Source organism: Salvelinus alpinus, chromosome 7, assembly GCF_045679555.1.
Source record: "Salvelinus alpinus chromosome 7, SLU_Salpinus.1, whole genome shotgun sequence".
Lineage (NCBI taxonomy): Eukaryota > Metazoa > Chordata > Actinopteri > Salmoniformes > Salmonidae > Salvelinus > Salvelinus alpinus.
Genome location: NC_092092.1, coordinates 49691999 through 49764087, shown reverse-complemented (window position 1 = coordinate 49764087; position 72089 = coordinate 49691999). Strand labels below are relative to the sequence as shown.

Below are 72089 nucleotides of genomic sequence, written 5' to 3'. Positions count from 1 at the left end.
AATGAGAGAATTGTTATTCATATAAATGTTTAACTAGTCAGTGAGAACAGACAATATGTCGGCATCGTGGATTGCCCCTTTTCCCAGAGTGCATAAAATCCACTCGTGACAAAATTTACATTAGACTAAGCAGGCGGACGTCACGAATGGTTAAGAAATCTACATAACTAAAGTTTAGAAAAGGTAAGGACGGGAGTCCCCATGTTGAAATGGCTACCACTCTATAGACCAGTTACGTGCAGTTCCAGCTGAATACGTTACAAATGGTTTAAAGACTACAATACCAGAAAATGGTAAGATCCTCAAACTCTTGAGTGAAGAAGACTACACAGGAACATTCAGTCTGCAGCTGTCTAAATACTGTTAGCCTAAAACTCGACCGAAGAAGAGCGAGAACAGTTTCCTCTCACCATTATAGATAACTCTAATGTCTCTATTCTAACGAACCGAGCCCAGAGAACCACCGGGTGGTACTTTGAAAGATCCATTCTAAAGAACATTTCCCTATCCAACAACCAATGGTACATCTGACGTATGCACTATAACAGACATAAGCTACAACTACAAAGGATCTGGGGGACAAACCAGAGACTTCTGTCAAACTACTCTCCACAGACGGACCGGCGATTTCAACAGAGAGACAACAAAGGCGTACAGTATTATATATATACGTTGCAATTCTTTTTCGAATGAGCGGCCATTCAAGTGCAAAGTATTCCCATTTCCATGAGCATAGTTATCAGTTTAAAAAGTCCTTTGTCTTTTCTCCCGCTCTTTCTTACATGTCCCTCCCTTTCCATTTTGTGGAACAAGCCATCATATCGGTTTAGTCCACTAGGGACCTTTCATTGTATTGTGTTAGTAACCAAAAACTGTACTGTGTGTGTGTGTGTGTGTGTGTGTGTGTGTGTGTGTGTGTGTGTGTGTGTGTGTGTGTGTGTGTGTGTGTGTGTGTGTGTGTGTGTGTGTGTGTGTGTGTGTGTGTGTGTGTGTGTGTGTGTGTGTGTGTTTATGTAATTCTGTGTGATTAGTTAATTAGTCAATAAATAATTAAGCCAATTTGTATATTGCTGATTGATCATTTATGCTAGGGTTCGTGCAGATATCCAAGGATTTTGAGACATTCAGAATGAGACTGACAGAAGGAAACAATTAATTGAATGACTGAGATAAGATATTTATATCTTTAAGAGTTAATTCGGAAAATGATAACTCGTTAAATAAACTTTTCCCGTGGTGTCCCAAGATTGCTAAGGATTTAATTGTTACAGGATTAATTTAATCATCATAATTATTTAACATAGTTAATCGATTTGCTAAAACAATCATCATCACATTAATGATAGCCAAGACACGACAATGCTATGAAGAAAATGTCTATTTCAGAAAAGAATAGCATGCTCTGACTTGACCTTATGTTAAGTCCTGATGTGGCTATGCCAGGCAAGATTTGCTTATAATAACGCTAGCACACCAAGCTAGCGTTACTGGTGCAGACTTGGTGACAGACAAACTCCAAAGCACCTATTCCGCATACTACTAGGGTCCTTCAGCAGGGCATGCAAACCATAGAACAGAGGTAGGCAACCCTGTTCCTGGACTGCCACGGGTACTGCAGGATTTTGTTCCAACTAGGCACCACACCTGACCAACCGAGCTAACTGATCAGTTCAAACTCAACACACTTGGGTCTTCCAGCTCAGTTAAATCAAAAACATGAAGTGCCTGTGGCACTCCCGGACCAGGGTTGCCTACCCCTACCATGGAACTTTGGCTGTGGAGGCATTGTCAATCCGTATAAGGCCCATGTTCCTTTCAACGCAATGAAACAACGGAGCCCCATTCAATGAGGGAAGCGAAGTCGGCAGAGGGGCGATTTGCACGTGGAGCTTGGCAAAGGGGAGCATGAATTGTTGACATCATTGTAATCCAAACCCAACCTTCCTTTACTCATTGTGACGCACAGGTTCCAAACTCCATTTTAGACGAGACTGACTTACCCTATTTACACTTTGTAGTTAATTTTGACACTAGAATAAATGATGCCACATAGGGCATTTTCAAAGGGATTCGGTTCTTTATAGGGGCAGTCGCTCTTTAAGGTGCACAAAGAAAGGAGTGGTCCGACAGAGCATGGACTTTACTGCAGTAGACTTCCCTCACCGTCACTACAGCCTCCAGCACACACCCACATACACACACACACTCCACCTCTGCACTAAACCATTGCTGTGTGCTCACTTGCCTGCTGTTCAGGACACTCCATAGTGGTTAAGAAAGTGAATTAAAGCCTGGCAGCAGATTTCAATACCCTGTGAGGTGCTGCTCTCTTCCTCTGAGACAGACATTTACCCTAAATTGTCACTGAATATGTCAAATGGGGGACATTAGACTTGTGTAGGAGCCAACTCACGAGCCTATGCAAGTCACCCTGGACGACATTGTCTGCCAAGAATTGAGAATGATGGAGTGGACTGTGTATGCAGTGTGCCTATCAGACTGTAACTACATTTTTACTGTCCTATTCTCTAATGTAAGCCACCCAATAAAGCTCCCAATAGGAGCTCTCTGAACACGGTCATGTAGCCCAACACCCTTAAAAGGCTACCGAAAGAAATGGACAACCAAAATATAAATAAATAAAAAACCTATTTGCTCCTGATAAATGTAATGACTTGGGAACTATCATGAGCATGCGTACTAAACTAAAGCATGACGCTAGCCAGAGAAAATATAAAACATTTATCTGATTTGCACATGAAAGGAATTTGTACTTATCTGATATACAAGTGGGAAAAGGTTTTGTGACTCAAAACAGGTAAAGTATGACAAGATTTAGTGACTAAAAGCATAGCTGTATTGCTTTAGGTCTCACAACAACTTGTAGCTGCCGCACATTTAAATGTATATATGGGAGATCCAATGTTGTAATGTAGACAATCTGTACATACAAATGTCCCAAGTAAAAGTCATAAGACAGTCATTCTATAAATTAAACGAGGGAAGACTATGTAAAAAAAAAGATTTAAAAATCCTATGACACATGATGTGTTAACATTGTACTATGCCTAATGGTGTGGGTTATCCAGAATATGTAGGTGGTAAATCGTCTTCTCTCGTTTAATTGATAAACTGACATTATCTTATGACTTTTACTTGGGGTGTTTGTATGTTCAGATTGTCTACATTAAGACATTGGATCTCCCATGCATACATTTAAATATGCAGCTGCTGCAAGTTGTTGTGAGACCTAAAGCAATACAGCTATGTTTTTTGTACATACAGAGTTGGAAATGTCACAACACAGAGGCAGGAGAACCATCAATGTAACGACCTGGGTGTCGGGGGGTGTGAAATCAGACGCAGGAACAGCAGAGCTTCAATACGGTGATTTTTAATTCCCAACCGGCAAACCAAAATGTCCAACACGGACTTACTGGGTGTCATAAACACCTGTCTACAAACACGGGAGACAAACCCAGTATACAATACAATAAACCACTCCCGAAATCCACAGCTACAGACGAACAATCCCGCACAAAGAAGCCTACGGGCTGGCTGACTAATAAAGCCACACTAATAAACAACTTAACTGAACACAGGTGATACAAATAAACACATAAGGAGGGGAGGAAAAAGAGTCAGTGGCAGCTAATAGGCCGGTGACGACGACCGCCGAACGCCACCCGAACGGGAAGGAGAGCCTGCCTCGGTTGAAGTCGTGGCAATCAAAGTATGATGCCCCCTACAGAAATTCCAGGAATATTTGGTATTACCATTGAAGGTTCGTCATATGCAGATTTTTCTGTCCATTTAAAATGACATTTTGACAAATGATTTCCTATGATGACAGATGATAGGTTATTAACATTTTATTATGCCTAATGGTGTGGGTGATCAGGAATATGTGCATAAGGAAATGGACAGAAATCTGCTTATGACGAACCTTCAACAGTAATACCAAATGTTACTGGAATTTCTGTACGTGGCATCATTTCTCTGATGTTTCTCCTGGCTCTGTGTTAATGACATGTCCAACTCTGTATGTACCCAGCACATAAAATCCTGCACCGTATTAATAGTAGTCCAGATATTAGAGTTTCTGTAAGTGATAGCATTTCTCCCATGCTTTTCTCTTTGCCTCTGTGTTATGACATGTACCCACACATAATCCTGTAGGCCTATGTTCTACAAAACACAAATGATCTGCTCATTATCTGCTTCCTAACCATGAATCCGTCTGATAAGATCGTAAACACACACAGCTGTAAATCTAAACGAAAGCAAAAGTAAATCTCCGCTATACCCAACGCAAACGCACTTCTCCGTAATTAAAGCCGATTTGGCATGACATACACGCTGCAGGCATAAGCATGATTAGGTTAGACAAATACCAGGTCTGGGAAATTACTAATACATTTTATATGATAAACACTTGCACAGTCGGCAATCAAAGCATGCATGCTAAAGAGCTGTGTAGCCGTCCAATGCTAGGCTACGGAGCCCCCTACTTTTAACCAACTCTATTATTGTTTACTAGTGACAGAATATCATGAAAATATTTGTCTGCTGTGTATTATTACCACAAAGAGGGATCTTGAGATATGCTGTTAGTTTCATTGGGTATTTGAGTGTGCTTGGTGTCTACGTGATGTAGTGAGGCTGTAAAGGCCAAAGTCATTCCAGCCATGCTCTATCATTAGTTTTGAAGGGACACTGAAATAGAGGGAGGATATTTTGTGTTTTTCAAGTGTCAAATTAAAGAGGGCATCCCTAATGGCAAACTAGACAACAGTGTGTGTGTGTGTGTGTCAACTGATTGACTGTGTATGCATGTGTAATAAATCAGGGGAGGAAAATCGACAGAGTTCTCCTTTAAGGAAAACCAGGAACACTGCATGAAGCCAAAACCGTGAACGTGCCTACCATGGGTTAAATTATTACGGTTTTGTAGGTTTAATCTCGTTGTTTGGCTGTGAAATCAACAAGATCTGGCGAAACTATCTCCCTCGCATTCTTCCTCACACGCTTATTGGAACCTGATAAGAAAAAAGGTGTCGCTCATTGTGAGGTGCTTATCGCAAACACTCAATTGGTGTCATCCTCTAAAATGTGCATGTGGTGGCTGGGCCATATCGAGTGCTGATAAAAGGGATGAGTTATGAGGTGGGTGTTACAGAGGGAGGTGTGGAGAGAAAGAGAGCGAGGAGAGCCTGAGCTCTTGAAAAAAAAAAAGCATTTTGCTAAATGAGTTTGCCAGTCTCACCTGGCATAGTTAAGTGTGAGAATGTGTCAGAGCGAGAGAGAGAAACAGAGAGAGAGATCGAGATAAAGGTAGAGAGAGAAAGGGAGTCAGATAAAGAGAAGAGACAGGGAGAGCGAGATAAGAGAGGGAGAGACAGATGATGTGGGGCGTGCAGAAAGAGGATTGAGGGAGTTGGAGAATGATAGCCAAACTAGCTTAGAGTGCAGGAGGCTGGGGTGATAGGAGTCTTCATAAGGGAGGGTCAGGAAATCACTGCATCCAAGGTGTGAGAAGAACTGTAAACGCTTGGCTACCTTTTCCCTGTACACACACTCAAACTGTTGCGCGCACACACACACGGTTGAAGCACGCACACACACACGCTCCCCTGTGATAGTCTACACCCTTTACATAAGGCCTTTTTAACGTGTTGGATTCCAGTCATTTACGCTCTTATCCAGGACAACTTACAGTAAGTGCTGACTCAAACGCGGCATCATACAAGCATAATCACACAATACAAGCATCGAATCCTTCATTAATGCTCATAAACTTTTTCAGTTACTCATATTGATAAGAACAGAGGCTATTTTATATCAGTTTTGCCAAATGAAATGGCATTTCAAGTCACTTAATGTCATGCATTATAACTTCCTGTTTAAATAGGCTCCTTGAACGCTTGAACAGGAAGCGCTGTGATGCTATGAGCCAACATGACATTCGCCAGGTCATCCAGAGTTGCTCATGCATCGAAATAAGTCAGAAAAACAAGGAGTCCATCAGTGGCGGTGCATCCACAATTCATGACCAACGCTGGCAGGTTGGAAAATGCCTACATGACACAATCTTCCCAATGATAAAATCCAGTGCAGCATGATCCAACTGGGTAGTTTAGAGAGGAGGATTTGGGATAAAGCAGATATAAAATATGAATGGCCGCCGTATTTAGAACAAACATGGTGGTGGCCCATGAATATTTCACGCGCCATGTAATGGAAAAGTATAAAAGGAAAACGGCGACATAGGAGACCATTAGTTGCACAAAATGACCTTCTCAGACATGACTGAGTGGATGGTAATGACAAAGAGTTGATGGCAAGGCTTCACCCCGCCTCTCGTAGGCCTATGGCAAGCGACTCCACGATAGTCAAAGGATTTGACACACACACACAACTTTGTTCATGTTTTTCACCTAACCTTATGACCAGAAAAAACACATTGCTCTAAATGTCATAACCCTCAAGTCTTCAGTGGTGTTATGTGGACTCTGTCATTGTGCATTCCTTTTATATTTTACATTTTCTCTACTTTTGCATATTTTTTATACTGAATGCTAACAGATCTTCAATCAAAACCTACTATTAGATAAAGGGAACCTGAATGAACAAATAACAACTATTAAATACTTAATTAATTAATTTCTTAAACAAAGTTATGCAACACCCAATGCCCCTGTGTGAAAAGGTAATTGCCTCCTGACACTGAATAACTGGTTGTGCCACCTTTAGCTTCAATGACTGCAACCAAATGCTTCCTGTAGTTCTTTATCAGTCTCTCATATCGCTGTGGAAGAATTCTGATTCCATATGTGTTATTTCGTGGTTTTGATGTCTTGACTATTATTTTAAAAAGTAGAAAAAAGTACAAATAAAGAAAAACCCTGGAATGAGTAGGTGTTCTAAAACTTTTGACCGGTACTATATCTATCTGGTGTATTCGTTAAAATAAGATCAATCAGAGTTGACTTTGAAGGATCTATAGGGTTAGGTTTAGATGGTGACACATGTTTTTTAGATTGGGAAATGCAGGCTTCGGACAATCATAATTTAGGTCACCCAGGATAATAACTTCTGATTTAGTAAAAGAAGACAAACTAGTTAACTCCTCGAGTGCACAAAGGTTGTCAGAGGGAGCACGGTAGACCCCTACTTTAAATGAAATTATGGGCAGAAAGACAAATTCAACATCGAATCAGATGGCTTATTCATCACAAAACCATTTGATGTTGCCAATTATTTTAATCATTGCTTCATAAGCAAAGTGGGAAAAAATGAACCATGAAATGCCAACAACGAACAGTGAGCCATTGTATTCATGCATTTAAAAAAAAAAAACATAATGAAAGGGAAGCATTGTAAGTTTTAATTTTGTAAAGTTAGTGTGGAACAGGTGGTGAAATTATTATTGTCAATCAATAATGACAAACCTCCTGGCATTGACAACTTAGATGGAAGGCTACTGAGAATGGTAGTTGACTCTATGGCTACTCCTATCTGTCATATTTTAATCTGAGTCTAGAGGAAGGTGTTTGGTCCTGGAGGGAAGCCACAGTATAAAATCGAGCACATAGCTAGCCATACAATCTCCATAGACAAACATTGGCAGGAGAATGGCCTTACTGAAGAGCTCAGTGACTTCCAGCAAGTCAGTTCATCAAATTTCTGCCCTGCTAGAGCTGCCCCGGTCAACTGTAAGTGCTGTTATTGGGAAGTGGAAACATCTAGGAGCAACACTCACTACCGAGTTCCAAACTGCCTCTGGAAGCAACGTCAGCACAATAACTGTTCATTGGGAGCTTCATGAAATGGATTTCTATGGCTGAGCAGCAGCACACAAGTGTAAGATCACCATGCGCAATGTCAAGCGTCGGCTGGAGTGGTGTCACGGCTGTTAAAAGAAGTGGACCAAGGTGCAGCGTGGTGAGCGTACATTTCTCTTTTTATTTAAAATGTCACCAACAAAACAACAAACGAAAAACAACTGTGAAGCTTACAGGGCAAAGTGCCACTAACAAAGATAACTACCCACACTGAAAGGAGGGAAAAGGGGCTACCTAAGTATGATTCCCAATCAGAGACAACGATAGACAGCTGTCCCTGATTGAGAACCATACCCGGCCAAAACATAGAAATAAAGAAACATAGAAAACAAAAACATAGAATGCCCACCCCAAATCACACCCTGACCAAACAAACAAGAGACATAAAAAGGCTCTCTAAGGTCAGGGCGTGACAAGTGGTGTAAAGCTCGCCGCCATTGGACTGCAGTGGAAATGCGTATGTCAGTCCGACGGACAAATCTGGGTTTGGAGGATGCCAGGAGAACATTACCTGCCCGAATGGATAGTGCCAAATGCAAAGTTTGATGGAGGAGGAATAATGGTCTGGGGCTGTGTTTCATGGTTCGGGCAAGGTCCCTTAGTTCCAGTGAAGGAAAATCTTAACACTATAGTATACAATGACATTCTGTGCTTCTAACTTTGTGGCAACCGTTTGGGGAAGCCCCTTTCCTGTTTCAGCATTACAATGCCCCCGTGCACAACGCGAGGTCCATACAGAAATGGTTTGTCGAGATTGGTGCGGAAAAACTTGACCGGCCTGCACAGAGCCCTGACCTCAACCCCATCGAACACCTTTGGGATGAATTGGAACACCTACTGCGAGCCAGGTGTAATCGTACAACATCAGAGTCCAACCTCACTAATGCACTTGTGGCTGAATGGAAACAACTCTCAAGCAACAATGTTCCAAAATCTAGTGGAAAGCATTCCAAGAAGAGTGGAGGCTGTTGTAGCAGCAATGGAGGGGATCAACTCCATATTAATACACATGATTTTAGAATGAGATGTTAGACGAGCAGGTGTACACATACTTTTCAGTGCCTCCAGGATTCCGCGATGGCATAATTGATTTGTAAAGTGGCTGTTCCACTGGATGTCATTAGGTGAATGCACCAATTTGTAAGTCGCTCTGGATAAGAGCGTCTGCTAAATGACTTAAATGTAAATGTAAATGTAATGCAAAATCAACCAATCAGCGCATATTATGCGAGAGCTCGTGATTTTGACCAATCCCCGCACTTTTAGTGCATAAAAGGGTCCATTCAAAAGCAGGATTGTAATTTTGACCAAATACTGCACTGTTACGGTGGAAAATGGCCCAATACAAACACACGTCAACAAAGTTTTTTCCCCCTGGCCTGTCAGCGTATTCACGTGTGAAGATGATGGGTGATTGTTGATGGCTAACAGGCAGTACAATGAACAGAAATCAAATCTCATTTGCCAACAAAAAGAACAGCTAAAGACCGTGCGAAACAATTTCCAAATGTTTTTGGAAACAAGAGAAAGTTGTCAACGGTCACTTCGAATCAGCATAGCATATTAGAATGTCCGAACAGAGCAGCGGTAGATCACCATGACTGGTGGTAGCAGGGAAGACTGTGGCAAGCGCCGGAAGAATCAAGGTGAGTGCCGTTTTACTCAAACTTTTACTCCGCTCATCTTGGCTTTAGTATGGTGGTCGACACTCTGCTCTCCCGTCTGTCTATGGAGAGCGCTGCTCAAAGCACTGAGTGCAATTTGTCATCTTTGCCGTTTTAAACTCTTTGTAAAACTTCCTACGGATCACGAAAGCACAATCTTTCTGGATTTAAAAAAAAATCGTAATACTGTTGTAAAAGTACATATCAACCACAATACTCTATTTTTACTTTCTCTGTTATTTTACCACCGTTTTAGAAAAAATGAATCACAATCAAGTATTTTGTAAACAATTTATGCAAAATAAATATCGATCCTCAAATTGAAAGTGATTGATCAGCTTTGAATATATTTATTATTATTTATTTAATTTTTTAGAGAGAGAGAGAGAGTGGGAGAGGGAGGTGTATCTCGTGTTGATAGCAAGCGCCAAGCCTGATGGAGAGGTGTGTGTGAGTGAATGTGTGAGTGGAATATGACAGAGCTGTTTGTTCAGGAAAATAAACAAAATGAAGCACTTTAGATGTTTAATTATTTTTGTATTATGTATTCTGCTTAAAACTTCTTGAGAATACAGGGGGTGCTATTTTACCATTAGCATAATTTGCTCTACAGATTAAACTGCCTCTTATTCAATTATTGCTCTTACTATATGCATATAAATAATACCATTGGAAAGAAAACAATCTCTAGTTTCTAAAACCGTTTCAATTTTGTCTCTGAGTGATACAGAAGTCATTTGACAGCACTTTCCATGACCAAGAAGAAAAAAGCAAGATGTGTATGCCAGCTTCAACGCTCTGCCTATATATGGTCGTGCCCCCTATGACCCGAAACACACCTCATTGGCATTCCTCTGGGTGTCAAGAGGACGTCAGAGGAAAAATATCTTGTTTATCTGGGACTGACGTGAAATGAGAGCTAATTCTTTGGCGTGACCGACAACTTCCGGTTGTCTAAATCGTGCGACTTGTAGCTGCGATTGTCTTCTGTTGTGCGGCCATTATGGATGAAAACTATCTCCGTCTCGAAGTTTGTTTGATACATGTGACCAGATCATCGTAATGTATGTTTTTTCAATATAGTTTAATCAGATTATTTGATTTTTTTCGGGAGTTTTGTGGTGTTCCGTTGTCTGAATTTATTTACGTTTGAGAGATCCGTGCCACTCGACCAGTACCTGTGCTAAATGGAGTGGGAAAGGAAAAATTCTGAACGGAACCAACGACTCATCTTGACAAAGGACACTTTGATCAACATTCTGATGAAAGATCAGCCATAGTAAGACCCAATTTACGATGTTATATCATATCTGTTGTGCATGTGAACTGGCCGTGGGCGCCTAGCCGAATCTGCCTGGTATAGCTATGCTAATTTAGCGCTACATTTTGTTTTCGTTATAAAACATTTCATAAATCTGAAATATTGTTTGGATTCACCAGATGTTGGGCTTTCAATATCTGTACGCTGTGTATTTTTCTGAAATGTTTTAAGATGAGTAATTCGTTATATGACGTTGGTCTCTGTAATTGTTCTGGCTGGGTCAGCACTATTTCAGATTGCAGCTGCAATGTAGAACTGTGATTTATACCTGAAAAATGCACATTCTTCCCAAAAAAAACTATGCTATACCATAAATATGTTATCAGACTGTCATCTTATGAAGTTGTTTCTTGGTTAGTGGCTATATATATTTTTATTTAGTCGAATTAGTGATAGCTACTGACGCAGGAAAAAGCTGTTGGGAGTAAAAATATCGTGTCCTTTGCTAACGTGGTTAGCTAATAGATTTACATATTGTGTCTTCCCTGTAAAACATTTTAAAAATCTGAAATGGTGGCTTTATTCACAAGACCTGTATCTTTCATCTGGTGTCTTGGACTTGTGATTTAATGATATTTAGATGCTACAAGTTACTTGTGACGCTATGCTAGCTATGCTACTCAGTGGGGTGGGGGGTGGGGGGTGCTACCGGATCAGGGTTGGTGACTCGTGAGAAGTTAAAATCGTCCTAAAACTGAACACATTTGACTTTTTATTGCTTTATATGAAATTATCATGAAAAAAAACATTGCAAAATGTATCACAGAATTTCATAAAAGCTGCCACAAAATCAAGTATTTTTGGCCACAGAAATCACTCTCTTTTTTTTCTCGCAAAATACTGGAGGGACTGACTTTTGCTCATGTAGTGTACACCGGTTTTCAGCCAATCAGCATTCAGGGCTTGAACCACCCAGTTTATAATGGGAAATATAGAAAAGCTCTATCAACTGTCTTTACTGCATGCACTGTTGAACTTGCTTGCAGCCAACATCAAACTTGTGGCTTTCACACAATTAATGTTATGTTATTTTAGTAATATAACTGTCATAATATTAATAATATAATGATGATGATATGTATTATGTTGAAATGTGCTGTAGATGGCTTCCCTAGTAGACACAGAAGATGATTCTGGATTGGTTTGTTCTCCATTTAAACTTTCTCTGTGGCTTTTAAATGAACTAGAGACACCTCAATGGCCCTTTACTGCCCAGACAGAAAATAGAGGAATTTACTGTTTTAATAAGGATATATTGGGCACAAGATGAAACAAGGCACTTGGATAATCAAGTCATGTCTCGTTGGAAAAGTGCAAAACACTTTTGACAAAAAGTAACATTCTCATTAAAAAGGTCAGAACTGCCATTGCCAATACAGCATGGCCCCGGGACGCATAGTTACCCTTTCAATAGGATTTCACTCTTCTTTATGTCTTGTAGTTCTAGATCTGCCACTGTAGGATCTTGTTTATAAAGTTGACAGAGTTGAACCAGACAAATAGGCTTGTTTGGTGGTATTACTTGTCCAAGAATACTGTCTTCACATCAATCACCAGCAATAGTAGAGGAAAGCGGTTTATTCTGACTTTCAACAAAATGCATGTTCACTGGCTGACCTCAAATATATAGATCCATCCACAAACACACACACATCCAACTCACCCACCCACCAACATGCACAAATACACAAGCACACATCCAACCCGCACGCACACACACACACACTTACAACCACCCACCCAGAGGCTCGCACTCGCACCCACACACGCTTGGACACATAAAAACACACACCATGCACCTCCACTTTCAAGCTTTAATCCAGGAGGCTTGCCGTCTAGCAGAGCTGAATAAATAACCAGTTATATCATGTTGTACTTTGTTTATAGCTCATTTCAAAAACTGGGTGGCTTTCTTTTCAGAGGTGATGGAGGGGAAGGCAAAAATCAATAGGTAGAATCATGATGCGAGTCCTGTCTGCACTGCCTTTCTTCCATTTATATTCAGAATCACCAGTTAAAGACACAGCCTTTGGACCTCAAAACTAATTTAATTAATCTGCTCTCTTATTTACTTGGTGCTGAGGTTGGATTGAGTGTGCAGGTGTGCGTGTGTTTGTGGCAGAAGGAGGAGAGGGGGGAGTAAGGGAGGGATGGAAAGATACAGAGAGAGAGAGAGAGAGAGCCTGATGGAGTGTGATGGAGAGAAGAGAGAAGCCAAGAAGCCACTCAGTGAGCTTTTCAAAGCCTCCTCGATGTAGCAATACAGCGACAGAAAATAACAATTTTGGCTAATGAGGTGGTTAGCGGTCCGTGGGCTTTCCTCCCTGCATAATAATAAAAGAATAAGGAAATGTACTGACACAGAAGGAAGATAAAAGGATTTGTAAGGGTATGTAAGTACAGAAGAGGAGTTGAGAAGCCAATCAATAATTAATTTACTTTCAACCAGTCAAGGGCAATTAACACGCTTTTTTCCCCCATTACCCGCGTAAAAGGAGCAGTCGCCGTCTGAAACTCCTGCCTGTCGAGAAGGGCTCAAAGATGGATGATAGGGGAGGCTTTGGGGAATATACAGTCTCTGACACACACGTTAGTTATTTGTTTCTTTGGAGGTCAAACACCTTTTAAACACATTTTAAGAGCTTGTGTGTGTTTATGTGCGTGTCTGTAATTAGCATATCTTTTTTTATTTTACCTTTATTTAACTAGGCAAGTCAGTTGAGAACAGATTTTTACCCTGTCAGCTCGGGGATTCAACCCAGCAACCTTTCGGTTATTGGCCCAACGCTCTAACCACGAGGCTACCTGCCACCCTGTAGACACAAGTCTTGAATTTTATAGATGGCCTCATTTTCCCCCAAGCCCATCCATTACATGCACCGTAAATGTAGGCCCCTGAACAGCATCACAAGTCTCAGTTACAAGATGAATGTGTAGATGTGTGTTTGTAGTCCTGCTATGAGTGAAACAGAAATGGGCAGAGATCATTACAGCTGCGAGAAACTGACAGCTCTGTCATGGATAACAGTAGTATGTCTGGTGACCCTCTGTGCCGGCCCCAGCCACCGCACTCCAGCCTGCCAAGCACAGTGGGACTGAACATCTCACTCTCGAACTGAGGCCAGTGATATTCTGTCATGTGAGCTAGAGGGGGATTTAGGCTAAACCTCTTGTGGACCTCTAGACTGGAACTACTTGGAACCTCATGTTGAGCATGCCGGAGAGTGTTGAGTGCATGGGGTTAAAACATCATAGCTTGAGAATCAGTGCACTGCCTGACTCGCTCTGTCCCCCTTTGTATGTGATATACAAATTGCCCGAGCAGGAAGGCATTGGGGGAAATTGAAAAGTGGGAGAGAAAAAATAAAAAATAAAACCTCCAGCTGCTAGTTCCAGATATCTCTAACCCCCGGTGTGTGTACGTTGGAGATGAAGACAGTCTCAGATTGGAATCCTAATTTCCTTTTTTCAAATTACATTTTCACAATGGAGTCATTCATACAGACTACAGTACAGGTGTAAACTGATCGAGTGGTCCAATACTGCCTCCTTGTGGATGATTGAAATACATTTAGATTTCAGTGAATTTCCCATGATCCAGGTAGGAGGCTGTCAACACTGGAGCATGCTCAGGAGTGATTTAACCAGCTAGCCAGCCAGCCTTGGTGAAGGCTCTATGCTGAAACACATAGGGGTTGTAATCTGCTATAAATGTCTGTAAAAGAAGTGGAAGTAAGAATAAGCGTACCAGTGTTGTTCATCTTAGCCAAAGCCATTTGCCTTCTTCCACTTCTGACCTCTGACCGGCAGCGTTGTCCCTCTAGGCCGGCCAGCTCGACTGTTGCTTGGTTGGTAGTTTAGTCCATTCTAGGCCAACCAGCACCAACGTTCCCTGGTAGATCAGTCTATTTAGGCCATCCTGCTCTAGTATTGCCTGGTAGTTTAGTGGTTTAAATTGAGGTGACACAAATACAAGGTACTTCAAAGGGACTGAAGTCCCACATTAGTCCATCTAGTCTCTATGTGTAGGAGCACAATAACATGACCATCTCTCTCACCACGTGGTATCAAGAAACCCCAAATACAAGAAGCTAGACACACCCTTAATTTTATCAACTCCAAATAGGAAATTGCCTCAGAGTAGCCTTCAGAGTATACTTACTGCCATCTACTAGTGTAGAGAGTGATTGTGTGGTAGTGCTATCTTAACTCAATGCGCTATGAACTGCCAATACTTAACACACAACATTCATCTTTCGTACCATGTTCATAGGAGTGGGACAGGGTGCCAAAGCAAGGCATACAGTCACACCTAATAGGCCGTCAATGAATACAAATGAGTTTTACATACACTTTATTAAAAATTCTAATGTGCTTAGCGAGGAAATGTAATAAATGATATATAGATTTACATAAAAAAATAAAATATTGTAACAGAAGAACATTGTAATGCTACATAAAACTGCAATATGAAATGTTTAATGATCAATGAAGAAAGATTTTAGTGGAGGAAAATGATTGTATGTCAACTTGGACCTCTTTAGGCTAAACTAATTGAAAATAACGAAGGGAGAATAAATGGAGGAAACTACAACACTTCTTTAGAACGGGTAAAACAAAATAAATGAAGCACAAGGACAGAGCTGATTTTTACATAAAATACCGAAGCAGAAATATGTTCAGTTTATCCCCCAAAAGAAGAAAGTAAAATGGTGCCTTAAAAAAACATGTTTGGCAAATTTAAACAACATATTTTGTATTCCAATTCTCATGGTTATTCCACCGTTCCTCAAAGGTAAGGTATAGGTTTGTTTCGGGGCAGATATGAATGAGAAAATTTTTGGGGGAATCATATTGCAATTGATTGAATGAAAGCAGTCGAATTCTCTGTGCTGAAGCTTTGGTTTCAATTGGGTAACAGATTCAACAGCATTTCAATGAACGCCATGGAAGCGGAACGGAAAAACAACCAAGCAAACAAACATAAATAAACATAAAATAACTCATGTTGGGCCTCCCGAGTGGCGCAGTAGTCTAAGGCACTGCATCGCAGCGATAGCTGTGCCACTAGAGATCCTGGTTCGAGTCCAGGCTCTGTCGAGGCATACCGCGACATTGAATACTACAGTAATTGGCCAAGCGTTGTCCGGGTTTGGCCGGCAGGGATGTTTTTGTCCCATCGCGCACTGTTGTCCATAACACAAGTTTGTCTCCTTTCGTTCGGATGTTGACTACTGCCCCGCAAACATCGTCGCTATGGTCATCAAAAGCTTCACCCACAAGGCACAGGGGCTGCATCGCAGATGGACAGCCAGATGTTTTTAACATTTTAATGACAGATAAACATAGTCAACTTTCTGAGACATTAATTACATGCGTGGATGTACTATGTTGCGTGTGTAAGAGAGAGGTCAATAGATAGCAGTTACAGCTGAAGTCGAAAGTTTACATACACTTAGGTTGGAGTTATTAAAACTTGTTTTTCAACCACTCCACAAATTTCTTGTTAACAAACTATAGTTTTGGCAAGTCGGTTAGGACATCTACTTTGTGCATGACACAAGTCATTTTTCCAACAATTGTTTACAGACAGATTATTTCACACCTGTGTCACAATTCCAGTGGGTCAGAAGTTTACATTCACTAAGTTGACTGTGCTTTTAAACAGCTTGGAAAATTCCAGAAAATTATGTCATGGCTTTAGAAGCTTCTGTTAGTCTAATTGAAATCATTTAAGTCAATTGGAGATGTACCTGTGGATGTATTTCAGTGCCTACCTTGAAACTCAGTACCTCTTTGCTTGACATCATGGGAAAATCAAAAGAAATCAGCCAAATGGTAGACCTCCACAGGTCTGGTTCGTCCTTGGAAGAAGTTTCCAAACGCCTGAAGGTACCACAATCATCTGTACAAACAATAGTATGCAAGTATAAACACCATGCGACCACACAGCCGTCATACCGCTCAGGAAGGAGACGAGTTCTGTCTCCTAGAGATTAACGTACTTTGGTGCGAAAAGTGCAAATCAATCCCAGAACAACAGCAAAGAACCTTGTGAAGAGGCTGGAGGAAACAGGTACAAAAGTATCTATATCCACAGTAAATTGAGTCCTATATCGACATAACCTGAAAGGCCGCTCAGCAAGGAAGAAGCCACTGCTCCAAAACCGCCAAAATAGACCTGTATGGCCATAGGGACCATCGTTATGTTTGGAGGAAAAAGGGGAGGCTTGCAACCCGAAGAACACCATCCCAACCGTGAAGCACAGGGGTGGCAGCATCATGTTGTGGGGGTGCTTTGCTGCAGGAGGGACTGGTGCGCTTCACAAAATAGATGGCATCATGAGGCATAACAAATATTTATTGAAGCAACCTCTCAAGACATCAGTCAGGAAGTTAAAGCTTGGTCGCAAATGGGTCTTTTAAATGGACAATGACCCCAAGCATACTTCCAAAATTGTGGCAAAATGGCTTAAGGACAACAAAGTCAAGGTATTGGAGTGGCCATCACAAAGCCCTGACCTCAATCCTATAGAAAATTTGTGGACAGAACTGAAAAAGTGTGTGCGAGCAAGAAGGCCTACAAACCTGATTCAGTTACACCAGCTCTGTCAGGAGGAATGTGCCAAAATTCACCCAACTTATTGTGGGAAGCTTGTGAACTGCTACCCGAAACGTTTGACCCAAGTTAAACAATTTAAAGGCAATGTTACCAAATACTAATTGAGTGTATGTAAACTTCTGACCCACTGAGAATGTGATGAAAGAAATAAAAGCTGAAATAAATCATTCTCTCTACTATTATTCTGACATTTCACATTCTTAAAATAAAGTGGTGATCCTAACTGACCTAAGACAGGGAATTTGTACTTGAATTAAATGTCAGGAATTGTGAAAAACTGAGTTTAAATGTATTTGGCTAAGGTGTATGTAAACTTCCGACTTCAACTGTATGTCCCACACACTTAAATACATCACAAACATAAGCGGTCGAGGTCGGTCCTGCGCTGCAGTTTGGACAGTGTGATGGGCCACCTGCCGCCACGCTTGTTCCTCTCGACCTCCCACATGGGCCAGGCTCAGGGGGTAAAGGTCAAGAACATTACCTTATTTTAGCCCTACACCATGTTCACCTTTATAGGTCAGGGGTTGATTGCCGTCTGCGCCGAGGTAACTGTAGAAACCTCAACAATTGCTTGTTTTTGATGCAGAACTTGACACTACATGCTAGGAGATGGGCTTTGGATTAAACTGTGTTTAGATGAAGTGATTAAGAACAAATTCTTATTAACAATGACGGCCTACACTGGCCGAGCCCGGACGATGCTGGGCCAATTGTGCGCTGCCCTATGTGACTCCCAATTAAAACCGGTGTCAGGTGTTAGTTGTGCAGAGGTGAGAACGGAGTCAGGCGCAGGACACAGAACTGAGTAAAATAATGAACTTTACTCGGGAAAATAATCAGGAAAAATAAATCCACGCAGGGATCACAAACCCTAACACAAAAGACCAACACAAACCAGGAACAATCACGCAAAAAACATAAAGGGAACCAGAGGGTTAAATAGGGAAATAATAATAACTTAATGGGAACCAGGTGTGTACACTCAAGACATAACAAATGCAAAACAGAAACATGGATCGGTGGAAGCTAGAAAGCCGGGTGACGACGAGCGCCGAACGAACAAGGAGTCGTGACAGCTGGTTGTGATACAGCCTGTATTTTCACCGGCAATCAGTTTCCCCACCTACTTTTTTTAAGACTACATCTAAGTGTAGCCTTCACTAGGATCTGATTAGGGTCCTAATTTGGGCTATTTTCTCCCATGTTTTCTAAAAGGTCTATTCACAGCTTTGTTCCAGGTTAGGGTTGGGGCTTAGTCATAGCATGCAGACACTCCAAATACTTCTCAATGTTCAATCACGATTGTCTTACATGCTGTGGTTTTGATGTCGCTTTCAATGATTTCCCCATGATCAATCAAATCATGATGCATAAGTAAACAATTTGTTTGTGTAACTTTGGATGATTGTTAGGCTTTAATATGATTAAATGGCCAGCTGAGGCAGGGGAGCCTGGTGATCACGGCTGAGGCATGAGAGCCTGACGATCCGGCAAAGGCATGAAAGCCCGGTGAGCCGGCTGAGGCAGGGGAGCCAGGCGATCTGGCTGAGGCGTGAGAGCATGTAGCGGCTCCCGGACCCGACGTCTTGTACTCCGACGAAAAAATAATAAAAAATAAACACTCCCCCGATGCTTCCCTTAGGTGAGGCGTTATTCTGTAAGGATGTGCGCTGAGACTCGGGAAGCAAGTTCAGGGAGTGAGTGATTTAATCAATAAACAAAACATTATACGAAACACGAACAACGCACAGACAAGAAACAGGAACAGAAACAATAATGCCTGGGGAAGGAAACAAAGGGAATGACATATATAGGGAAGTTAATCAAGGAGGTGATGGAGTCCAGGTGAGTGTCATGAGGCGTGTGCCGATGGTGACAGGTGTGTAGGATAATGAGCAGCCTGATGACCTAGAGGCCGGAGAGGGAGCACACGTGACAATATTATTCTGAAAGGTAAGAGCTGCAGCGATTGAAAGGTGATTGTTTATAAAAGGCAGAGGTGAGTGAGGCTCAACATGGCAGGCACTTCAGAACGGCACGGATACTGGAATAGACAAATTAAAATGAAGTGGTTAGCATACAATTTTAAAGGACTTTAATAAACTTTGTGCTGGAAACTTTTCAATTTGAACAAAGATGTGAATAGACTAATGTAACTAATTTATGTAATATGATGCAACACTTGATCTATTCACCTCTTTCCGGCATGCAGGAGGTCAAAGCCCTCATTGATCTGGTCAAAGGGCAAGGTGTGGGTCACAAACTCATCCACCTTCAGCTTCTTGTTCATGTAGTCGATCACTAGTTTGGGGACGCTCTCCACACTCTTCCAGCCTGGGACAGGGGAACAGGAAAACATGAGTAATCTATGCATTACCTTACGGCATTACCATACTTCCAGAAAAAACTGTACTTATTTTCTATTACTAGTATTATAGCTAGTGCCACATTGCTGCTCATTTATCAAAAAGACAAAATATATTGATGTCAGAAAAGTCAAGGTTCTTCATCAAAAATCATCCACGACATTCACCTCCAAATGCTGTGCTCCACCACACACGGCCGTTAAGCAGCTGGAATGGACAAGTGGAGATCTCCTGTCCTGCACCTGCCAACCCGATGATGATGCTCTCGCCCCAGCCTTTGTGGAACGCCTCCAGAGCCGCCTTCTGAAACAACTGATTGAGTATCATCAGAAGACAAGTATTTAGGGGAAGCCAATCTACTTAGCAAAGTGAAAGGTATTTTGCCGTTGCGGTCCAAGCCTGAAGTGCCAACTACAGTGACCTCTGGTGGTGAAGAGTAGAACACCTTCCATATGTGAGAGCAAAAAAGGGGCCACAGTTCAATTACTTTCCCAGTTTCCTGCCTCACCATCTCAGTAGGAGCTGTGGAAAGGTCATGGGCAGCAGGGGTGTGTACAGTGAGGGAAACCATTCAGAAAGTTGCAGACAGAATTACAATGGATAGAGCTGACACGATTCCCTATTCACATGACAGACATCTTTAACTTGTCTACAGTCAAATCAAATTGTATTTGTCACATGTGCAAAATACAACAGTGAAATCCTTACTTACAAGCCCTTAACCAACATTGCAGTTTCAAGAAAAATAAGTGTTAGGTAAAAAATACATTCTGTAACATTACACCATTCTGAACAGCCCCCTGAGCTCAGTGCAGAACTAGGATTGGAGGCTCTAGCCCAAGCTGCTTTTTTCACTCCCCCTGACCAGCCTTACCATGATTCCCACGTCGCCAATGCATTCAAAGGAGTAGTCCACCCCTCCGTCGGTCATCTCCACTAGTACCTCCTGAATAGGTTTGCTGTGGTCCTTGGGGTTCACAAACTCAGTGGCCCCAAACTCCTTGGCCTTGTCAAACTTGTCCGGGTTGATGTCCACACCGATGATCCTAGTTGCCCCAGCAACTTTGCAGCACATGATGACGGCAAGGCCGATGGCACCCAGACCAAAAATAGCACAGGTGGAGCCAGGCTCAACCTGCAAGTAGGTACCCTTGAGAGTCGGTTGATAAAACAAGTGTTACAGAATGGCTTTTGTCAGTAAAACGATGATATTATTTTTGTGTAAGATGTGTGTTATGATCATAGTCTATTAATTGAACTGTGTTTGCACTAGTGGAAAGTTAATTCACAGGATATAAGATATAAAAAGATGACAAAGCTGTGGCTCTTTGCTTGTGCTTTCCACTTCTAGACGGGGTATTTTGTCTTGCAACCTGGCATCACCCACCCACCTTGGCAGTGTTGAGGGCAGCTCCGCACACCTTGTCCAGAGGGGCCTTCTCATCCACCTTGGCCACCGAAATGTCGGCCACCACCGTGTACTCGGAGAAGGTGCTGGTCCCCATGAAGTGAAACAGCTGCTTGCCCTTGCAGGTGAACCGCGAGGTGTTGTCAGGCATCAGACCCCGGCCCTGGGTTATCCTGGTGAGAGGAAGGATGAGTATCAGTAACAGGCAAGGGTCAAAGCCAGTGATCTCTATATGCTTTAGACAAATGTTTCAGAAGCTATTTCATACATACATTGTCTTGTCATTTAGCAGACACTCTTATCCAGAGTGACTTACAGAAGCAATTGGGGTACAGTGCCTTGCTCAAGGGCACAGACAGATTTTTGTTCACCTTGTCTGATCAGGGATTCAACCCAGCGATCTTTTGGTTACTGGCCCAACGCTCTTAGCCGCTAGGCTACCTGCCTGACAGAATTTGGCCTGAATTTGGTGGAAGTTGCAATGTTGGTGTTTGCAAGCCTGGTTGCTTCTTCGCTTGCACAGCATCAATTGCAATCCCAAGATTGGAGTAGAATACTGGCGTTCTATTTCTAAGATTAATCTAACTATCATTATAGATATGCTCACTGTCTACTTGGCAACTTTGAAATAGGGGAGTCAATAATGAATGCATAATGCCGGGAACTTTAAATAAGTGCCCTGTTTTTCCAGAAATCCCGTTTAGAAGTTCCCGGAATAAGCAGGAAATTCGAAATCCTCCAACTGGGATTTCTGGTAAACCAGGGAATTTATTGAAATTTCCTGGAATTTTGCAAACCTAATCCTGACCACAACCTTCCAAGCTATAGTTGATGACAGGCGAGATTGCATTCCAATTACCTGATCTTCTGGTAGATGTTGGTCTTGGTGTTTTTGCAGAATTTGCACTCACCACACTGTGGCACATATAATGGGATGACGGTGTCACCTTGGGAGAGAAAATAGACTTTCAGTAAACATCTGATTCAACATAATCAAGTCATTGCATTATTTGATTCTGGAGTGTTTGTACTGGACGGGAACAAGTATGTTCCCCTGTTGGTCGCCGGGACAGGAAAACACTGTTTTAGGGAGAATACATTTGCTGATATTTACAGTCCTTCACCTGGCTTGAACTTGGTGACGCCCACGCTCTCGATTGTCCCGACGCCCTCATGACCCAGGATGACAGGGAAGAGTCCCTCAGGGTTGCTGCCGCGCAGAGTGTAGGCATCCGTTTGACACACCCCCGTCGCAAAGACCTGAAACGCACAACATTGCCATTAGGTTCTCTCATTCAATACAACCAGTAAGCTATGAAGTGTTGCCAACTAGTCTAAAACATCCTAAATGGTTCAACCAAGTACCAACCCTCTAGGACTATTCCTTTAATACCAACTACTGCGCCTGCTATGTTGATAATAGAAACTATCACAAGGTTGTGTCTCAATGGTGCAAGACAGACAGCTAGCTAGTACAATAGAGGAACGTGGTAAAATTCTTAGAATAACAATGTTTTCTAAACACTGGACCAGATCGGCCCTGTTGAACACATTCCAAAGATGGCTTCCTCACAGCTGGCCCACTAAATCCATTTGGGCAGGGAGACAGGAAAACACTTGATGCTCCCCACAGTATTCCATCAGCTGAACAGTTCATCCCTGCCAAAATGCAGCCTGCCTCAAACAGTATGTCCTTTTGTTTTACAGATCAAAAGAGCTCACATACATATTATTCTAGGGGGAAGATGTATTGAATCACACATACAAACCAAAGATACTGCACACGAAACAAAGGTCTGCTGCAGGCTGGGGTTGTTGGTTATGTTGTTGCTGGAATTGTCATGTGAGTGCAAATACAATACAGGAGCATTTGTCTGAGACATTTTTAACGTAGGGAAGGGGCTGTTACCTTGATGCGCACTTCATGGACCTTCGGTGGGGCCACCTCCACCTCCTCAATGGACAAGGGTTTCCCAGCCTCCCATGCTACAGCTGCCTTGCACTTAATCACCTGAAAGAAAGAGAACCGCAATGTGTCAACTGTCCATTTCATACACAGAAAATATGATTTTGAAGATTGATTGTGGTGTCTGTCTGTGGAGAGTGCAGTTGGAGAGGAGAGTGCTGGTCAGAGATTACATATTCAATGTGCACCTGGCCTCCTTACAGTTGGAAGGAATTTGATCTGTAGTCTCGCTACTACAGTCAGTTTAACCTATTACCTACATACCTTAGGATCAACTCCTTTGCCAATGATTGGGTAAAAGATCAGAATTGGGCTGCCTGTGTAAGGTATTCTGGAGAGGACTGGTTCAGACAAGAGAACTTGAAACAGCAAGGAACCATGATCCTAACTAATATTACTGTACTGTGAGGCCAATGTACACTGAACAACAACAAAAAACGCAATATGCAATCATTTCAAAGATTTTACTGAGTTACAATTAATTTAAGGAAATCAGTCAATTTAAATAAATTCATTTGGCCCTAATCCAGGGCTGTCCAACCCTGTTCCTGGAGCGCTACCGTAGGTTTTCACTCCAACCCCAGTTGTAACTAACCTGTTTTAGCTTATCTACCAGCTAATTATTAGAATCAGGTGCGCTAGATGAGGTTTGGAGTGAAAACCTACAGGATGGTAGCTCTCCAGGAACAGGGTTGGACAGCCCTTCCTAATCTATGGATTTCACATGACTGGGAATACAGATATGCATCTGTTGATCAAAGATAGCTTAAAAGAAAGGTAGGGGCTTGGATCAGAAAACCAGTCAGTATCTGGTGTGACCACCATTTGCCTCATGCAGCACAACACATCTCCTTCGCATAGTTGATCAGGCCTGTGGAATGTTATGTTTCACTATATTGGATCACTCCAATATATCGTTATCACTCCGCGGCGGAGGGATACGTCCGAGGTGAGGATTTACAGATTTGCTCCCGTGTACACCTGTGTCACGGCTGGGGTCCGCCCCTATATATCGACCCCATGGCCGACACACGTTCTTTTTCATTTCCTCGGCAGACGTCTGTATGGTTTAAGGTACAAACTTTCTGAAGTTCGCTTGGTAAGTCACTGATAAGTGTAATATCTTGCGTGGAAGTAAACCTACTGGCTGTTTACAGCCTGGAGCAGCTGGTCACATGGCCAGCCCCTCTTTGAGTGCTCCACTCGGTGCACACGGTTGATCTGTATCTTCCGCCGTGGTTTGTCGTACTTGTGTTTCGTTAGCGTTACACTACGACTCCGTGTGCATCCATTAGTATGGTGGCTCTTGCTGCCACAAACACATTTTGCCGACTGGCTTCTTCTATGTGTGTGCTGTGAATTGCTTTTACATCAAAGCAGAGGCTCTCTCACTGGATCTTGGACATGATTACGACACCATACCGCCTGGCTGGCAGGCCGGTGCTGGGATCTGTGGTGGCACATTCAACACGAGGTGTGGCTGCGTCCTGGGCTCTACTGAGAGGAGTGCCCCTCGCTGATATCTGTGCTGCGGCCAGCTGGGCTTCCTTTTGCACCTTTGCTAGGTACTATCGGGTAAATATGGCACTTCCCTCCGCGTTTGGTTCAGCGGTCCTGGGCATCGCCTGCGTCTTGGTCCTGGGCGGCCCCTGCGTCTTGGTCCAGCCGCTGGCTGGCCAGATCCCTCTAGCACCAACTAAATCTGGTACGGGTATACCAATATATTGGAGTGATTCAATACAGTGAAACATAACGAAGGTTTCATATGTAACCACGTTTATGTGAGCTACAGTGGGGCAAAAAAGTATTTAGTCAGCCACCAATTGTGCAAGTTCTCCCACTTAAAAAGATGAGAGAGGCCTGTAATTTTCATCATAGGTACACTTCAACTATGACAGACAAAATTTGAAAAGAAATCCAGAAAATCACATTGTAGGATTTTTAATGAATTTATTTGCAAATTATGGTGGAAAATAAGTATTTGGTCACCTACAAACAAGCAAAATTTCTGGCTCTCACAGACCTGTTCCCGTTCATACAGCAGGTGATAGGGTGAGTACTCTGGAGGCCTGGACGCTGCTGTTGTGTGCAAAGAGAATGACATTCAGGTTGTCCTCCCACCATTCTTGGAACGCGTCAAGGGACTTGCCCATGGCAGTCTTGAGGGTGTGGTTGGTCCCGTTCATCCTAACCTGGAGGAGGGAGTCGGAAAGGGATATCTGTTGACAATGGAAGATGTTGAAATGTCTTATGTACCATGCAGAAAACAAAAACGAATTGTAAAAACCATTGTTGACAGACTATAACCTATAACATCTGTGCCTTGTTCCAGAGTTCACGACCTCGGTCACTCAAGATGACCTCAGGAGAACCATGGGTATTGAAGATGTCCATCATCGCTTTGGAGGTGGCCTTGCCAGTCTTGTCCTTGATTAATATCATACAAGAGAAAATACATTTTTGGTTCCAAGCACCCTTTTTAATTGGGTTACAGAAGGGAATTTAGAGTTAAGCACGTTCTCTTCCTTTACAGACCTTAATGGGTATTGCCTCTACCCAATAATCGGTCACCTTATGACATCAGCTGTTGCCATTCCTGGATTTCGTGAAGGTCCAATGAGGTCCACCCCTAACATAAAAAGTGTTAGAGAGAAGATTACTTAATTCTTCCCCATATCTATGTCATTCACTATGCAGATTTTCATATTTGTAAGGATAATGACACACAATCTATAATATTGAACTATGCTGTGGTTAAATAAAGCAACCGTTAGAAAACAACTTATTAGGGCAAAATTTGAACAGTGACACTGGTGCCATAGTGAAACAACGGATGGTCTTCAACACCTGCGCCACAGTCTAAAACCTCTCAAACTTCTGTCAGGCTAGACAGTTACTGACCTTTAAACACAAGGTGACAAATTGAAACATTGTGTTCTCTCTCAAATGACATTCATTGAAATCTTAATAATTTCAGATATAATAGAATGTGATCGATAAACAAAAGGTTATTTCACTTGCCCAGCTGTCTACATCCTTGATAATCCCATGCCAAAAGAAGCGTATGTTGATTTTGGCAATCATGCGCTTCACTCCGAAATGGCCGACATGCATCTCAGTCAGCATGGCTTACTTCTCCTCAGTGAAAATCCTCCTGTGTGGCTGGCCATCCTCCTGTGTGGCTGGCCATCCTTCCCTCGTCAGTACATATGATTGCCTAACAAGTTTGAAGACAAGAGTTGTTGAAATACTCAAGTCTAAGTCATTTTACACGACTGTCTTTCTCTGTTTCTCTCCCCCCCCCCCCCCAATCTCTCTCTGTATTTCACTCTTCCCACTTTCACTCTCACTTTCATCCTCTTTCACTCTCACTTTCATCCTCTTTCTCCCTCTCCCCCTCTTTCTCTCTGTCTGTGTGTCTGCCTAGCAAAGACACCTAGTTAAGGGCAGTTGGAATGACCATAAGTGCTTAGACCTATCCATTTGATTGATCAGGGTTAACTTATAGCTAGATACGTCAATATGACAGACACATAACTTAATGCATAACTAGCCACTTCTAGATGACCAACTACCTAGATGGAAAATGGTTGTTGAAAAATTGATGTTCATAGCTAAATCCTTCCAGTTGTGTAATAGAAGTTAACTGCTTAACATTGAATAGTGAATGTCTGCCCCCTACGAATGTTGAGCGTCTTGTCGAGATCAGCAGTGCCTTCATAGTACTTCACCTGGTTGGAAAGATCAAATAACATATCCCCGAGGGATGCCGTTGAAGTGCAAGCTACATACATACAAAAAGCTACTAAAACAGTTAGCTAGCTAGCTAACATTAGCTAAACAACTGTCTGGCTAGCTAGCTGGCTGTATATCAGCCCAAATAATTAACAAAACACAAATAAACAAAAACAAAAGCCAACGTACTCCTTTATTCAGATTCAACTGCCAACTGCCAATGTCCATCTCTACAGCCTTATGGGGCCTGAGAAGGAAAAGCATCTTCGGACAGTATTCTTTGCAATGTTTCGGGAATGAAGTCCTGGAAACACAAAAATCTTTTTTGCAGGGGGACACTATTTGACATGACAGGCCCTTTGATTTTTTATTTGTTTTCCATAAATGACTACTGTAGTGGAAAGATGAGACAGTGATAATACTCCTGACTGGCTGGCGTTCCCATTGAAGATGTGAAGACCGATTAAAACATGAATCAACTAAATTAATGTTACTGCGTGAATTAAATTGTCATGTTTGTTCAAGATTTAGTAAAGAACTATGAATTGTAATATTTTTTATTGTACTGCAGGTGCTATGGATTTATGGTTACAGGGAAACTGTGGATAGTTCAGAGGGAGAGACACAAGGGTGCACTCATATCATTGAAATATAGTTGATTAGATTAGAATCTGGTTGTGTTTTCCTTTCTTTTACTTTTCCCCACGCCATATGTGTACCCAATTCGGCTAAATGTAATCCTATGAATAAGCTTGGAATGTTTTCCTATTAATTTGCATAGGTTAACCATTGTGATTAATGATATTTACTATCTTCTGCTTTTTGTGAATAAACAAGAATCGGTAAAAACAACAACAAAAAAAGTTTATATTTTTCATTTGTTTTCCATGAATGACGACTGCAGTGGAAGAATGAGAGAAGGTGATATACTCGCGACTGGTGACTGGCTGGAGTGCGAGGCCCAGCATGATGACTCAATCACAATTTATTACATTGTCTGGATGGCAGATCATCTGTGGCCTATCGCAAGATTCAAACACTCCTTATCTGTTGCGATCTCTAAGAAGAGACATTCTCATGGAAGTCCTTTGGTCACTGATGCCAGGAGAGGTGTGAATAAAGATGAAAACATGAATCAACAACATTTATGTTCTTGTGTTAATAAAATTGTCATGTTTGAATTTTTCAGGAGTTCACAAAGAGCTACGAATTATATATTTTATTGTATTGTAAGTGCTATGGATTTATTGTTACAGGGAGTGTTATGTTTTTCGTCAGTCGGCGGAAAGTTCAAAGAGGGAGCGACAAAAGGATGCACTCCTATCATTTACAGTGTTTTCCTGTCTTTTGAAATGTTCATTCAGGTTGGGCGTGAGTTTCTGCATGAATTTGGTTAAAAGGACAGTGAAGTTTCTCTTAGAGATTATTCTGAACTGAAGACACGTGTCACCACGTTGTTTTAGCCTATTGGTGATAGTCATATACTCTGTGTGATTCTGTAATGTATAATGTATTTCATGTACACTGTAATTGCTTGAGTGTCAATTCTTTCATCCATTAGTTAAATAGAATAACTGCATTCCTCGTTTTACAGAGCAATTCTTTGATTGACTAAATGCTTATAATTCAGTAAGTCTATTGGTAGTTGTTATTTACACTATACACATACTGTAGCATATTCTTGGGTACCACCTTGACATCTCTGGTTAATTAATGCTAGAACATTGGTCGCCAGGATTACCTATTTGTAGTCTCTTAATAATTGCATAACGGTGCATGTAAGACATGTTCACTATAGTCATACTGAGTTGGTGATCCAATGATTCGCTGTCTTGCTAGATCCTCCAGTGACGCACAGGGCCTGTTGCATTTATTTTAACAGAAAACCACGGGATCACCACTGCAATATAGGCCTACACTCAGAACAAAAGGTGCTATCTACAACCTAAAATAATTATTTCACTGTCCCCATAGGATAATTTTTTTGGGTTCCAGGTAGAAACATTTCTGTGCCCCATTCCACAGAGGGTTCTACATGGAACCAAAAATACTTCTAAATTCAGCAAAAAAGAAATGGCCCTTTTTCAGGACTCAGGACAGATCTTTAAAGATAATAAGTAAAAATGCAAATAACTTAACAGATCTTCATTGTAAACTGTTTAAACACTGTTTCCAAATGATTGATCAATGAGCCATAAACAATGAACATGCACCTGTGGAACGGTCGTTAAGACACTAACAGCTTACAGACGGTAGGCAATTAAGGTCATAAGTATGAAAACTTAGGACACAAAACAGGCCTTTCTACTGACTCTGAAAAACACCAAAAGAAAGACGCCCAGGGTCCCTGCTCATCTGCATGAACGTGCCTTAGGCATGCTGCAAGGAGGCATGAGGACTGCGGATGTGGCCAGGGCAATAAATTGCAATGTCCGTACTGTGAGACGCCTAAGACAATGCTACGGTGAGACATGACTGACAGCTTATCGTCCTCGCAGTGGCAGACCACATGTAACAACACCTGCACAGGATCGGTACATCCGAACATCACACCTGCGGGACAGGTACAGGATGGCAACAACAACTGCCTGAGTTACACCAGGAACGCAAAATCCCTCCATCAGTGCTCAGACTGTCCGCAATAGGCTGAGAGAGAATGGACTGAGGGATTAAAGGCCTGTTGTAAGGCAGGTCCTCACCAGACTTCACCGGCAACAACGTCGCCTATGGACACAAACCCACCGTCGCTGGACCTGACAGGACTGGCAAAAAGTGCTCTTCACTGACGAGTCGCGGTTTTGTCTCACCAGGGGTGATGGTCGGATTCGCGTTTATCGTTGAAGGAATGATTGTTACACCGAGGCCTGTACTCTGGACCGGGATCGATTTGGAGGTGGAGTGTCCGTCATGGTCTGGGGCAGTGTGTCACAGCATCATCGGACTGAGCTTGTTGTCATTGCAGGCAATTTCAACGCTGTGCATTACAGCGAAGACATCCTCCTCCCTCATGTGGTACCCTTCCTGCAGACTCATCCTGACATGACCCTCCAGCATGACAATGCCAACAGCCATACTGCTCGTTCTGTGCGTGATTTCCTGCAAGATTGGAATGTCAGTGTTCTGCCATGGCCAGCGAAGAGCCCGGATCTCAATCCCATTGAGCACTTCTGGGACCTGTTGGATCGGAGGGTGAGGACTAGGGCCATTCTCCCCAGAAATGTCTGGGAACTTGCAGGTGCCTTGGTTGAAGAGTGGGGTAACATCTCACAGCAAGAACTGGCCAATCTGGTGCAGTCCATGAGGAGGAGATACACTGCAGTACTTAATGCAGCTGGTGGCCACACCAGATACTGATTGTTACTTTTGATCCCCCCCCCCCCCTTTGTTCAGGGACACATTATTCAATTTCTGTTAGTCACATGTCTGCGGAACATGTTCACTTTATGTCTCAGTTGTTGAATCTTGTTATGTTCATACAAATATTTACACATGTTAAGTTTACTGAAAATAAACGCAGTTGACATTGAGAGGATGTTTCTTTCTTTGCTGAGTTTACCTGGAACCAAAAAGGGTTCTCCTTTGGTGACAGCAAAAGAGCCTTGTTGGAACCAATTTCATTCTATACTCAAACATCCACCACCTTTGAAGGCTTTCATCACCCTCTGCTCAGACTTAAATATCAGTGTTCCAAGAACCTAGGGGTGACTGTAGTATCCTCAATTGGACAAAAAGGAGACACAAGAGGGCCCCCCACACTCATTTTAGATCCCAAGGGGTCTTTATTTTCATATGCTCTTACTGTCATCACTATCTCCTTTGCCATCTTCTCATGTCTTTTCTTGGAACTCCATCCATCCACACACACACACACACACACACACACACACACACACACACACACACACACACACACACACACACACACACACACACACACACACACACACACACACACACACACACACACACACACACACACACACACACACACACACACACACACACTACTATAGCATCTTGTTCACATTTCTCATATTTTAGGCATCCAGCTGAGGGCTTGGATGGATCATGTTGCAATGAGATGGGCACAGTGGTATGTATGTACAATCATTTTCAGTGTGGCAGCAAATTAGTTAGAACAGGAGAAGAGGATGCGGTTGATAGTGGAGGGAGAGCAGTGTGGGTGGTTTGTAGAACAGCTGCAGTGACGCTGATTGGTTTCTCTGGCTCATCACTTCTTAACTTAAAGAAAGATAGGTTTAGAAATTAGTTAGACATTGCCATAGTTCAACAGCTGAAAAGCCTTCATTAACATACTCCCACAGATAGCAAGACATTCAGGATTCACTGAATGAAGTGCCCTACCCATCCCCATTTACAATTGTATTAATCAATGAAATAAGTTATACTATAGCACATTCAATGACATTATTATTGTAGTCTATAGGCTACTCCTGTATCTACCTTGTACAATTGAATGATGTAGCATACCCATCCACATTTACAATTTAATTTATCAATTAGATAAATAATACTAGCACATAGTTACATTATTGTAGAATAGGCTACCCCTGTCTCCAGACTATATTAGGATACCGTTATGATTTCAACGGTCTTGTCAGGCATGATTTTAGGTCTTCGATCAGTTGTATGTTGTACCTCATTTCCCTTCTTCAGTGAAAAGTACATATGCATCCCCCATTCAATTCAGTTCGAGTGTGAATGTGTAGGCCTATTGACAGTGGAAAAACAAACCCATAGCTCCAGCACACAGTACCGTATTACAATGTAAAATATGTATATATCCTATAGTACAATGGCATGTAGGGGTAGTGTTTTACAATGTAAAATATGTATATCCTATAGCACCATGTGTATATTTTAATTTACAATTGATTTAATAAATAATAATAAAAAATTATATCAAATTGCGTTATTATTGTACACTAGCCTACTCTACACAGTAAATAATATTGCCTATGTGCTTTCAACTCATTATCAACTAAAATGTATTATTTTCAAATAAACCAAATTTGCCTTATCAACACAATAGGTCTAAATATTTCCCAACGATATCACAACTTAAATATAGCCTACTTACTCCTCAATTGGATCAAGGACATCTTGGTAATTCTTTTCATCGTCTCTAAGGAAACTACCTGGGGCAGACACTCGAAAATTGTCTCTGCTGCTTGTAAAAAAACAACAAAAAAACATGTTTCTGTCGCCGCCGAGCTCTCAAATACCGCGCCAGCCTCTCACTCTATGAACGGTCACTAAACCCTAAACTAACACAAAACTTAACCACTTTACATTTATACTTGACAGAGGAAGGGACATCCCAAGGATCCCGAATACCACGGACCCACTGGGAAAGCATGTGAACTCCTCTATTCGACTGAAAGCCACGGACACAACTCTTATTGTTTGTCTGATTTAGGCTACTGGGGAACTGGTCACAACACAGTCTGCGATTGGCTAACAACATTTAGATCTGTATACAGTGAGATAAGATAACATACCATGCCATGAGGTGTTGAGGGAAAGACAGATTACATATAGATTGGACATAATCTTTTCTAGGCCATTAGCGATAACAGGAAATAAACAAGCCATAGGCTACACTCGGAAGCTACTTCGGAATGTCGGCTTGCACGGAAAAAAATTGTACATTTCTAACATTTATGGTTGAGATTGAATTAACACCTTATGACTTTCATTAACACGCAGGCGTCCCACAGACGTTAGTAAGATGTTGGTATGACGACATGTTAGTTAACGTTACACGCAGGCGTTACGCAGACGTTAGTAAGGCAGACAAACGGTGGTACGGTTGCATAGGCCTAATTAAGTCTCTTAACACCCCCTATACATTTTAGTCATTCGTTTGACCTGCTGGCAGCAACGAATTCTACAGCAGGATTAATAAACGCTCATGCCATGACGTGCTCCGACCAACAACTGTCCTCTTCTTCTTTGGTATAATGGCTTTCCCAACAATTATGTGTGCATTCCACCAACTACCGTACGGGTGGAAAATAAAGATCCCCAAAATGAAATAATGCGGTGTAATTTAAAAAATATACAGTTGAAGTCGGAAGTTTAAATACACCTTAGCCAAACACATTTCAACTCAGTTTTTCACAATTCCTGACATTTAATCAAAATAAAGATTCCCTGTCTTAGGTCAGTTAGGATCACCACTGTGTTTAAAGAATGTGAAATGTCAGAATAATAGTAGAAAGAATTATGTATTTCAGCTTTTATTTATTTCGTCACATTCCTAGTGGGTCAGAAGTTTACATACACTCAATTAATATTTTGTTGCATTGTCTTTAAATTGTTTAACTTGGGTCAAACGTTTCGGGTAGCCTTCCACAAGCTTCCCACAATAAGTTGGGTGAATTTTGACCCATTCCCCTGACAGAACTGGTGTAACTGAGTCAGGTTTGTAGGCCTCCTTGCTCGCCCACTCTTTTTCAGTTCTGCCCACAAATTTTCTAAAGGCTTGAGGTCAAGGCTTTGTGAAGACCACTCCAATACCTTGACTTTGTTGTCCTTAAGCCATTTTTCCACAACTTTGGAAGTATGCTTGGGTCATTGTCCATTTGGAAGACCCATTTGCGACCAAGCTTTAACTTCCTGACTGATGTCTTGAGATGTTGCTTCAATATATCCACATAATTTTCCTGCCTCATGATGCCATCTATTTTGTGAAGTGCACCAGTCCCTCCTGCAGCAAAGCACCCCCCACAACATGATGCTGCCACTTCAAGGTTGGGATGGTGTTCTTCGACTTGCAAGCATCCCCCTTTTTCCTCCAAACATAACGATGGTCATCATGACCAGTTCTATTTTTGTTTCATTAGACCAGAGGGCAATTCTCCAAAAAGTACGATCTTTGTCCCCATGTGCAGTTGAAAATCGTAGTCTGGATTTTTTATGGCGGTTTTGGAGCAGTCTTCTTCCTTGCTGAGCGGCCTTTCAGGTTATGTCGATATAGGACTCGTTTTACTGTGGATATAGATACTTTTGTACCTGTTTCCGACAGCATCTTCACAAGGTCCTTTGCTGTTTTGGGATTGATTTTCACTTTTCGCACCAAAGTACGTTCATCTCTAGGAGACAGAACGCATCTCCTTCCTGAGCGGTATGACGGCTGCGTGGTCCCATGGTGTTTATACTTGCATACTATTGTTTGTACAGATGAACGTGGTACCTTCAGGCGTTTGAACATTTCTCCCAAGGATGAACCAGACTTGTGGTCTACAATTTATTTTCTGAGGTCTTGGCTGATTTCCCCATGATGTCAAGCAAAGAGGCACTGAGTTTGAAGGTAGGCCTTGAAATACATCAACAGGTACACTTCCAATTGACTCAAATAATGTCAATTAGTCTATCAGAAGCTTCTAAAGCCATGACATCATTTTCTGGAATTTTCCAAGCCGTTTAAAGGCACAGTCAACTTAGTGTATGTAAACTTCTGACCCACTGGAATTGCGATACAGTGAATTATAAGTGAAATTAACTGTCTGCAAATATTGTTGGAAAAATGACTTGTGTCATGCACAAAGTAGATGTTCTAACTGACTTGCCAAAACTATAGTTTGTTAACAAGAAATGTGTATATATACAGTTGAAGTCGGAAGTTTACATACACTTAGGTTGGAGTCATTAAAACTTGTTTTTTAACCACTCCACAAATCTATATGGTATAGTCTGTCTCCATTCTCATGAGAAAAGTAAATAGCATTATAAAACAGGATAGGTAGTAACTGTATATATATGCTCAATGAAATAATATAATTACAAAGTTATGACATATATCAACACAATGTTAACAGGGCATGACATACATAACAAGTCTGTTGTTCAATGCAACAATATCAGTAGCTTGTCTCAAATACAACATGAAGCAAACAGTGTTACAACACATACCACGTTATATAATATTTCTTACGATCTTCAAAAATTAAATACGTTTTTATTCAAAGTGTGCCTTGTACAAACATGTGTTTTCTATTCAGTGTGTGACTGTCATACCTCAGATGAAAGAAAAAAAACACTGGTGGGCAGTCAAACATCCGCCCACATTGAGCCCGGCCCCGAACTGCACACTGCAGTTAGGGGTACTTGATACGTTCCGCAAAGAGTAGTTCACAATCTAGTCCAATTGCGGCCACAAATAGACATCGTTTCAAATGTACCAAGAAATAACGTGTATGCCTAGCAAGCAACAAATGTGCATTGTTTAAAGCACACGTATACAAGTCTGTCACAAATGACAGCTCCAATAAGCCCCTTATGGTGAACGAGAGGCTTGTAGAATCATTACTATTTTGAGTTGGCCATTCGTTTGCCGGTAGAGGGTCCTGCATGCTCTGGGCATTACTGTGTCAAATGAACACAATTAGATGAACGATTCACTCTTTTGATTGAACGAGTTGAAAAGATCTGAGTCAGTAAAGAGCTAAACTTGTGGGCAGCTTAAGAACTAGTCTAGAGACCAACCAGGAACACTGTTGGCACACTGAGTTCCTTGATTTGAGAAAACCTATGAAATCCTCAAATTACATATGCAGTGAATGGGCATGAAATATGGGCTAAATACAATTACAGCAAACATCTTATAAAGGATAATATCACAGTCAATTGGTACATTTGTAACAAATTGAGGGGGGGGGGGGGGGGTCTGCTTGAAGCAGCAACATTGTGGTTTAAGGCAAGTGGACTAGTTACCTATTTGTGACACAAAAAAAAGCCCCGGCTTCTTGGATGACAGTATTCACATATAGGGAGGGGCTTTACTACCCCTTCTTAGAAGCACCCTGCATACAAACTGAACAGGGAAACCAGCCACTGAAGTAAGGCATGAACATATGACACTGCAATGCAATTTCCTTTAAAGTGTGTGGAGTAGCTCTCATGTTGACCACATAGCTGTTAAAGCAAGAAGTATTACCCAAGATTAGTCACTGTAGCCATTCAGGAGACATTATGGCTGGATATAGGACATCAATAAGCTGGACCGAAATGACACCCTGACAAAAGTGTGCGGTATGACAATTAAAATGCTCCCATTTCATCCATATAAGCAGCTAACAAACGGCAACATTTGTATGCTGCCTTCATCAGAACGATGGGGCATGCCTTTGCAGAGAGAGCTGCTGGATTATTTGCTTTGACAGTTGTACTAGCAAGTTTAATTCAGTACCTGAACAGTTTGGACAAACGGGTGTTGAAATCAGACACACAATCAGCTTGAATTTGAAGGATGTGCTTCAGGAACACTAGGCTAATATCGCATTAGTTGAAATAAGACACCAAGTCATGTCCAAATAAAATTGGAGCTTCCTACAGAGCACTGTTTAATCAAAGGCTTTTCTTTACAAAAAGACAGCAATACTCTAATCATATTTCATCATCTGTGGGCAATACAATATTTTCCACTTATTGTGATGAAAACAAATTAACTCATGTCCATCATATCATCCACAAACAAACAGTCTTATAAACATCAGGGTGTCATCGATTTCTGGCTTTATCAACATTGAAATGACTGTTGCACTCCACCATGACATTGATAAAACAATCCAGTGCCCCCAAGGGGCCCATATTTTGGTCTAACTGAAAGCTCCGAATCATAGCCAAAGGTATAAGAAAAACAATGTGACATATCCAAAATATACCCACAAAACCATCCAGTGTGAACAATGTTGAAGAGTTGCAAAAGCAACTGGGCCATTAATGACAACATTCCCTGTGACAGCAGAGTGCATTCAAAGGTCATTGAATAAAAGCCAACCATTCACACATTATTCATCAAAGATCGGTGTACAAAAACACAAATTGACAGCTGAGCAGTATAAAATGATGCAATGCCTGTCCTCCATAAGTCAAGTTCAAAAGAGCCAAGCTCAGGCATCGCACCGATTTGCTTCCTGCCGCGTATGGACACTTGGCGAGGATCCGACACAAAACAGTTTGTCATCATCTCCCACCTGGATGATAGAAAAAGGCATATCAACACCACAGAAACATAAAATGCAAAGCAGCTTTAAAACGTGTCTATTCACGTTCATTTAAGATTCCTTTTCTAGGATTTGGACTTACCCCTGAATCCTCGTCCACCGCCACCTCCTCTACCTCTGAACCCTCCTCCTCGACCACCGCCAAAACCTCCTCTGCCAAATCCACCACGGTCACCACCCCCCCTGCCACCACGGAATCCACCTGGGAGGGCAAAAGTTTTATCTTGGTATAAAAATGTACTAACACCCCCCCCCCCTTTTTATTTACAAGAAAAACAGCCATGGGGCCTGAGCTGTTGACATTTTGCTCTTACCTCCACGGGGACCTCCTCTTCCACCTCGACCTCCTCTGCCTCCCCTTGGGGGACCCTTCTCACCCGGAGGCCTGGGAAGGAACCTCTGGAGTGGTAGGAGTTTCATTGGGTCTACGTAGAACTGTGGACCAGAATATGATGAGTTAAGAAATACATCCCATAGCAATGTTTATGCAATAGATGGATTAGCTGACAAAGTCACGGAAACGATGTACGCGCTTCCATGGGACAGTAGTCAGCGTTATGTGATTCTGGATGCTAGCAGGAATGACAAAACTGCCATGTGGGGAATCTTAAGTGTTTTGTTTCAGCTTGTTCTTGACACTGTCTTGTTTCGAGTTGTCACCATATTTCATGTAAATTTCTGATATCTTGCATTCTCTGTTAACACCATGGATGCCAGTTTGGGTCACGTCGACCATGAAAGCACTTTTAACTACCATCAGTTCTGTTACATGTAATACACTGATATTGCTTACCTTCTGTAGTTTCTTGAATGAGGATGCCTTCATATTATCGGAGAGTTTAACAGAGAAATACTGTTTCATTAGGTTAAGGGGCAAACCAGTGTCACAAATTACATGAAACTCATTGTTAACCAGTAGAAACGGAATTAAAGCATACAAGTTTTACAGTGTTATTAATGAGATCAAGAAAATTAAACATGTTCCCAACCACTTCCCAGATGACTCTGGTTAGACAAGGAAAGATTGAAAAGATACAAAGTCACGTAGTTGGCCGAAGATTTCGTCCACTTTCCCGATCTGCTCCTTGTTTTCCAAGTACACAGGTGCATTGAAGTAGGGAACTTTGTTCTCCTCAGTTACACACTTGCACACAATTTCATCCTCACAGGGGTGCATGAATTCTCCTAATGCTGCAGAGACAAGAGCAAGGATATCTGGTCAGTACAGGAATTTTTTTTAAACTGGGAACAGTATGTGAAAGTACAAATAGGGCAACTGATGTTACAATGCCAGGCAGACTATATGGACATTCCTGATGTGCAACTGCTGTAGTGTAAATTCAAGATGCAAAGCATTAACAATGCCCTTTCCATCACTGGAACGCGATATGGGTGCATCACATGGCGGTCTCATTCATCTTACCAACAACATATTCTGGAGGGCCATAGTCCTGGAAGCCTCCTCGACCTCCTCGTCCACCACCTCGGAAACCGCCGCCGCCACCTCGACCCCCATATCCTCCACCACCACCACCGTATCCTCCTCCACCACCACCACGGTTGAATCCGCCACCACGGCCCCCTCTTCCACCTCCTCCTCCTCCTCGGAAGGACATTTTCTAGTGTACCTGAGAGAGTTGGAGGACGGGAGATAAGATTAAGTTGCATAGATACAATTCAATGCAATTCACTTTCAAATACTACACGTACTTCAAACATTGTCAGTAACGTTAGTGGATGTTTCCAAATGCTTTGCTGGCTAAATACGACGATAAAACTAGCTAGCTAAACAACGAACAGTAAAATTATTAACTAATGACTTGATCAATGCATGATTTGACGTTTATGAACTATATCAGTACAGCAACTTGCAAGGGATCAATTGAACAAGCTAGCTAGCCAGCTCGACTACTTATTTTCAACATATCAAAAGACTACAGTATCACGATATGCTTTGCTGAGCACATTATTGTAACTTATGAAATACACATATATTGCACATTATTGCAACTTATGAAATACACATATATATTTGATTGACATACCTTTGTAACACAAATAAGCTCAGCTGATGGAGTGAAGTGTGCCAGACACAAGTTCTACGTGACGAAAACACATGTGCTTTCAGGTGGTGCCGTAAAGTGAGACCTATAGAGATTGATAGAAGTCTCTTCAGGGATATTTAAATCATAGGGCCCGAAGAGGTGTGGTATATGGCTAAGGGCTGTTATTCGCACGACCTAACGTGGAGTAGCTGGATACAGCCCCTTAGCCGTGATATATTGGCCATATACCACAACCACCCCGAGGTGTCTTATTGCTATTATAAACTGGTTACCAACATAATTAGAACAGTAAACAAGTAATGTTGCGTACTACCTGTGGAATATAGTCTAATCGACCACAGCTTTCAACCAATCAGCACCCAGGACTCCAACCACCTGGTTTAAAAAACATTTTAGCATGGGCATTGCCATTGAGGGCTTCCACAATGTTAAAGTGGTCAACTGGGTGGGGATTCCTATGAGTTGAGACCAATCAACCAATGAAGAAGAAAATGGACTACTTTAAAATTGAGATAGCCTCAATGTTGCTGCCCCTAGTGGGTCTGACAAGGTAAAAATCTGTCTTTCTGCCATTGAGAAAAGGCTGTTCCCCGGGCGCCGAAGATGTGGGTGTCGATTAAGGCAGCCCCCGCACCTCTCTGATTCAGAAGGGCTGGGTTAAATGCGGAAGTCACATTTCAGTTGAAGGCATTCAGTTGTACAACAATCCCCCTATCCCTTTCCCAGTAATGTCACATACGCTATAATGGCACAGATACAAAGATGAGTCGTCTATCTATCTCTATGGTGAGAACTAAAGAGAAATCCGGATTGTCGTAAAACTCAGACTGTCGTTCATTCACGACTTCCTGTGAAGGACACTAGGGGAAGATCTCAATTGCTTATCCGCGCGTCTTTTCCTCGTGTCTTTCTCAAAATTCATTGGAGGAGAAGGTTAGTGAGGCGGGGCCGCTGACTTTCTCATCCAATGGGGTTTAAGAAGGAGGCGCGCATAGAAGAAAGAGGGCGCGAGGATGCACAATTGAGATTATCCCCTTCCTGAGAACGCCGCACACCCACTTTGACAACGCTGCAAGGTCTGGAACTGGATTTGCTACCAAGTCAACAGTAAGACTTTTGAGAGAAGACACATGCTTTCTTTACATATTCTTTAGAGAAGGCTAATTTAATTAAGGCTGTATAAGAATAATGTTTTTTTTAAATACTAATTTGTTTAAAACTGCAATTGTGTGCCCCCTTTGCATTACGTAGCTTTTGTCCAGGGCGTTACCTGAGACCAATGATATGTATTGTAACGACCCTGGTTTATAAGCGCGGAAATCGACTCGAGCATGCTTTTGCGGCACAGTCGATAGCGCGCCGGACCTCGGGCTTGCTTCCTGCTGTTTCATTACAGTATTAACCCTAGATAACTGACAGTGGCGCTGTTTTGAAGCCACCGTGCAGCCATTTTGTTATTCCTCCGTCGTAAAAAATAATGATATTTTGAAGCTATAGAAATGCATTTATTAATGTCTACATTAATTTTTGATAAGTATATTCTATTACAGACACCTTAAAGCTGGAATCCTTAATGGTGAAACTACCACATTCGTTTGCGATATTACAACAACAAAGAAGTACACTGAAAACAACTAACAGTGTCCCCCCCCCCCCCGGACATCATTGCAGCGTGATAGAACATGTACTGCAATTTTTTTGCCATGTTGTGCAACGTTCCTCACCTCCGCTTCGTCAACAAAACAATAACAACAGCCGTGGGGCGGTCAGTGACACTGTTTCCCCTACTGCGGAGTCCATCTTTAATGTATACTTTTAAAGTAAACTGAACATTTTAAAATGAAAATAAATAAATATAAAAACATATTCCATAGTCTTTTTGGAGAGTACTTATGTTGCAACAAAGAATGACTTAAATCCGTGTAATTTTATCCTTGTAACATTTTGTTGAAATACTGTGGAATTCCATTAATTGCTATGGAGGACTGCTCCTTCCGGGGAGTGCCAATATTGCACTGGTGGCTTCAAAGCCTCTCATTGGCCATTACATAGCATCAGAAATCCAGGGTTTATACACATCATTGAGTGCAACTTGAGCTTCGAGCCATACGTAACAACCTGGACTAGAGCTAGCGTAACTGAAACCTCTGTAAAGTGTAAATGTTTGACAGAACTGCAACACCTATAAATATTTACATTTATCTGCCCACTTGTTGACGTGCTTTATTTCCCCTAGACTCACATCTGGAAGAAGTTATAATGAAAACTGAGAGCCAGGTAAGCAAAGACTTGTCTGTCTTGTTGTAAGCCCATGCAGTAGCCGTCTGTGTGATAAGGCACCCATTTAAAAAAAAATGTAATCTGAGGAAATTTCTTTACAATGCATATATTGAATCTATTACTATTACCCCAGGTGATCAAGTGCAAGGCAGCAGTAGCGTGGGAGCATGTCTATTGAGACGGTGAAGGTTGCCCCACCTAAGGCTCACAAAGTGCGTGTAAAGGTAACCACAACTTTCCCCTAAGATAAACATTTCCCAGACCAATGCTTATGTAAAGCCTAGTGCTCGCAGGGATATTAACCTAAAAATAAACTGTGTGCTGTTTCTGTTGATGGAGAGATTGCAGCAAGTGGAATGTGCCACACTGACTAGGGGTACCTCTATGAGACTGGTGTACGCATGCACCTGAGGCTTTTCCCACTGGTTCTGGGCCACAAGGGGTCAGGCGTGGTGGAAGGTGTCGGCCCTGGAGTCTCCAAATTCTCACCAGGTAAACCAGTAAAAATCATGTTTTTGTGAATAAAAAATTTCGATATACAGTAATAAACATACTGTGTTATTCTTCTACCATTGATCTGTTCTAGGCTATTTTGAGACCTTAAGGCTAGAATCCGTAGTTGCTACATCCATGTTTTGACTTAAATGAATGACATACACATTGATTCTTAAAGAATATAATTTATAAGTTCCTCATGAGCTAGTTCAATTGTTGTACCCCATCAGAACCCAAAATATAAGCTTGTTTTACTCCAATAACGTGAATGTAAACAAACACTGTATAACATGGTTAAAACTATACATTTGATATTATGGATGGTCAGTCCTTGCATCCTTTCCTGTGGCGGTCCTCGTGAGAGCCAGTTTCATCATAGTGCTTGATGGGTTTTGTGACTGACTACACTTGTCGAAACTTGAAAGTTCTTGAAATTTTCCGCATTGACTGACCTTCATGTCTGAAAGTAATGATGGACTGTCGTTTCTCTTGATTTATTTGAGGTGTTCTTGCCATAATGTGGACTTGGTCTTTTACCAAATAGCGCTATCTTCACAACTGATTGGCTCAAACGCATTGAGAAGGAAAGAAATTCCACAAATTAACTTTTAACAACGCACACCTGTTAATTGAAATGCATTCCAGGTGACTACCTTGAGAGAATGCCAAGAGTGTGCAAAGCTGTCATTTCTTAAAAAATGGAGGAGAAAAAAGCTATTTTGGATTTTTTGTGTTATTTATTTATGTATATATTATTATTTTTGTAACTTTATTTAAGTAGGCAAGTCAGTTAAGAGCAAATTCTTATTTACAATGCCAGCCAAACCCGGACGACGCTGGGCCAATTGTGCACTGGACTCCCAATCACGGCCGGTTGTGATACAGCCTGGATTTGAACCAGGGACTGTAGTGACGCCTCTAGCACTGAGATGCAGTGCCTTAGACCGCTGCGCCACTTGGGAGCCCAAGGCTCTACTTTGAAGAATATAAAATATATTTTTATTTGTTTAACACTTTTTTGGTTACTACTTGATTCCATTTGTTATTTCATAGTTTTGATGTCTTCACTATTCTACAATGTAAAAAAATAATAATAATTAAAATAAAGAAAAACCCTTGAATGAGTAGGTGTGTCCAAACTTTTGACTGGTACTGTATGTACTTTCAGTGCTGTTTCGTGCTAAGTGCAGTCTTGTGTCTCAACAGGCTTAAATGTGATGTCAAGACAATTATAAAGGATTCCATAACCCTCTTTGGGTTGATCCTGGCTCCACATGTGTAGTGCTCGGGTTGGGGCCTGTGGGCCTAGCTACAGTCATGGGCTGCAAAGTTGCCGGGGCTGCCAGAATCATCGCAGTGGATATCAATCCGGACAAGTTTGACAAGGCTGAGGTGTTTTGGGCCACTGAGTTTGTGAACCCCAAGGACCACAGCAAGCCCATCCAGGAGGTGCTGGTGGAGATGACCGGCGGAGGGGTGGACTTCGACTTCTGTTTTTTTTTCATCCTTTCAAATGGTCAAAGCAATTGGGCTACAGGTAAGACGGTTTGTGTGGTCACTCACCATCGTTGTGGGTATTGGCAAGCTATAGTTTGGTGGTATCAGTATACAAAAATGGCCAGAATAACAGCTAATGGACAAACCGTCTCAGTTCTGAAATGTTTTCCTTTTTCTTCCAGAGAGCTGCTTGGAGAGGTGTAAGGATGCCTGTGGTGTCTGTGTCATAGGATGGACAGAGGTAGGGTAGATATCTCTAGTCCCTGAAGACCTCTTGGTGGTCTTGAAGTGGACATACTTTGGAGGTGAGTTGACGGTATGAGACATATTAAAGCCAGATCTAAACATTGTTTGTACCATAACAGTGAAAAGTGAATTGTCATAAGCTAACAATAATGATCTTGACTATGCATGTCATCTGTAATGTCATGTTATAATGCCGTTTTGTACCCCCTATGATGAAGGGTTCAGGTGTAGTGTTACCAATGTACTTCATATGTCTATATGAAATATATGACCAAACAATGAACAAATACACATGCACATGGTGTCATTTTCCAACAAGGTGGAAGAGTGTGGAGAGGGTCCCCAAACTCGTTGGGGAGTACATGAACAAGAAACTTACGCTGGGTGTGTTTGTGACCCACACTCTGACCCTGGATCAGATCAATGAGGCTTTGGACCTCCTGAACGGTGGGAAGAGGTGAGAGCTCTCAGTGTGTGTGTGTGTATGGAAACTAGACAGCTGAGTTATGTCCAATATAGTGCCGTGAAAGACCTAAAGCCAATGAGGTGTTCTGTCAGGACCTGAAGTGAGCAGTTCATGCTCGAAAAACCACAAATGTCGCTGAGTTAAAGCAGTTCTGCATGGAAGAGTGGGCCAAAATTCCTCCACGGGGATGTGAGAGACTGATCAACAACTACAGGAAGCGTTTGGTTGCAGTCAATGTAGCTAAAGGTGGCACAACCAGTTACTGAGTGTAAGGGGGCAATTACTTTTTCACACAGGGGCATTGGGTGTTGCATAACTTTGTTTATGAAATAAATGAATAAAGTATCAATGTCTTTATTATTTGTTCACTCAGGTTCCCTTGACTTAATATTAGGTTTCGGTTGAAGATCTGATAACATTCAGTGTACAAAATATGCAGAAATAGAGAAAATCAGAAAGGGGGCAAATACTTTTTCACAGCACTACTTAACATTGGATAATTACATCACAGCTTTAGAGTTGGAGTTGTCGAGTAGGATTACATACAAATAGTTCAAGCTCATATGATGTCTTCGTGTCGTTGTCCCTTAATTGTTAGCTAAAGTATGTGATACATTGTAAGTGTCTCAAATAAATGCTCTTTAGCTCACCTGTGGGTTTTTGTTCTTTCTCCCATCCCCCTCTAGCATTCGAACAATTATCAATATGTGATACTGACTGGCCTGAACCAGCTGGATGAAGATTAATTTTCTAGGTCGATTATTATCCTCCTGACCGTGGACTTCAGATAAGCGATATACCTTATAAACTACCTTCTACTTCTTTCCTAGGTTACTACGGTCCAAAGATTTTAATTACCTCTGCAGAGTGCACTCAAATTTAGGAAATGCCCAATACCAACCTCATTTTATTTCCATAATTATAATATCACTGTAATAGGATATTTTCTATGCACAGCAGATTTTTATGTTTGCCCTGCATTGAATACATCTACCAGTAGATGGCAGACACACCCAACAGAAAGCCTCTGACACCATCCTCATGCACAGAATGAATCAAATACTGAGGGATATATTAGACCCAACTGCTTAAGCCTCAGTGTTGAGATGTGCAGTGTTGTCACTGGTAGGGACTTCCTTAATTGTGACAATCAATGTTTTTAATTAATCATGGAAAATATGAGCTATTAATTGAGACAAAAGCTATTAACTTAATACAATCAAATATTTTCAATATTTCCCCCTATGTAACACTTTAATAGAGCTTGCTAGCATGTAATGTTACGCTTGTTTGATGGGAGACACAAGACACATTTCCCCGAGGGTATTCAATGTGAAAGAAACTAGTATTACATACATTTGCACTGGGGAGAAGGCAGAAGAATCAGCAAGAATGTATTGTGATAGAGAGACAAATGGGACATTGTCATCAGCGGTTGAGAAATATACGCTTCATGTAGCTGGGGTATAGTTTCGACTTTGGTAATATTATATATTGATTTAATATAGAGCGCTCTGGCGGGCTAAAATAACAGTTCCAGCCTGTCAGGGCCCAAGACAAAAGGTTGCTTGGGGAATACCTCCCAATGATGAACTGAAATAGCTGTCTTTGTATTTGCTTTATTGAAGTTCCATTCAGATCAAATGAATAGCCCTGGCAGTTTCCCTGATTTTCCATCTTTATTTAAAATGGAAAATGAACCGGTGCCTCCCCTCTCTGCGTTCGGCTCCGGGTTCTGTGTGTAATCAATCAGAGATCCAAAGCTTACATTTTTTCCTCTCCCCGTCAAAGAAAGTTTGCGAAGAAGGGAGAGAGAATGGGGGTATGGGTACGAGAGGGGGAGAGAGAGCTAGATCAAAAGGCGAGAGAAGAAAGGAAGAGACAAGTTTTGACAGGTGCTTATGTGACTTGGCACTCTCATCAATACATGTTGGACAAGCCCACCCTTCTAGATGTATACGGCTTGCTTTGGGGACAAGTGTCTATGTGTCTGTCTAATCTGTGGGAAAATATCCATGTTGCAGTCTGTTTTCTTTTTTTGAGGGTGTGTTTGAATTTCTCAACCTTTTAGGTTGTCACGGTGCTAGGACACTTAATACACCAAGGAACTGCTGTTTGAATTACATACACCACTACCTCACTACATGTTTGAGAGACTTGGGCCATATCTTGTTCCCTGTTTCATCATGTATCTCGCCGTGTGATATGCTGTGTCAACCATCTCAACCACTGATCTTCTTCAATACGTCCATGTTTTTATGTTATGGTGAATTGTGAGATATCTCTGTTTTGTTTCACTATGAGAAGGCATAGGCATTTTATTGCAATACAAATCATGCCAAATGTGTACTTTTTTCACGACTTGATCAAAACATTAAATTGTAATAAAATTATTTGTGAACCAGTCTACAATGTCTGCCTGTATCTGATGTAAATCCATCTCATTAGTATAGTAGAACATTTATTAAAGGTTGAAAATATATGTCAAATTTCAATAATGTGAAAAACAACAAACTATTTTTTAAGTGAGAAGTAGTCGTAGGTCTGAAGCCGAAAAAGGAAGGAAGTTCATGAGCACCAAAATGTAAATATGTATATATACAGCACCAGTCCAAAGTTTGGACACCTACTCATTCCAGGGTTTTCATGTTTACTATTTTCTACATTGTAGAATAATAGAGAAGACATCGAAACTATGAAACAGCACATGGAATCATGTAGTAACCAAAACAGTGTTAAACAAATCAAAAGACATTTTATATTTGAGATTCTTAAAAGTAGCCACCCTTTGCGCTGATGACAGCTTTGCACGCTCTTGGCATTCTCTCAACCAGCTTCATGAGGAAAGCTTTTCCAACAGTCTTTAAGGAGTTCCCACATAGGCTGAGCACATGTTGGCTGCTTTTCCTTCATTCGGCGGTCCAACTCATCCCAAACCATCTCAATTGGGTTGAGGTAGGGTGATTGTGGAGGCCAGGTCATCTGATGCAGCACTCCATCACTCTGCTTCTTGGTCAAGTAGCCCGTAAACACCCTGGAGGTGTGTTGGGTCATTGTCCTTTTGAAAAACAAATGATTGTCCCTGTCACGCCCTGGCCATGGAGAGGCCTTTATTCTCTATTTTGGTTAGGCCAGGGTGTGACTACGGTGGGCATTCTAGTTTCTTTATTTCTATGTTTTGTATTTCTATGTTTTGGCCGGGTATGGTTCTCAATCAGGGACAGCTGTCTATCGTTGTCTCTGATTGGGAATCCTACTTAATCCTACTTTTTTCCTTTGGTGTTTGTGGGTAGTTATCTTTGTTAGTGGCACTATGGCCCTGTTAAACTTCACGGTTGTTTCTTCGTTTCTTGTTTTGTTGGCGACATTTACAATAATAAAAGAAAATGTACGCTCACCACGCTGCACATGGTCTCCTTCCGACGACGGCCGTGACAGTCCCACTAAGCGCAAACCAGATGGGGATGGTGTATCACTGCAGAATGCTGTGGAAGCCATGTGTGCCTTGAATTCTAAATAAATCACAGACAGTGTCACCAGCAAAGCACCATCACACCTCCTCCTCCATGCTTCACGGTGGGAACCACACACGAAGAGATCATCATTGGAACCAAAAATCTAAAATTGTACTAATCAGACCAAAAGACAGATTTCTACCGGTCTAATGTCAATTGCTCATGTTTCTTGGCCCAAGCAAGTCTCTTCTTCTTATTGGTGTCCTTTAGTAGTGGTTTCTTTGCAGGAATTCGGCCATGAAGGCCTGATTCACGCAGTCTCGTCTGAACAGTTGATGCTGAGATGTGTCTGTTGAACTCTGTGAAACATTTATTTGGGCTGCAATCTGAGGTGTAGTTACCTCGAATGAACTTAACTTATAACTCTAGGTCTTCATTTCCTGTGGCGGACCTCATGATAGCCAGTTTCATCATAGCGCTTGATGGTTTTTGCGACTGACTGCACTTGAAGAAACTTTGAAAGTTCTTGAAATTTTCCACAATGACTGACCTTCATGTCTTAAAGTAATGATGGACTGTCATTTCTTTGCTTATTTGAGCTGTTCTTGACATAATGTGTACTTTGTCTTTTACCAAATAGGTCAATCTTCTGTGTACCACCCACACCTTGTCACAACACAACTGATTGGCTCAAACGCATTCAGAAGGAAAGAAATTCCACAAATTAACTTAACGCACACCTGTTAATTTAAATGCATTCCAGGTGACTACCTCAGGGAGCTGGTTGAGATAATGCCAAGAGTGTGCAAAGCGTGGCTACTTTGAAGAATCTCAAATACAAAATATATTTTGCTTTGTTTAGCACTTTTTCTGGTTCCTACGTTATTCCATATGTGTTATTTTATAGATTTTATGTATTCACAATTATTCTACAATGTAGAAAATAGTAAAAATAAAGAAACTCTTGAATGACTAGGTGTGTCCAAACTTTTTGACTGGTACTTTATGTATGTGCATGATATGTGTATCTATATGAAAAATCAAAAACCTATTTAAGCCAATTTGGAGTCAACTGTAAAAAAAAATCCCCCCCTAATCTCTCTTAAGACAATCAATCGAGCAAGCTCCTGGAAAATACAAAAATGATCAACATGTACCCATTAGCATGAACATGTACCTTAAAGTTTACTGAAACAAGGCCTAGTACGACATTGTCTGTAAACAAAAGTGAGTTATCACTAAATATAAAGTGCACAACCAAATTCATCAGATATAGTAAACTTAGTAAATACAATTCATGGATGGCCATAATTGCTCTTGACAATCTACAGGTTTATGCAGGCTTTTCTACCACACCTGATTCTACTATTCATGGTGAACAGCTGAGTAGTAGAACCAGGTGTGGTAGCACTGGGCTTGAATAAATAAAAACATGCATAACCCTGTGGCTCGTCAAGAGCAATTTTGGTAACTCCTGAAACAAACCCTGCTGAGAAACACCTGTAAAATATAACATTAGACAAGTACAAAACACTCTTAAGAAAAATTATATACACATTTACAAATCTGACATTGGATATGTGCTCTAAATCCTTTAGCTACAAATGTTCTTAGTAATTCTGCACACAGCTGTCCAACTCCAGTGAAAGAGGACACATTCCCACATTTATAAATGGCTGTATAAATATGAAAACAGATGGGAGTACTCACAGATTTAGAACAGAACATAAATGTTTTATTGGTAGTGTGCAAAGTACCATGTGTAGGCTTTGAATTGGCATACACTGTAAGTCGTTTGTCAGCTCCACATGGGGCAGCTTGCATTTCTCTGTGACAGGCGCATGCCCACAATCCGCCACTCTGCCATAAAGTCCTGGGCAGTACCGTAGGGATGGCGTGCATCTCACAGATGAGGGCAACGATCACTTCCTTGAGAGTCTGAGAGCTGGTCTCACCTCCGTTCTAGCAAGACACACGTAGTAGTACATACCACCACACTCACTGCCACTTGCCTGCCACTCCACGAACCCAAAGGCTCTTTTAAGAGCAACCTAATAAGTGAAAATAAGTGTGTTTCCGGGAGGGGGCTGTCAAAACTATAAACAAAATATTTGACAAAATGTATCCTCCAGGAAGCAAACCCACAATCTTCAGATCAACAGGCTGTGACTCTAAACATTACACTACGAACCCTGCTCTTAAAACATTGATTTCAACAGACAGTTTAAATGGGCAATCTAGAAGCGTTTGTTCCAAAATGATTTTGTTCATTCTCTCAGTACTGATTGAACATTTATTATTCTTGCTTGGTTCAAATACAATAGTCTCTAAAACAGTTGATTTTATGAACACAGACTTCTTTAGTCACGTAGCTAACCAGGTTAGCAATAATGTAATTTTCTTTGGACTGTGCACAGCATGGCACACAATTTAGCATTGTCAGAAATGCTACAAAAAGGTAGCACATCGTTGGTTCTTAATGGACAGAAATAAGCATGTGAGAGCGATAAATTATACAGTCGTGGCCAAAAGTTTTGAGAATGACACAAATATTAATTTTTACAAAGTCTGCTGCCTCAGTTTGTATGATAGCAATTTGCATATACTCCAGAATGTTATGAAGAGTGATCAGATGAATTTCAATTAATTGCAAAGTCCCTCTTTGCCATTCAAATGAACGGAATCCCCCCAAAACATTTCCACTGGATTTCAGCCCTGCAACAAAAGGACCAGCTCACATCATGTCAGTGATTCTCTCGTTAACACAGGTGTGAGTGTTGACGAGGACAAGGCTGGAGATCACTCTGTCATGCTGATTGAGTTCGAATAACAGACTGGAAGCTTCAAAAGGAGGGTGGTGCTTGGAATCATTGTTCTTCCTCTGTCAATCATGGTTAGCTGCAAGGAAACACGTGCCGTCATCATTGATTTGCACAAAAAGGGCCTCACGCAAGGATATTGCTGCCAGTAAGACTGCAATTAAATCAACCATTTATCGGATCATCAAGAACTTCAAGGAGAGCAGTTCAATTGCTGTAAAGAATGCTTCAGGGCACCCAAGAAAGTCCAGCAAGCTCCAGGACCTCTCCTCTCCAGAAAAAAACATCATCAGGGACAGACTGATATTCTGCAAAAGGTACAGGGATTGGACTGCTGAGGACAGGGGTTAAGTCATTTTCTCTGATGAATCCCCTTCCGATTGTTTGGGGCATCCGGAAAAAAGCTTGTCCAGAGAAGACAAGGTGAGCGCTACCATCAGTCCTGTGTCATGCCAACAGTAAAGCATCCTGAGACCATTCATGTGTGGGGTTGCTTCTCAGCCAAGGGAGTGGGCTCACTCACAATTTTGCCTAAGAACACAGCCATGAACAAAGAATGGTACCAACACATCTTCAGAGAGCAACTTCTCCCAACCATCCAGGAACCGTTTGGTGACGAACAATGCCTTTTCCAGCATTATGGAGCACCTTGCCATAAGGCAAAAGTGATAACTAAGTGGCTCGTGGAACAAAACATCGATATTTTGGGTCCATGGCCAGGAAACTCCCCAGACCTTAATCCCATTGAGAACTTGTGATCAAGCCTCAAGAGGCGGGTGGACAAACAAAAACCCACAGATTCTGACAAACTCCAAGCATTGATTATGCAAGAATGGGCTGCCATCAGTCAGGATGTGGCCCAGAAGTTAATTGACAGCATGCCAGGGCGGATTGCAGAGGTCTTGAAAAAGAAGGGTCAACACTGCAAATATTGACTCTTTGCATCAACTTCATATAATTGTCAATAAAAGCCTTTGACACTTATGAAATGCTTGTAATTATACTTCAGTATTCCATAGTAACATCTGACAAAAAATATCTAAAGACACTGAAGCAGCAAACTTTGTGGAAATTAATATTTGTGTCATTCTCAAAACTTTTGTCCACGACTGTACATTTAATCAAAACTGCCCCTACAAACCTATTCAGTCCGAAAGGTGGCGAGTCTAATGGTCACTGTATGAACGCTGTAGTCTCGTTCTTATCCGACGCCAAGATATTGAGCTAGTTCTGGGCAAGAAACATTGTGACGACGCTAATGCTAACAACCCTGTTAACAATCTGGTATGTGGTTCTTGGTAACGGACGGGTGGCTCATGACGAGTGGTCGGGAGTGTCTTGTCTTGTGTACCTCCAATGAAGTTGATCTGTACATTTTCAGATTGGTGACATATTGGCTTAGATATGATGGTAGGGAGATTTGTTAAAAGTTTTGAGAATGACACAAATATTAATTTTTACAAAGTCTGCTGCCTCAGTTTGTATGATAGCAATTTGCATATACTCCAGAATGTTATGAAGAGTGATTAATTTAACATTGAGCTTCAATCAATGCCTGTATATTGTGTGGGCTATTTCCCCTACATTAATTTCCACATGAGATGTGATACTTTTAAGAAAGGTACCATTTGGACTCAAGTCAGCCTTTTTTTTGTAATGATCTTTTCTGTTTTCCCAGCAAATATCAAGCTTTTACCCAAGGTGTTGTCAGTGTTTGCATTCCGACAGACATGAGAGACTCATAAAGAAAATTGACAAACAACAGAAATGCCAGCGTGGGTAAATACTGGTGAACAAACAGAGCCTCGTAGGAAAAAATGTCAAAGGGCTGTCTTGTCTTCCACAATATTTAGATTGGGATAAAGAGATTTCCTCCTTAATTATTAAATTATTGTATATATGACACAGACAGATGGTAGCACAAACAAAACATGTTCTAAAACTAAAACATGAGGTTAAAAAAAATAAGCACTTAATGATTTTGAGTAGAAATGTGAATTGACGATTGAGCACTGTGCATTTATCGCCTTCTCATTCTGGGTTAGTCAGTGCATGAGACTTTGGTGATACCAGGAGATCTCACTGATTGTGTGTGTGAAACTCCTTATGACCCATTTACTATGCTATTCTACCTATCTTTGTAATGAATGGGTAAATTATGACTGATCAGACAATGGTAATTGTAAAGCTGGCACTGACTGACGACGCCAGGTCAGCGGAGTCAATCACCACCTTCCGGAGACACCTGAAACCCCACCTCTTTAAGGAATACCTAGGATAGGATAAAGTAATCCTTCTAACCCCCCCCCCCCTTAAAAGAGTTAGATGCACTATTGTAAAGTGGTTGTTCCACTGGATATCATAAGGTGAATGCACCAATTTGTAAGTCGCTCTGGATAAGAGCGTCTGCTAAATGACTTAAATGTAAATGTAAATGTATGGCAATGAATTCAAGAGCGTCCGTTGCATAGCACAACCGAGAGGAATTACTGTAGGCAGCTCGTTGTGGTTCACAAGTTGACACACCGTCATGACATCTCTGGTGATGAATGTATTTGTCTATTTTTTACTATTCTATAAGTTGGAGGTAAAGTCAGTCATTCACATGGTTGTGACCTTATGTTATAAACAAAATTGCCATGCAAATTCAGACATGGGTACAAAAGAAAATTGATTGTTCGGTCCTCAAGTTGGATTTGATTGGAAATCCACAGTGGTAAAAAAAATAACCCATTTTGTGTTGAGATGATGGCCCGTTTGCTATGCCCATTTGCTGAGCTTTATGTGGGTTGAATTTGCTTAAACCAACAAAATAAACTAACAAATGTGCCATGTTTAATGAACACGGCGAAGAGCATACTTACTGAGCTCCCAGTTAATCGTCATAAAGGAGGAAAAACAGTATGTGCGTTTGTGAGAGTCTCTTAAAGGAAGAGAGAGGAAAGTGAGAGAGATATATTGGGATGGATACAAAGCTCCGACTGCTATGGAAGGACGCGCCGCTTAAGTCACTAAAGACTAGCAGTGGAGGCCCCTGTTTTATCAGCAAATCCTTGCCATTATACTGCTAATGCCAGGCATAGCCTGTGACATCCTCAGCCTTGCTCTGACACCGCTAAAAGGCTTTAGCTTCTGTGTCACTGGCACACTCTGAATCAGTGGAGGAAACCCCAGGCCCGAGGATAGGAATATAATTATAGAATATAATCTTGGATTCTAGAATATACTTATAATTACAGTATATGGACCCAAGCCTCTCTCTGTAATGAGAGGCCAAGCAGTTGGATTGTTTTGAAGATGTGGACATTGGACAAGTATATTTCTTGCTGTGGAGGCTGCGGAAGGGAGGACAGCTCATAATAAAGGCTGGAAAGGAACTACTGGAATGGCATCAGACTGTCTGATGTATTTGATACCATTCCACACACAGCCATTACCACAAGCCTGTCCTATCCAATTAAGGTGCCACCAACCTCCTGTGATTTCTTGTCATAGCCTATATGTTCTATTTTTAAAAATCTGAATATAGCTTTAGCCTATTGCGCACGGATCCCACATCTTGAAACACCTACAGTATTTCAGACTGTCAGTTTTCATTATGAGTCAGCAAAAGATAGACAGCAAAGGCCTTAAACAGGATTATAGCAACCCACACTTTGTTCACAATGCATATCTCTCTCCACACACACACACACATTTTCAGCGTGACAGGCTAAGCTGTTGTTTTGTCTGTCAACAAAAGTAAGGTAGTAATTGTGAGATTACTACTGTATGTCCCTGCCACTCCTCTGTCTGGTTTCATCCCCATCCCTCGCTGTAACTGACACGTGTGGGACGTAGTAAATAATGACACACCTAAAGACATTGTGGCTTGTTGTCAATATGATCTGTGATACTCACCTTTTTTTGTTTACACTGTAAAAATATTTATATTTACAAAACATTCAATACAATTAATGTTACTTTTAAAGTTGAATTAAAATATTCATATTTACTTTATTTTGCCGTTTTAAAAATCAAAAGTAAGGGAAAATTTTTATTTACAGACACTATAATGAAAACAGATGCAAATGGAAATCTGAGAAAAAAATGGAACTCTGTAAATTTACAGCAGATGCTAAGCGGGTTCCTTGGGACATCCTTACCCTTATCTTAACCCCTACCCTAAAAAAAAGGTGCAGTACACACTCTGCTCTTCTATCCCTCATGCAATGATGTCCTAGTGTTTGTTGTTTGAAGTAGCGTCTTTGTTGTTTAAATAGTTCAAATGGACAGTGGTAGAAAAAGTTCCCATTTGTCATACTTGAGTAAAAGTATAGATACCTTAATAGAAAATGACTAAAGTAAAAGTCTAAAAGTATTTGGTTTTAATATAATAATTTCAAACAAACCAGATGGCATCATGTTCTTGTTTTTTAAATGTACAGATAGCCAGGGGCATGCTCCATCACTCAGACATAATTTACAACCTAAGCATGTGTTTCGTGAGTCTGCCAGATCAGGGGCAGTAGGGATGACCAGGGATGGTCTCTTGATAAGTGTGTGAATTAGGCAATTTCCCTGTAGTGCTAAGCATTCAAAATGTAACGAGTACTTTTGGGTGTCAGGGAAAATGTATGGAGTAAAAAGTACATCGTTTTCTTTAGGAATGTAGTGAAGTAAAAGTTGTCAAAAATATAAATAGTAAAGTACAGATACCCCAAAAAACTACTTCAGTAGTGCTTTAAGTTATTTTTACTTAAGTACTTTACACCACTGCAAATGGACATGGCAGTTTCACCGCTACAAATTCCAGCTTTAAATGTTTAACATTTCAACTTCAATGTGGTGACTTTGGAGTTGCTTATCCCAAGGAACCCATTTAGACTTTTCCATAAATTTACGGCACACAGGAAGTATGTCTGCTCAAACCAGAGAGGAAGAGGTGACGTGAAAGGGTTTAGTGAGGAATGTGAGGGTGTCGAATTTGGTCAACAAAAAATGTAATGGCTAATTTGCTTCGTGAGGCTTATTTGATCTAATATACGTTTTGTAATGGTTATATTGAAGTTGTGCCTGTTATTCACATGCGTATCTGCCCTCTGAATGGCTAGAGTAGTGCCACCTGATCTCTCCTCCCATCTGCCTTTCACCTTCGAGAACATGTATTTCCAACGTTAGAGCGGTCAGTCGACTATCTTGTCAATATAATAGATAATCTTTGCTTAAACTAAAATCAAAGGAACCTAATGTGCAGAGTATCAAAATACTTAAACATTTGTAAATCAATTTTTTAGGAGGGTGCAATTGCAGATATAATCTTATGGCTCTGAAATGTCAATCTGGGGTCAGTCTGGCACAGAATGTTAAAATTATTTCAATAGAAAAGTACAGACATTTAATGACTAAGTAAAGATAATACCCTTCTTTCTTTCTAATCACATCATCAAATATATTCATTCATGTTCATCACACATTTGTTAAAGCGGATATATTCTTTCTGGTTTCTGACACCCAAAGTCAGTAAACTACTTGCTAGTTATCAATAAAATGTGGTAAGTTTGTACTTTTTGTGAAATACCCCTTCCATGAAGATTTTTGTATTGGTATAGAACAAGAGGAAAACAACAATGCCTCTCCAAAGGGCCATTAAATATCCGTTAAGGCACATGTATTTATTTGATTTGACCATAAAGAGCTTATGGCCATTCTTCTGAAAATGTGGTGAAAATGAATCTAAGTCATTTAAAATGAGGACCAGAACCTATGATAAAAATAATCAAGGACTTGGGACTATAAGGTTCTGTTTGCAAAATGTATAGTTTTGAGATTGTGAGTATTCTTCAAGTCCCAGATCTCAGAACTGTTTTGTGATGTCTTCCTCTTTCATGCCTCAATAAGTATTTCACCCCGCATACAATTATTTGGATTGACAACCCAGCATTGTGTGATTGGATTGCTAATAGAATAGCACCAAGTTAAAAGGTGTTTGCACAGATAGAACTTCCTAATTTTTCATTTCTTTCATCGTAAATGTACTTCTTTTTTTATCTGACATGTCAAGGACCACATAAAGAGCAACTCTATGTGAATAACTATTATTAAAAAAATATATTAAATGCCAAATAGAACCTGATAGTCCCAAGGTCACGAAATGTCACTAAATAATTTACAATTAGTGCAATTCTGCATAACCGCTAATACTGCTAGCAAGCAATGCTAGAGGGACACTCGAAGTTGAAAGGGCTAGTTTGATTTTGGCCTAGAGGTTGTGCAATGGAAGAACCAAGAAGAAAGCTGTTTGAGAAAGGGTTTTAGTTTGCTGAGTGAGGTAAGTAAATACATTATTTGACATTTTTTACCTGGTGTATCTATATGGCTACGCTAACCTAAAGCCAGTGAGCCAATATTGTTGCTAGCCACTATAGCCACAAATGTACCTTATTTATTTACCTTTGATTTAATAAAACATAGTTCAACTCTTTACTCTCTTTTTGAGAGAACTAAGAGATAGAAACCTGTATGGAGTTGAAGTCCCTTAGAGCTGTTTGAAAGTTTCTAAGATCATGCCTAGTGTTCTAAAAACACTCTGAAAACCAGAGAAAGACTCTTTTGAAGAACATTATCCCCAAACCCCATCCTAAACATTCTGGGAGCCAAAATCGCTATCTTCTCATTTGTGTAATATTCACCTGAAAGGCTAGAAGGTGAGATAGGGAGTCTCTGATGATGGCCTATATATAGGCTTACTCATTAAACCCCTCTTCTCAACTGTTCACTCAACAGCATCATTTCATGTGTTTGGGAGATGGAGTGGGATAAGATAGCTTTCTCAGTTTTCTGTGTTTACCCCCTAATGCTTTATATCCCCAAACCGGGCATGCCCCCTATTTAATGGAGAGCATGACATTTGGTTAATTCCTGGGATGGTTTGTTAGGAACATTTGTGTGAATTTGAGTATATTTAACTGTTGTGTGTGGGTGTTTGTGTGCGTGTGTACGTGCAAGTATTACAGTTGCCTTTTTGACAGGTCAAATATGCTTTGCGCTTGAGACACTCAAATTGATAGCATTCATCACAAATGAAATGCAAGGTTTTGGTAAGACAAAGCAAATCATGAAATACTTGGTTGTGGTTGGGTCCTCTTTGACAGCTCAGTGTAGTCCAAAGATGAAGTTCCCAAAAAACTATTCCTTGGCATTTTGCCAGTCCACAAAATGGATTTGTGCCCATCCGAAAACACGGTTGCAACTAAATACAGTTAAAATGTTACTTTCTTTGGCTCTTAGTCATGGTAAAAAGAAAACAAAACCCAAATGATAAGCTACAGAGGCCTGTGGCCATTATTCACTCACTGTCTGCCTAAACTAAACCGAACAATTACACAATTTACACCATCAATAAGCTGTTCAATTGAGCTTGTCCTCAGGCTCAAGGTAGGCCTATACACCGGTTGTATGTCTCTGTTGTTGTTCTGCTGTTATCGTTTGCATGGCATTTCTTTTCAGGAATTAATCCTACATTATAGCCATGCCTACTTAGATTATTATTAGAATTGTTTTTATTTTTAAAACAGCAGTAAGATTGAATGACTTTTGAAAGATGGTTTGTTTCAGGCTAAGCCTGAAAGGGACGGTCACCTTGGGTTATTTTAAAACACAAACACATTTAACCTTAAAACAAGGATTTATCCTTCGATGTGAAATTCGGGCAGGTGACTTTAGAATGTGGAGAGTATTCCTACCACACACTGTGAAAACAAACAACCCCCCCGGCCTCCACCTGATCTACATTGTTTCAGCAAAAGTGGATCCACTCCTTGAGTGAGCTGGAACCTCTTCTTTTCATGTTTGCGTATACTTTTAGAATCCCTTGGAGCAAACATAGGCATTTGCCAATTTGCTTAATATCATCCTGGTCACAAGATACAGTCTCGGGCGTACAGGTTCATAATCAAAAAGTCAAACATGCAGTATGTTGGAAGAACCATATGGGCTAGAAGTTACAGAATATGTGTGAAAACAAACACACGTGCAACCGACCCTTCCTCCCCTCATCCCCCTTTCCCTTCACCAACACAGCTCCTGGCTGGATTAGTTAGAGTGAAAGCCTCTCATATTAAATAAATGTCCATGTAGATCTCACAAGTACAAGAGGGAAGGGCGAGGACAGATTGTAGGGAGGAGCAATGGTGGACTGAAGACAGCAGAATGATTCAAGATAAAAACGTTTTAAAAAATCTTACTAAATAAACTTAGCATTTCTCTTAGTCTTTGTAAAAATCCGAATATCTTCATTGTAAAGGGTTTAAACACTGTTTCCTATGCTTGTTCAATGAACCATAAACAATTAATGAACATGCACCTGTGGAACGGTCGTTAAGACACAAACATCTTACAGACGGTAGGCAAAAAACTTTGGCGATGTCATTTACAAAATAGCCTCCAACACTCTACTCAACAAATTGGATGCAGTTTATCACAGTGCCATCCGTTTTGTCACCAAAGCCCCATATACTACCCACCACTGCGACCTGTATGATCTCGTTGGCTGGCCCTCGCTTCATACTTGTTGCCAAACCCACTGGGTCCAGGTCATCTACAAGTCTCTGCTAGGTAAAGCCCCGCCTTATCTCAGCTCACTGGTCACCATAGCAGCACCCAACCGTAGCACGCGCTCCAGCAGGTATATCTCACTGGTCACCTCCAAAGCCAATTCTTCCTTTGGCCGGCCGCCTCTCCTTCCAGTTCTCTGCTGCCAATGACTGGAACGAACTGCAAACGAACTGCAAAAATCAAGCTAGAGACTCTTACCTCCCTCTCTAGCTTTAAGCACCAGCTGTCAGAGCAGCTCACAGATCACTGCACCTGTACAAAGCTCATCTTGCTCCTTTGCACCCCAGTATCTCAACTTGCACATTCATCTTCTGCACATCCTACCATTCCAGTGTTTAATTGCTATATTGTCATTTCTTTGCCACCATGGCATATTTATTGCCTTACCTCTCTTATCCTACCTCATTTGCACATGCTGTATATAGATTTTTCTACTGTATTATTGATTGTATGTTTGTTTATTCCATGTGTAACTCTGTGTTGTTGTATGTGTCGAACTGCTTTGCATTATCTTGGCCAGGTCGCAGTTGCAAATGAGAACCTGTTTTCAGCTAGCTTACCTGGTTAAAAAAAGGTTAAATAAATAAATAAAAATTAAAAAAATTATGGTCACAGATATGAAAACTTAGGACACTAAAGTGGCCTTTCTACTGACTCTGAAAAACACAAAAAGAAAGATGCCCAGGGTCCCTACTCATCTACGTTAACGTGCCTTAGGCATGCTGCAAGGAGGCATGAGGACTGCAGATGTGACCAGGGCAATAAATTGCAATGTCCGGACTGTGAGACGCCTAAGACGGTGCTACAGGGAGACAGGATGGACAGCTGATCATCCTCGCAGTGGCAAACCACGTCTAACACCACCTGCACAAGAAAATCTGGTACTTTTTACCGGTATTAAAGACAATGAGGGTGAAGACCCAAAGTTTGGAGAAAGATTTCTGGGGCAAAAGACTCGCTGGCACGAAAATAGGGATGAATGATCAGTTCAAAAAGGAAATTGCAGAACGGCGCAAAGTTCTGAACCCACTCTTCGAAGTGAATAGAATAAAAGGGAAACATGTCGCTCTCGTAGTCGATAAACTGTACATTGATAACCGACTGTTCTGAGACACCAAGACTGCTTCATGACTATTCTAAATATTACAAAGTTCCCATAGAGGAGTCGAATAATGGAACACCCAATACTAACCACGGTAGATATTGTAATAAAAACAGGGAAACAATAAAATACAACAATTAATAAATAAATAAACTACAAATACACTATACCATTCAAGATCGGGAACGTTGTAAAATAATTAGTATTCAACTTTCTATTTATAGTATTTATAATTAGATAAAAGACAGCAGTAGAAGAAAGGACAATTATTGAAATAATACATCTTCAAATATAAGGAACTGGAACACAAAATTACTCAAAAGCTTGTAATTAGATAGGAATCAACATGGTAGAGATCAAAACACAGCAAACAGAGGACATATTGGGCACAATATGTGGGTATGTGTGTGGGGGGAGTATGGTTATCATGGAAGATGAGTGTTTTTCTGTTGTAAAAGGGTGGTGAGTTAAGTGAGTGAAAAAGATAAATGGTTGCAAATGCCAGAGCCCATTTATTTCTGCGAGCAGGAGTTGTGACAGAAAGAGTTTTCAATTGTGTGCAGACATGGGATATACATTTAAAAATAAATTACAAATATTGTCTATTTCTTTATTGTCCTATCATGATGGAACAGTCCCCAACCCTATACCCTAGACACCCACATGATCCACCCACACAATAAGGAGAAGTCCTTATCTGTTTCATAGGCCTACTGCGTGTAGCCTATACGTAACTAAGATAGAAAGATGAACGCGGTCAGAGACCCACTAAAGCTGCACCGCCCCCTCAAGAGTCTGAGCCTGCCTGGCAGGGTTGGTCCAACAACGGTGGGTGAGCATAATATATAAGGAATTTCTCAAAGCTGCTAATGAGAACCTTAATGACCTTGCACCAAGCCGGTGGGAATTTCAGTGGAGACCCCCACCCCGGTAGTGGCGGTGCTGGCAACACTAGCTGCAGTAACCCATGGGGAGGGGGGTCACACTTGGACAATCAGAGAGGGGGCAAATTATTGTAGCCCTGGTGGCACAAAATAATCAAAAGGTCTGACTGCTCATAGATGCTTGGGAAAATAGTCCCAGTGGGGGACCAGCATGTGTGTTTTTCAGGGGAAAGTGGTGTACCTGAGTTCCATCAGCTAGAACATGACATTGGTTGAGCAAATCTCCCTATTCTTGCTCAATTTTCCATGCCTTCTCAAACAGCTACAACTGTATATATCTTCTGTTGAGTTGGGCTCGGGATGGAACAACTGTTGAACTTCTGAGCTTGTGGTTGTTTGTGGGGGAAGGGTGGAGAGAGTGTGTTTATTTATCTCACATCTGTTGCTAAGTGGTAATGATGTTTCGGGACAGTATAAGACAGTGGAGGCTCCTCAGAGGAGGAAGGGGAGGACCATCCTCCTCAGTGAAATGTCATAAAAATAAAAATAGCGGAAAATTAAACTATATTAAATATATTCATATGTCACCAAACAATTGATTAAATAACACTTTTTTGCAATGAGTAAACAGTAACTTCAACAGCACTGTCTGCCATAGAACCATGGTGCAGCCAGAGGATAGCTAGCTTCTGTCCTCCTCTGGCTACATTGACTTCAATACAAAACCTAGGAGGCTCGTAGGCCACACCCCCTTCCATAGACATACATGGTAAATATGACCACTTCCGGAGCACGTCCTCCAACCAATCAAAGCAGGTGCAGTAAGAACTGACATGTTGTCCATCCAATCATAGAATTAGGATCAGCGAAGAACCTATTGAGTTGTATTGGGATTGTGCCACAGAGCATTATGGGGTTTCTATGTGTTTAGAAGCTTGGTGACATTGTTGGATAGAGATTAAGAGTGAAAAGTAATAGTTATTATTCAATTCAAATTCGTTTTTTCAAATTACAGGAGACTGAGGAAGTACATTATAAATTGTTTTCTTGGTTTTAGAACTTTATTTTTATGTTCAGTTAGTGCAATTTATTTAAATTTGCCTGGCTAACTTCAAGTAGCTAGTTAACAGCGTCAGTGTGCAGTTTTCTGCACCAGAATGGTAGAATTGCCAACACTGCCGACAATGTTGTGGACTTTTTGTTGAAGAACCCCTTTCATTCTCTGGGGTACATGGAAAATGTGCGAATTAAAAGCGAGGGTCAACCTCTGCATGAGATCCGTTTCACGAAGAAGGATGAAATTGTGAGGGCGTTCAATACCACCGTGTATCAAAAGTATAGCTGGCTAACAGAGAACCTTTCATCAAGCCGCCTGTATTGCTGGCCTTGCCTGCGTTTTTTGGGGCATGCAAGAATTTGCTTTTAGAGGTCACGACGAGATGGAAAGTTCCGCCGACCAGGGCAACTACAAGGAGCTTGCAGAGGTAATTGCACATTATGATGCTTTACTTGCTGAACATATCGAACTTTCGACTCTTTTTTCTTGGATGTCAAAGACAATTCCCGAATGATTTGATAGCTTCCATCGAATCATCCATTAAACGATTAAAGAGAGAGTTTGACGCAGCGCATTTTTTCCGCGTGCGCACAAGTAGGCTTTCCACTTCCCCTGGTATTTTTTTAGCAAAGATGTTAACACATAATCACTCCGTACAGAGACAAGGAAAAACTCATGATATAAATGTTGCAGCAGCCTAGGCCACAACTAAACATTAGAAATCATTAGAAACATTAGAAAATGTTTCTGTCTGATCAACTGTAGTCTACTAATAAGAGCAGCTGCATACAGCCTATGTGACCTGTCCATCTGGTCAGGGTAAACTAATTGGTAACGTTATGTATTTATTGTCCATTTGTGTGTCAGGAGAAAATGTGAATGTGATCAAATTTAGTTTATATTCAAAATCGGTCCGGCTAGGCTGACGATACGTTTTTAATCCATAATAAATAACTGTAATTAATGAATCAACATAATAGTGATGCCGGATGTGAGTAAATGTTTTGTAAGGCCTACAGCTGCATAGGTCTGCATGATGCAAACATGCATAAAGAAAGCTCAGCCCTGTGAGTTTTGTCTATCAGTTGTTGTCTATGTGTCTGGATAGAGGAAATCCCCCTCCTAATCTAGTCTAAATATCATTTAAATGAACAAATATAAGGTAGCTGCAGTTTGACAGGTTTTCATCCCCCCTAGGGCCAGGAGTTTTTTTCAGGAGTTTAAAAAAATAACGTGACCTGATTAGGAAAAACTGATCCCATCATAGCTCATAAAACCTTTTTACCATTGATTAATCACTGGCATACCTTATAGGGTCCAGAGTTTTCCTAGTTAGGTTAACATATAAGGAAAAACTCCAGGCCCCAGGGGGTAAAAATTGCTCCATTGCTCTGGGTCCTGTCCAGTGGCACCAGTCTACTTGCAGTTGTCAGTTATTGTCAGGTATGTGGATGATCAGGGCTTTATTCAGGAACGTTTCTTGGGCTACTCTGATGTGTCAAGTGGGCGAGATGCGCAGTCTGTGTTTGACTTTATGAATTTTGAGATGTCTTGAGTTTGAGTATATAGAGAAACTTGTTGTCCAAACCTATGATGGCGCAGCTGTAATGGAATGTACAGTTGGAATCGGAAGTTTCCATACACTTAGGTTGGAGTCATTTAAAACTCGTTTTTCAACCACTCCACAAATGTCTTGTTAACATAATATAGTTCTGGCAAGTCGGTTAGGACATCAACTTCGTGCATGACACAAGTAATTTTTCCAACAATTGTTTACTGTCACGTTCGTCATAATGATGAGACCAAGGCGCAGGGTGAGTACAGTTCCACATAATTTTAATGAACTGAAACTCACCTAACGAAACAACAAACAACCAAACGAAACGTGAAGCTACTGATGTGCACTAAGGCTGATGTGCACTATACATAGACAAGATCCCACAACACAAATGAGGAAAATGGCTACCTAAATATGATCCCCAATCAGAGACAACGATAAACAGCTGTCTCTGATTGGGAACCATATCAGGCCAACATAGACATACAAAAACCCTAGACATACAAAAACTAGAGTACCCACCCTAGTCACACCATGACCTAACCAAAATATATAGAAAAACAGAGATATCTAAGGTCAGGGCTTGACATTTACAGACAGATTATTTCACTTATTAACTGTATTACAATTCCAGTGGGTCAGAAGTTTACATTCACTAAATTGACTGTGCCTTTAAACAGCTTGGAAAATTCCAGAAAATTAAGGCATGGCTTTAGAAGCTTCTGATAGGCTAATTGACATCATTTGAGTCAACTGAAGGTGTACCTGTGGATGTATTTCAAGGCCTATCTTCAAACTCACTGCCTCCTTGCTTGACATCATGGGAAAATCAAATGAAATCAGCCAAGACCTCCGAAAACAGATGGTAGATCTCTACAGGTCTGATTCATCCTTGGGAGCAATTTCCAAATGCCTGAAGGTACCACGTCCATCTGTACAAGCAATAGTACTCAAGTATAAACACCATGGGACCATGCAGCCATTATATGGCTCATGAAGGAGACGCATTCTGTCTCCTAGAGATGAACGTACTTTGGTGCGAAAAGTGCAAATCAATCCCAGAACAACAGTAAAGGACCTGGTGAAGATGCTGGAGGAAACCGGTACAAAAGTATCTATATCCACAATAAAACGAAGAAAGATCGTACTTTTTGGAGAAATGTCCTCTGGTCTGATGAAACAAAAACAGTACTCACTGGCCATAACGACCATTGTTTGTTTGGAGGAAAAAGGGGGAGGCTTGCAAGCCGAAGAACACCATCCCAGTGAAGCACGGGGGTGGCAGCATCATTTAGTGGGGGTGCTTTGCTGCAGGAGGGACTGGTGCACTTCACAAAATAGATGGCATCATGAGGAAGCAAACTTATTTGGATATATTGAAGCAACATCTCAGGACATCAGTCAGGAAGTTAAAGCTTGGTCGCAAATGGGTCTTCCAAATGGACAATGACCCCAAGCATACTTCCAAAGTTGTGGCAAAATGGCTTAAGGACAACAAAGTCAAGGTATTGGAGTGGCCATCACAAAGCCCTGACCTCAATCCCATAGAACATTTGTCGGCAGAACTGAAAAAGCGTGTGCGAGCAACGAGGCCTACAAACCTGACTCAGTTACGTCAGCTCTGACAGGAGGAACGGGCCAAAATTCTCCCAACTTATTGTGGGAAGCTTGTGGAAGGCTACCTAAAACGTTTGACCCAAGTTTAACATTTTAAAGGCAATGCTACCAAACACTAATTGAATGTATGTAAACTTCTGACCCACTGGGAATGTGATGAAAGAAATAAAAGCTGAAAGAAATAATTCTCTCAACTATTCTTCTGACATTTCACATTCTTAAAATAAAGTGGTGGTCCTAACTGACCTAAAACAGGGAATGTTTACTAGGATTAAATGTCAGGAATTGTGAAACTGAGTTTAAATGTATTTGGCTAAGGTGTATGTAAACGTCCGACTTCAACTGTATATTATACTGGAAAAAGTCAATAATGAATTATCTTCTTAGTTAAAAATAAGTTGTCCTCCAGTAAACTTTGATTACATTTCCAATATCCCCATCCATGTGAAAATTCTGTAAGAGTTATGTGATTGCCAATTAGATGATGATCCAATCGCATTCTGTCTCCTATTAAAACTTTTTAACCTTTGATGCAAGAGAGAAAGAGAGAAGGAAGTTGTGAAGACGACTAGCCTGTTAAGTCTCCTCCATGTATATCTCACTAGGTCGGGGTTTTTTAGTCTCCAAATATCCACTATTTCTAATGTGTCCATCATTTTTGTGATTTCCTTAAGGGAACGGTGATGATAGTTTTTAGAGTGATTACCTTTACAGTCCATTGAGGTACTTAACACTGTGTCATAGTCTCCTACCTCCTACCAACCGCATGTCTTTGTGAGACGCAGAGTAGGTGAAAGGATGATCTCCGCATGTGTAGTTCCCACCGTGAAGCATAGAGGAGGAGGTTTCATGGTGTGGGGGTGCTTCACTGGTGACACACTGATTTATTTAGAACTCAATGCACGCTTAACCAGCATAGCTACCACAGCATTCTGCAGCGATACGCCATCCTATCTGGTTTGCGTTTAGTGGGACAATCATCTGTTTTTCAAAAGGACAATGACCCAACACACCACCAGGCTGTTTACGGGATATTTGACCAAGAAGGAGAGTGATGGAGTGCTGCATCAGATGACCTGGCCTCCACAATCACCTGACCTCAACCCAATTAAGATGGTTTGAGATGAGTTGAACTGCAGAATGAAGAAAAAGCAGCCAACAAGTGCTCAGCATATGTGGGAACTCCTTCAAGACTATTGGAAAAGCATTCCTTAATGAAGCTGGTTGAGAGAATGCCAAGAGTGTGTAAAGCTGTCAAGGCAAAGGGTGGCTACTTTGAAGAATCTCAAATATAAAATATATTTTGATTTGTTTAGCACTTTTTTTGGTTACTACATGATTCCATATGTATTATTTCAGAGTTTTGATGTCTTCACTATTATTCGACAATGTATGAAAATAATAAAAGTTAACAAAAACCGCTGCATGATTAGATGTGTCCAAACTTTTGACTGGTAATGTATATATACATTTTTAAAATATATTTTCCTTTATTATTTCTCGCAAACCCTACCGCCACTCCCCTAATTAGAGTAAACTAATAAACAACAACACTTAGGCTTCTACCTCCAGCTTATACATACTATATACATTTTACAGACACAATCTATTTTACAATAGTAACATTTTGTTTGTTTTTAGTCCTGGCCTTCCTCTAACCTCCATCTATTTCTGATGTCCATCCAGTTTGATTTCTATTTGCCATATATTTTTAACTTAGTTATTTCACAAAAGTGCTGAACCCACATACAGTTTACTGACAGTATATTTTACATTTGTTATCTTGTTATTAGTCCCATCCTTCACCTCCATTCAACCCCTCACATCTATCTTTTAACACCATCCTTATTGGATTTCAATTTGCCATTTATTTTTCAACTGTGCTGTGATGCTACACAAACGTTTTGAACATTTCTATTGTCATAGTTTCTACAGATTGTAAATGAACCTCTACAGGATCGGTGGGTCCCAAGCGGGACAGTTGAGCTAATGTTATTAACATGAGGTTGTAAGTAACGAGAACATTTCCCAGGACATAGACATATCTGGTATTGGCAGAAAGCTTAAATTCTTGTTAATCTAACCGCACTGTCCAATTTACAGTAGCTATTACAGTGAAAGAATACCATGCTATTGTTTGAGGACAGTGCACAGTTATGAACTTGAAAATGTATTAATAAACCAATTAGGTACATTTTGGCGGTCTTGATACAATTTATTTTAAACAGACATGCAATGGTTCATTGGATCAGTATAAACTTTGCACATACACTGCTGCCATCTAGTGTCCAAAATCTAAATTACGCCTGGGCTGGCATAAAAAATTATGGCCTTTCTCTTACATTTCAAAGATTATGGTACAAAAAAAATTCATGTTTTTTTCTTTGTATTATCTTTTACCAGATCTAATGTGTTATATTCTCCTACATTAATTTCACATTTCCACAAACTTCAAATGGTATCAAGAATATGCATATCCTTGCTTCAGGTTCCGGACTGTGGCCCGTCGTTGGAGGTTCCGGACTGTGGCCCGTCGTTGGAGGTTCCGGACTGTGGCCCGTCGTTGGAGGTTCCGGACTGTGGCCCGTCGTTGGAGGTTCCGGACTGTGGCCCGTCGTTGGAGGTTCCGCACTGTGGCCCTTCGTTGGAGGTTCCGGACTGTGGCCCGTCGTTGGAGGTTCCGGACTGGGTACTGTCGCCGGAAGCTCTGGACTGGGTACTGTCGCCGGAAGCTCTGGACTATGGAAGCGCCCTGGAAGCCTGATGCGTGGTGCCGGAACTGGTGGTACCGGGCTGAGGACACGCACCTCAGGGCGAGTGCGGGGAAGAGGCACAGGCTGTACTGGATTGTGGAAGCGCACTGGAGGCCTGATGCGTGGTGCCGGAACTGGTGGTACCGGGCTGAGGACACACACCTCAGGGCGAGTGTGAGGATTAGGAACAAGACGTACTGGACTCTGGAGACGCACTGTAGGCCTGGTGCATGGTGCCGGCACTGGTGGTACCGGGCTGGGGACACGCACCTCAGGGCGAGTGCGGGGAGGAGACACAGGACTTACTGGACTCTGGAAGCGCACTGGAGGCCTGGTGCGTGGTGCCGGAACTGGTGGTACCGGGCTGAGGACACGCACCTCAGGGCGAGTGGAGGAGGAGGCACAGGATACACTGGGCCGTGGAGACGCATTGGAGGTCTGGAACGTAGGGCTGGCTCAATGCGTCCTGGCTGGATGCCCATTCTAGCCCGGCAAATGCGAGGAGCTGGAATAGAGCGCACCGGGCTATGAATGGGAACTAGAGACACCGTGCGCATTTCTGCAAAATATGGTGCCTGACCAGTCACACGCTCCCCACGGTAAGCACGAGGAGTTGGCTCATGTCTCCAACCTGACTCAGCCAATCTCCTCGTGTGCCCCCCCCCAAAAAAATGTCTTGGGGCTGCCTCTCGTGCTTGCCTTGATTGTATTTCTCCTCATAATATCGTCGTTCCGCCTTTGCTGCCTCAATTTCTTCCTTCGGAAGGCGATACTCCCCAACCTGCGTCTAGGGTCCTGCTCCATCCAGTATCTCCTCCCAGGTCCATTTCTCCATTAAACGCTGCTCCTCCTTTTCACGCTGCTTGGTTCTTTTGTGGTGGGTTCTTCTGTCACGGCCGTCATAGGGAGGAGACCAAGACGCAGCGTGATAAGCGTACATTCTTCTTTATTTAAAGAATGAACACTGAACAAAATGAAGAAAATAACAAAACGAACCGTGAAGCTAATATGGCTAGTGCAGACAGGCAACTAAACATAGAATAAGAACCCACAAAACCAAAAGGGAAAATGGCAACCTAAATATGATCCCCAATCAGAGACAACGATAAACAGCTGCCTCTGATTGGGAACCAATTCAGGCTACCATAGACATACATATGCCTAGACTTACCAACACTCCTACACATACAAAAAACCCTAGACAATACAAAACAAGCATACCCACCCTCGTCACACCCTGACCTAACCAAAATAATAAAGAAAACATAGATAACTAAGGTCAGGGCGTGACAATTAAGCAGACCTGCTTCCCTCGTCACACGCATCAGCGATTCATTGGTCTCACCTGGACTCATCACCTGTGTTATTTCCTCCCCTATATCTGTCTGTTCCCCAGCTCTGTTCCCAGCTTCTGCATTAATTGTTGTATGACGTTGTATTACCCGGTTCTGAAGCTGTTACTGTCCTGTTCCATGTCTGTGCAAAAGGAAATGTTCACTTTCCGTACCTGCTGCTCTACTCTAGCAGTTTTGCCTTGAAGAATGGGAAAAGATCCCAGTGGCTGGATGTGCAAAGCTTATAGAGACATACCCAAGAGATTTGCAGCTGTAGTTGCTGCAAAAGGTGGCTCTGCAAAGTATTGACTTTGGGGGGTGAATAGTTGTGCACGCTCAAGTTTTCAGTTTTTTTGTCTTATTTCTTGTTTGTTTTACAAGAAAAAATATGTTGCATCTTTAAAGTGGTAGGCATGTTGTGTAAATCAAATGATACAAACCCCCCCAAAAATCTATTTTAATTCCAGGTTGTAAGGCAACAAAAATAGGAAAATTGCCAAGAGAGTAAATACTTTCGCAAGCCACTGTATATCTGTCTGTTCCCCAGCTCTGTTCCCGGCTTTTGCATTAATTGTAATATGTCGTTGTGTTACCCGGTTCTGACGCTGTTCCTATCCTGTTTCATGTATGTGCAAAAGGAAATGTTCACTTTCCGTACCTGCTTCTCTACTCCAGCGTCGGTTCTTACAATTATGGGGTATTGCGTCTAAATTGCTGTTATATACACTACCGTTCAAAAGTTTGGTGTCACTTAGAAATGTCCCTGTTTTTTAAAGAAAAGCACATTTTTTGTCTATTAAAATAACATCAAATTCATCGGAAATACAATGTAGACATTGTTAATGTTGTAAATGACTATTGTTGTTGGAAACGGTTGATTATTATTTATTTTTTTAATGGAATATCTACATAGGCATACAGAGGCCCCATTATCAGCAACCATCACTCCTGTGTTCCAATGGCACGTTGTGTTAGCTAATCAAAGTTTATCATTTTAAAAGGCTAATTGATCATTAGAAAACCCTTTTGCAATTATGTTAGCACAGCTGAAAACTATTATCCTGATTAAAGAAGCAATAAAACTGGCCTTCTTTTAGACTAGTTGAGTATCTGGAGCATCAGCATTTGTGGGTTCGATTACAGGCTAGAATGGCTAGAAACTCGTCAGTCTATTCTTGTTCTGAGAAATGAAGGCTATTTCATGCGAGAAATTGCCAAGAAACTGAAGATCTCGTACAATGCTGTGTACTACTCCCTTCACAGAACAGCGCAAACTGGCTCTAACCAGAATAGAAAGAGGAGTGGGAGGCCCCGGGGGCGCAACTGAGCAAGAGGACAAGTACATTAGAGTGTCTAATTTGAGAAACAGATGCCTCACAAGTCCTCAACTGGTAGCTTCATTAAATAGTACCCGCAAAACAAAGTCTCAACGTCAACAGTGAAGAGGCGATGGAAGGGTAGCTGAAGAATGGGACTAAAAACAAACAAAAGATAGAAGCCTAAGTGTTGTTGTTTATGAGTTTACTCCAATTACAGGAGGGGTGGTAGGGTTAGTGGAAAATAATAAAGAAAGAAAAATGAATCAAAAATATATATATTTACCAAAAAATATATTTATATTGGGGATTGGAATTGATGCTGACAATTACGTTGATATAAGCCACAATCCATTTTCAATATTAAAACTGATCCACCCCATAAAATAAAAGGAGCGACCATTGTTAATTTCATCATATTTGAGGTTATTAGCACTGCTATGCGGAAAGCATAACCAATGAGCCCCCTGAAAAGGAAGGAGGCTCCTCAAATGGACGCTAAAGCTAACATGGAGGCCAATCACTAATCTTTTAAACAAACCCACTCTCTCGCGCCATAAATAATGTATGTTTTGCCAGCCCCCGATGTCTTTTGACTTTTGATTTGCGGTAGAGTTAAATCTGGTCTCCAAACACAATCTCTTTTTGAACCCCCCCCCCCCCCCCCCCGTTTCTCGATCCTATTGGTTTACTTTAATTAGTGATATTAACGAGGGGGAGGGGAGGTAAGGGTGGTTTGGGAGGAGGGCAAATTCAGAAAACAAACACTGCCTTGAATGGTAGAATGCCGGCGGATGCAGCCTGTGCCATTGCACAGACGAGGACACACACACGGTGTAAGTCAACACTACTAATTGCATTAGATCCCCCTGGCACATGGGGTAATTCTGCCTCTGTCCCGTGGTACAGTAGGACCAATCTTTTTTTACACAAAGCAGTGTCTCTTGAATGATTTTAGGAATCCATTTGTAATGGAGATACGGTGCACCACTATCTAGGAACTGTATTGGGTGAATATGTGTGTGTGGCTGCTACATGGATGCGTGTGTGTGTGTGTGTGTCTGCATATGCACAGGAGTTTTTGAGTGTGTGTGCGTCATGCACAACCTATTAAACAGTTGTTCTGTTTGATATTTCAGTCCCCAGCCCACATGTCTGGGGAGTTAAGTGCAAACACATTTGGTTGAGAGGATGTTCCTCAAGTAAACATCGATAAAATCTGGCCTTCATATGAATGTCAGCCTCTGTCATTGATAATTGGGAGGGTTTGAATATTTTACCCCATATTTTATTGAAATACCTAACACATAGGTCGTATTGTAACATGAGGAAAGCACTTTTATAGCTTTTACATTACATTACTTCCATCCGATTTGGACCTTTTTGTCATATTTCTGTAAAAGTTGTCTGGATTGAAACAGACTATACCTGTAGGGACTGTAGCACCCACTAGAGGGCAATACTATATCTTGAAGACTACAGCTTACGTTTGCATTGTGTTAGCCTACCACTATTTCCCATGTTGACAAATTTCTTGCGTTTATAAAGACTGTTCTGTGAGTGACAGACACAAGTCGAGACACCACAAC

At 41.4% G+C, this 72089-nt stretch overlaps 1 protein-coding gene and 2 pseudogenes across 1 annotated transcript; 1 reads left to right on the top strand and 2 right to left on the bottom strand.

Annotated features, from left to right (window-relative positions):
- Window positions 1-18288: 18288 nt before the first annotated feature.
- LOC139580218 (alcohol dehydrogenase class-3-like) lies at window positions 18289-26229 on the bottom strand (annotated as a pseudogene).
- A 10039-nt stretch (window positions 26230-36268) lies between these two features.
- On the bottom strand, window positions 36269-39366 carry LOC139581131 (H/ACA ribonucleoprotein complex subunit 1-like). Its single transcript, XM_071410589.1, has 8 exons — window positions 39340-39366; window positions 39006-39108; window positions 38384-38588; window positions 37997-38151; window positions 37754-37813; window positions 37275-37395; window positions 37043-37162; window positions 36269-36930 (listed from the first exon to the last, which is right to left on the bottom strand). Exons 3-8 carry the CDS (start codon window positions 38574-38576, stop codon window positions 36920-36922), a joined length of 660 nt encoding a protein of 219 aa, XP_071266690.1. The 5' UTR covers window positions 38577-38588; window positions 39006-39108; window positions 39340-39366; the 3' UTR covers window positions 36269-36919.
- A 519-nt stretch (window positions 39367-39885) lies between these two features.
- LOC139581883 (alcohol dehydrogenase class-3-like) lies at window positions 39886-46412 on the top strand (annotated as a pseudogene).
- Window positions 46413-72089: the final 25677 nt, after the last annotated feature.

What these genes read in the sequence shown, in the direction of transcription:
- LOC139581131 (XM_071410589.1), bottom strand. Translation starts at nt 38,576, where the DNA reads ATGTCCTTCCGAGGAGGAGGAGGAGGTGGAAGAGGGGGCCGTGGTGGC. An exon ending in CATTCAAGAAACTACAGAAG is followed by an intron (nt 37,396 to 37,753) that starts GTAAGCAATATC and finishes TCTGGTCCACAG; the next exon opens with TTCTACGTAGACCCAATGAA. An exon ending in AAGAGGAGGTCCCCGTGGAG is followed by an intron (nt 37,163 to 37,274) that starts GTAAGAGCAAAA and finishes TTGCCCTCCCAG; the next exon opens with GTGGATTCCGTGGTGGCAGG.